The sequence below is a fragment of the Phaenicophaeus curvirostris genome, chromosome 1 (assembly GCF_032191515.1).
Source record: "Phaenicophaeus curvirostris isolate KB17595 chromosome 1, BPBGC_Pcur_1.0, whole genome shotgun sequence".
NCBI lineage: Eukaryota > Metazoa > Chordata > Aves > Cuculiformes > Cuculidae > Phaenicophaeus > Phaenicophaeus curvirostris.
In genome coordinates this window covers 172,265,783-172,337,871 of record NC_091392.1, presented here as the reverse complement: position 1 = coordinate 172,337,871, position 72,089 = coordinate 172,265,783, and the positions used below count along the sequence as shown (strand labels likewise).

Below are 72,089 nucleotides of genomic sequence, written 5' to 3'. Positions count from 1 at the left end.
CGGTATATAAATATATTAGTTTGGAACTTAATTGTAACTCAAATAGAATAAAGTCCAAAAGTGAATACCATACAGGATTTTTTTTCCAAGGTGTGATAATGTCAATCTAATTTCCACCACAACAAGACCCATTTTACCCTCTCTTGGCAACTGCAAAGGCCAAGTACTGAGTATTAAAACACCTATCATATATTAATATACATATGTTCGCTTACCATGCCTGTATTCTACCTCATCAATGGACTTAGGAAGGATCATGTGTGCCATTGACTCCCTATGGTATACTGTTCTGCTTGTCAAAAGTGGAATATGGGGATGTTTTCCTTTGGAAAAAACTTATAGGATCAGATAAATGTTTTCAATATATTATACATAGCAATAAAAGTTCTTCCACTAGATGCCCAGCTATATTTCAGTTTCTGAATTCTGCAGTGCTTCAGAAACCATTCAACCTTTGACTTCTAGTTTATGAAATCTGCTGAGTTCTTTAAGGGAATTACAGCCTTGTATTCATACAGTGGTCATGTCTTATTCCAAATACTGTCTTCCTGTGTTGCAGGTTGCTAAACAAAATACTGATATAATAAGCTTAAATAGAGGCCTTTAAAGTCTAAAATATCAGAAAGCTATGAGCATTTTTCTTCAGTCATTTAAATATAAATGTATAGACTAATATATGTAAATATATTTCTAATTCTGAAATGCACATAACAATTCTCTAAATATTGATTTCATAGCTGTGTGTTTTTAAGTACATGTAATTCCATCTTCTTTTAGTTTTGCTAAATGCTTGAATATACTAACTGAACTGTAAAATTCAGTGCTGTTGACTCTGTGCCTGAAGCACAAAATAAAGCCAGTAACAAAGGAACTACCCTGCATGAAAGAGTGCGTAGGTAAGAAAATGTTTAGAATATTTATGTTTTGCTTCCAAAGTCTTTCAAAGCAGATAGATTAGAAAAGGGCTAAGAAACCCTCTGAAGAACAGGAATTGTGAATGACCTAAATCAAATTATCTCATAAAAATCATCAATCTATCATGGTCATTACATAACAGAACCCATCCTAGCTCCACAAAGAGCACTCTCTACTTCACCTTTCCAATGCTAATTTCACACATTTTGCTAGTGAGATATTTATTTTTTTAGTCATCTGAAACATCTGGTATAAGAAGTTGTTGGAGAAAGTATCCTGGTTTTGATAGACCTTTCATCTGTTCTGTTATGACTCATTTTATGCTCCACCTGTTCTGTCATACTGAATCACATTTAGAATCTCTTTGAAATGTTGCTTAAAAAATGTTAAGCAAATGATAAGCAAAATGTGTACAATGAAGGTGTTTCCCTTGCATAAAAGCAAACCTTTAAAAATGTTGTTATGCAAGACCGAGACACCTTATTGTTAGAACTGAAAATGATATTTTTTTCCTCTTTCTGGCACTGATAGAGACTGTACATTTTTCAGAGAAGCTGTAGCCTTTCTAGTTGATATGTCACTATGCAAACTTTTTTTATTCTGCAAGATGTAGAAATCAGGTGTTAAAATCAGAAAAAGAATAAAAGAATCAGAATGAGGTTTCTGTGCAATTAACTGGCAGAATGATGCTTCCATTTATTTTGAAGAGTTACTAGCTCCACAAGTTATTGCAAGTCAATGGATTTATTTTCAAAGTAGACTTGTACTAAGTCACAATAAGCATATCAGAATTCATTTCTAAATGTTTTGATCATTTTTTAAATGGAAGAGCATTCATTATTGTAGGATTATTTTGAGTCATACACTGGGATAAAATGTCAGATCTGTACATGTGTATTTATAGACATTTTTATCCAAGTTGTCAGTATTTTTCATGTATCCTGTCTTCTTGTAAATTCTTTCTGGTGCTATTAATGTAAGTGCCTGATATTTACTTTTGCCTCTTGTCATATCCAGTGTCATATGTCTACATTGTTCATGTTTTGGACAAAGAAAGGAAGGAATGCAAAGAATCTAAATAAAAACCAAAACAATAGACACAGAGAAGCAAAGCCAAGAAAAAATGCTTTACTCTTTCCTATCATCAGGTAACAAATTATCACTTTGTTTTTTTCCCTCATTTGCTGGGCTAAACAGCAGTACTTTGTTGCCAAAGGGTAGGTAAGAATTTAGTCTCACTTTTTCATGAAAATGAATGAAAAACCACTATGCCATGACCCAGGAGCTGCATCAGACTGAATAAAGCATGAGATAAATAATGCAAGCCACCCAAACTAGGATTTTTTTATTAACCACATTTAAATATTCTTTGATCTTGCTCTCTGACTCCTGCTCTCAGGACAGTATGAGAGACTGGCTGAGAGCAAAGCTAAAGCCATCTCCCTGAACAAATAAGTTGTCATCTGTGATCATGGAATACATTAGCAAACACTCTACTAATGTGCAAGCTTGCACGTCTTTTAGTCTCCAAGCTGCTACTGGTTATGGGAAGAACAGAATGAACTGTAGTAGTTACAGTATAAATACCGGAAAAAAAAGAAAAAAAAAAGCAAGTTGTTTTGGTAAAGTTTTAGGTTTTCTTAAGCTGACTAGTCATGAAATTCTCTTTGCTGTGAGATGTTGAATATTTTCTTGGTTTGCTCATCATTATGTGTTGACAATTTCTCGACTGTTTCTTAGTGTTTGGTCTTTTGCTTCTTATTGTTAGAAGATCTGTGCCATGGATCTGCTCACAGGTCAGGCATTTTCTTACTTGCATCTGTAAGAACAGTAGTCGCACGTGATCCATCTCTTCCAAGACCTGGGTTGCCTCATGTCCTTCATGTGGAGTATGGGCATTGATTATGATTTATTTCTCTTTTTTTCTTGATGACCCAGGGAATCTAGATCTAACACCATCTTACAATAGCTGGAGAATGCTGTGGTAACTTCTTAACTAAAACAATATGAATAGTTCAGCAACAGTTTCTTATCCATCCTTTTTCCCTTTGAGGCTATCATCTTCTATTTTCTGCTTCTGCCTAGAATGGGTTGACCAAACTGACCTTTTCAGCAATTGTCATTACTTAGAAAGGATCTTAAAAGGCAGCTCCCATTACTCTGGTTTGAGTACCATCTGTAAATGTATGAGTCTAGGGAGTGAGAGAGAGTAGGAAAGTCCTCTCTGCTTCTGTGGAGTTCTCCTGTAACATATTGTTAAGTATATAGAGATGATTGTATCAAGGAATATTCTTTCACAGTGAAATTTCATGTTATTTTCTCATGTTACTTCCTGTTTTGTAGATAGCATTTATATCCACAGTGGTAGACTGTTTCCCAGTTTATTGTGTTTAAGCATGGTATAATGACAATGACTTGTATGAAAGTCTGAAAGAAACAAAGCTGTCATGTCCTAAGTTGCTATATCTTCTCATGGATAAATAACTATTTAAAAAATAAGAAAGTAGGATAAGGAAAACTAATAAGCAGCTCTCCAAATATTTTATTTTTCCTGATGCTGTTTAATCTATTCATAAATGATCTGGAAAAGGAGTAAATGTTAAAGTGAGAAAAATTAACAATTATACCAAATTCTTCAGGATATATTTAGTTTTAATTTAGCTGTAAATTGTCTCTGCAGCATTTACATCATTGAATGGCTGGAAGGTAAAATTACATATAAAATTCAGTGTGGATAACTCCAAAATGATGAATATCTGTGTAAAAAGAATTGACCATACATATGCAAAGCTGAGACCTGAATTAGCTATTACCATCCAGGAAAGAGATCTTGCTGTCATAGTGAATATTTCATTGTAAATGTTAGCTCTGTGCTCACTGGCACTTAGAAAGGCACACTAAGAATTACTATAAAAAGATTAAAGAACACAAGAGAAAATGTTATATCAGTGCATAATCCCATGATGAGTTCATATCAACCACAGTTTGTGAAGATATATTCAGGCTTCCTCTTCCTTAACTTCAAAATATATGAACATTGAAAAGGTACTTTTGCAAGGATGATAGGAGATATGGAAAGCTTCTTTGTGACAAGCAATTAAATGGACAAGGTGTATGTGGAAAAGAGAAAACAGAACAGTTTTTCCTGATGAAGACTTGTAAAATCATGAATGGCATGGAAGCAGAGAAAATCACAAGAATGGAGGGCAATTATTATTTCATCAAATGAAATTAAATGACAGTATTTGAACAAAGACAAGTAATTACTTTTCCATAGCATTGTGTAAGACATTGTCACAAGATGTAAATGCCAAAACCCTCAACAGGATTCAAAAGAAATACTGGACAAAGTAATAAAAGACAGTTATTACACACAAAAAGGCAAACAGGCATCCATCTCAGGAAATCTCTTCTTTTGCAAATCTGGCATTGTTAACAAATATACCAGAAAAAACAAACAAACAAACAAAAAACCACAAAAAACCACCCAAAACCCCAAAATCACAACAATCTATATTAGTCCCATTCTTACACTTTTTTTCCACAGGTATCAGCTATGTTGCCACTGTGAGACATAAAAGTAGATTACAAGGATGCTTGGTTGAATCAGTAAATACATTCCCACATTTCATGGTTTTATATGCCCTCTCAATTTTTTTCTGACACTGCCTGTGTGACAAATGTGTCTCTTGGTGACTCAGTATCTTTAAAGTGGAATCTGTATATAGTTATTCTCCTCAGAAATGAAATTTATAGCTTTATGGAAAGTAAAAAGCTTTATGAGGTGTACAGTGTTTCTAGGAAGAGGTTAATGCATCTCTTTTTGCCCCAGGAGCAAGCATTTATTTTCTTATATCCTCTCCTCACTCCCATTTCTCCTCAGGATTCTAACATGACTTTGCAATACTTTGGGATAAATCTTCTCTATCCCTCTGTTTATTTTGAAGCAGCACTAATTAAATTTTCCATTATAGTTTCTTGCCTTCTCTTAATTAAGGACAAACTCGTTATTATTACTATTTCAGAAGGACATCACATGTCCTCTAAGGATGGCACTAAGAGCCATTTCTTCTTCTCCTACAGGCTGAGTATGTTGAAGTTAGTATGAATTTATTTCAGAGGGACAGGGGAATGAGAAAGACCTCTAGGTCTTGGAGTCCAGCCCACTACAGTCTCAGCAAAGGGACATCACTTAGGCCAGAAAGAACCACAAATTAAAAGCTGGTGGCATTGCTTAGAGTATAACTCTCTTAAAGTCTTCAGATCAGCTTCATGTCACCTAAATTAGTACTGCAATCATCCCAGGTTTATAACAGAATCAGCAGAGAGTGATAAACAACTAGAGAGTTTGACTGAATCCACAAAAGATGTGGATGCTTGCTGGAAGTACCCACCTCTTTCCACTGATCACTCATGATGCCTTATCAGTGACACACCTAAAATAATTTTTTTAACCTTCAAGAGTTCTTAGCGCACTCCTAGACTTCAATGGCCCTGACCAGTCTCACATTGGGCTCACCAACCGCTGCTCTAGGCTTGAGTCTAGGGCTCTCGTCCTTGGCTGAAGTATGTGAGTGTGTCTACCTTCCATCCTGTGCCCTGGTGCCCTAATTTGCTAACAGATCTTCAGGAACTTACCTTATGGGTAACTTTGCATTCAGTCCTATGTCTGCCCCTGTCTCATGGATGGACCTCAGAACTATACTACATGTAGCCTTGTTTCTGCTCCCATCTCTGGCTCTATATCCAGCTGTTTTTTACTAGTCACCCTGGGGGAACATGACCGCACCGTTGATGGCCCTGGTCACAGTCAACAGTGCTGTCCTGCTCCAATCCTGCAGTTCTGCCCCTATCAGTGAGGGCACTGCACCGTATTTGAAGTTCAGTAGTTCTAACATTCAACAACATCTTCATACTCACAGCTCTGGATTTCAGGCAAACAGACTTCGGCTCATTCAGAGTTCTGCTTGGATGATTACACCTGCTCCATGATGCTTGTTTAACTTTTACCTGGAATATTTCAGTCTGATAATTGTGTTCATAATCTCATCCTCTAGAAATGCAAACTATACTGCTTTCTTTGTTGCCTTTTCTGCTTGGTTTAGGGGCATCCAGGCCTGAGAATGTTTATGGAGAAAAATAACGCCTGATCTTGATATGGCCTTTCAGAATTCACCACAACAGTGGTAAGACAGTATGAAGCCTCTAGCCTATAAAAGTTGTTTAGAAAGCGGAAAGTTAGTTAAAGTTAACTAATGTGGCTCTGAACATCAGAATAAAAGGGGAATTAAGAAGTATGTAAAGAAAGGAAGAGTTTAAGTTCAGTTAAAAGCAGAATAAAAATATAAGTGGGAATAAATTCTACCAAGACTTTGACAATGACAAGAAATATATTTATATACAAGAAAAAGAGACTAGAAAATACATTTCAAGTAGTACAAAATGCACAGGACTAAGGAATAACCTTTTTTTTTTTCTATTTTAAAGAATGTAATAAAACTTGCATAGAACAATATTGTTAACAACATACAAATCTAGAAAATGTCTTTACTGGAGACTTCTATAATGTTTTTATATAAAAGCTGCAATATGATTAAAAATCCCTTTGCGCTCAAAGAAGCTCCCCTCCTCACCTCACTTTCCTCTCCATCTTCCCTTTTCCCCCACTTCTCCTCTTCCTTCCCTCCTTCTGTATACTTTCCATTTTGATAGTTTCCTGCAGTTTTATATTTCTCATTTACATTTATTGGTTATCAACATGGGAAGTATTTTTGTAAATACTTGTGCATTACAGTATTTTCTTAACAGAAAAAAATAAGCGGTTCAATTAACTTAATTTTCCTTTTATATAACCAATTTTGTTATGAAAGCCTCAAGGGTGATCAGAAAAAAAAATGGAAGGAGAAAAAAAAGAAGATACTTTTTCAGTTTTACAATATATTTTCCCAGAGCATTTTGTTTTACCTTACAAGGTACATCCGAATTAGTGTTTTCAAGCTTTTCTTAATGGATCTATTTAATAATGTCAGAAAGACCATATTAACAATACTACTAAATCATGACTACAAAGACTGTAAGGTTAGAACATAAGGAAGCAAACTCAGAGAAAGGATATTTGAATTATTAAATAGAAGAAAAACAAGAGGGAAAGTTAATTTATACCATAACTAGGTCATTTTGCTAATCATGATTTCAGTCCCATGTAACACTAGCTTTTGCTTTATTGACCTGGTAATTGTTTCTGTTCACGCCATAGATAGAACAATAATGCCTATCTAGAAATGTGATCAGTCTAGAATTGATCCTAACTACTTGCTGTCCACACAATTAAATAATTTAATGTTATTTCAGATGCTCTAGTTTCCAGAATGGTTTGGTCAGAGGTAAGACAATATTAAGTGGTCTGCAAAATCAGAGGAAGGGAAGGAAATTTTCCACTTTGGAGCAATACAGCTAAAGATGCTTTAATTATCCTCTTCACTTCCTGTATCCCTACCAAAAAAACCCTCCACTGTTCAACTGTCGAATATATTATTTCTGCTCTAAAAGTAATGGTGGCATTTCTTAATAAAAGCTCTCTGGCATTTTATACATCCCACAAGTATGCAGCAAATTAGACATGCATGCCATTTGGTCCTGGCATAATTTGCAAGTGTTAACAGAAAGCTGAGGGCTGCAGAGTGCTAGAATTACACAGTAAAATACAAGAGGAAACATCAGTCTTGAGATGTATATTTTATTTGCTGTTAGTGATACGAATGCAATGTTTTTGTCATTGCCATTGTGAAAGTTTTTCATGTGACAAGTAATACCAGGACTAAATTCATTTTCATCACTGTCTATAAATATATAACATGATTACTGGAAGTGCATTGACGCAAGTGATAATAATTTTATATGAAAAGTACCTTTCTTATTATGTCCTTCAGCACTATATAACTAGTTCTGTTACGTATTAATTATGAATTTACTGTCTCTTTGTGATAAAAGACAAGTTGATACTCTGTGTGTGATGTAATATCTTCTATATTTACATTGTCCACTTTCTATATCTAAGGTCTAGTTTAACAAAAATGAAATTTTGCAGGTCATTGAGGCCTGCAATCACACTGCGTTCCTAAAATATCCTTTTAAAGACATATTAACACTATCAGGTAATTCTTACAATTAGTTTAGAATAACACCTTACATTTCTGCAGGTGAAATTTTTGTGATCTTGAACTCACCAGTGAATGAATAATTTCATTACCTTTCTGTATTTCATATTATTATCTTCCCTTACATTGGGAAGGTAATATATCACTAATTTATCCAGGATTGCACAAAAAATTCTGAGAACTAGGATTACAACCATCCACTGTTTTAAACATTATGCTATATTTTTTATTCTCCTTTATTCAGAAATCTAGATAGAAGCTTAAACTTAAAATGAATTTTAGTCATATCATGCCCAGAGTATAGCTCAATATCAAGTTAAGTGGGTTTAAAATGATAAAAAATAACCTAAACCAGGCATTGTAAACCAGAGACAATATTTATTTCAGCAAGCGCTGCTCATGAGAAAAGTATTGCTAGCACCGCTGACTTCGTACAGAATTTCCTTTCACTCTATTTGTCTTTTATTTTGTGTGTATGTTAAGCTAATAAGAAATCTTTGCATATAATAATCAAAGTAAGTCTCAGAGATGATGTTGAAGAGCCACCAGGAATGTTTCAATAAAATTATTTTGTCCTCAGAAAATGACATTTTCCTCAAACTAAGCATTTTTCCTCTGATTAACTGGTTTCAATGAAATGCTTTTGGAAAAGTTTCCCAGGTCTTGGGTAGAATATTTTGCAAGGAAGAGAGAACAAGTGAGATCCCAGAAAAACAAGTGACCATGTAGGAAGGGTATTTAACTACAAAGTAGAAGACGTGGACTAAATTTCTTCTATGAGTGATGTAATATTTCCATACTACACGTGCCCTATAAATATAGTTATTCAGAGGCTGGAGTTACAGTCCCATATATCATCATCACTGAGGAAATTTCCTAAAATTCCTAGTGTTGTAGTGAATTGGAAAATATATTTTGTACTTGATTCTTCCCGTAAGGAATGAAGGTAAATTTTCTTATAACATTAAAAGTGACAGTGGACCATGTTCTGACAGTTTTAACAAGTATTTTAAAATGTGCATTAAGTTTGAAATTAACTCTGATTAAATTAAACTTCTGCCAAGGAACTGATCACACAGTAGTTCTTTGAAAATCAAATAATTTGTGTCATGGCCTCAAAAAAGAACAAGAAAAAGAAGAAACTATCATGTTGTAAGTATTAGATAAACTTTATAATGAAAGCTGTATGTTTCTGAAATCATAGAATCATAGAATGACTTGAGTTGGAAAGGAATTTAAAGATCATCTAACTCCTCTAGACACCTTCTACTAAACCAAGTTGCTCAAAGCCTCATCCACCTTGGCCTTGAACACCTCCAAGGATAGGGCATCCTTGACTTCTCTGGGCAACCTGTTCCAGTGCCTCACCATCCTGACGGGAAAGAATTTCTTCTTAATATCTCATCTAAACCTCCCCTTTTTCAGCTTAAAATCATTACCCCTTGCCCTGTACCTGACATAGGTCCCATATAAGTACTGGAAGGCTGCTATAAGGTCTCCTATGACATTAGTGAGATATGTTTTTATAAACTGAAGTATATTTAATCAAAACAAATTTGTTTGCATTTCAGGTAGCTGCATTACCCTCCATCAGCATAATGAGGTCATGGCTTAACTTAATTAATTTTACATGGAAATACTGTTTCCTTTTTAACTACTGTTTGAACTAGTGGGTGCAAATAACATTGATGGATGATAGGTGCAAACTTTCCAAATGGGCCAAGAAGTAAAGTCGAGTTATACATTGATCTTTTAAAAAGCAATTTAATTTTTAATTCTCAGACTAATAACAAGCTTTACCAAAACAATAAATAATAAAAAAATGAGTCAAAGAAAATTTTAAAAATCCCACCTTCAGTAACAGCCTCAGGATAATACCTGTAAAGGAGAAGCATATATTTTCACAGAATCACAGAATCACCAGGTGGAAAAGACCCACAGGATCATCGAGTCCAACCATTCTTATCAATCATTAAATCATGCCCCTCAGCACCTCATCCATCCATCTTTTAAACACCTCCAGGGAAGGTGAATCAACCACCTCCCTAGGCAGCCTGTTCCAGTGCCCAATGACCCTTTCCATGAAAATTTCTTTTCTCATGTCAAGACTGAACCTCCCCTGGCAGAGCTTGAGGCCATTCCCTCTTGTCCTGTCCCCTGTCACTTGAAGAAGAGGCCATCTCCCTCCTCACCACAACCTCCTTTCAGGTAGTTATAGAGAGCAATAAGGTCTCCCCTCAGCCTCGTCTTCTAAAGGCTAAACAACCCCAGCTCTCTCAGCTGTTCCTCATAAGGCCTGTTCTCCAGCCCACTCACCATCTTCGTTGCTCTTCTCTGGACTCGCTCCAGAGCCTCAACATCCTTCTTGTGGTGAGGGGCCCAGAACTGAACACAGTATTCGAGGTGCAGTCCCAAAAGTGCCAAGTACAGGGGCAGAATAATCTCCCTGGACCTGCTGGTCACACTGTTTCTGATACAAGCCACTGGATGATGGGCAGAGTGCACCCTCAGCAAGTTTGCTAATGACCCCAAAGGAGTAGTTGAAATGCTAGAGGGTTGTGCTGTCTCCCAGAGGAACCTTGACAAGCTGGAGAAACAGGCTGATTGAAATCTCATGTAGTTCAACAGAAGGAAATGCAAAGTCCTGCACTTGGGAATGAAAAACCTAATGCACAAGTACATGCCAGGGACCACACAGTTAAAAAACAGCTTAGCATGTAAGTACCTGGGAGTCCAGCTGGACAAGATGACATGAGCCAGAAGTGTGTCCTTGAAGAAGAGGGCTAATCATATCCTGGACTGCATCAGGAAGACTGTTGCCAGCCGGGCAAGGGAGGGGATCATTCCTCTCTGTTCAGCACTGATGAGGCACCTTGATACAAAAGAGAAGTAGAATAAATAGAGAGATTTCAGGAAAGGTACATGAATATGACTAAGGGGCTGGGGCATGTGTCTTCTGAGGAAAGACTGAGAGAGCTCAGACCATTCAGCCTAGAGAAGAGAAAGATTGTGAGGATTTTTCTCAATGTACACAAATACTTGAAGGGAAAGTGCAAAAAGGATGGAGCCAGGTTCTTTTCAGTCGTGCCCAGTGAAAGGACTAAAGACAATGGGCACAAATGGAAACACAGGAGGTTCTCTTTGAACATAAGGAAACACTTTTTTTTTTTTTTTTTTACTATGAAAGTGACTGAGTACTGGCACAGGTTGCCCAGAGAAGTTGTGGAGTCTCTGTTCTTGGAGATATTCAAAAGCTACTTGGATGTAGTCTGGGGCAATCAGCTCAATATGGACTTGCTTGAGCAGTGATGTTGGGCCAGATGACCTCCAGAGGTCCCTTCCAGCTCCAGTGAGTCTGTGATTCTCACTCAGATGCTCAGATTTGGATCCTCAGTCATGCATACTGCATTGGCCAGTCTTTAGGGTTTGGTTTTTTTCCTGAACTGACTCAGTGGCCCTGCAAATTACCTGAAATCCAAAAGATCTGTTCTCGACACAACCTATTTATGTCAGAATCATCTAGATAGCATTCTACAATGCATTTTGGCATAGAACTTTCTAGCAAACTCCCATGAAGCTTCTAAATTTGTATGTGATATCACTGAGTCAAAGAAAGCAAATGTGAGAGAAGCTTGTCAGTGTCCACTAGTCAAATCACTAGCTCTGAGATCATTGAATATCTGCTTTCTAAATGTATGTTTTTCAAATCTAATGGAAGGACCCAAGGTGCTGCATAATTCTGGGCAGTGTTAGGGTTCGTGAGCATTTGGCACATATATTTTGGATTTTGGTAGTTAAACAGAGACTAAGGGAGTGAAAGTTTTTAATATGTCTATCTATTAGATGAAGAATAAGTACTGAATACCCATCATACAAACTGATCTAGTGGGAGGTGTCCCTGCCCATCACAGGGGGGTTGGAATTAGATCATTTTTAAGGTCCCTTCCAACTCAAACCATTCTGTGATTTTATGATCATCTGGTTAACCACTTCAAAGGAAAATACATTGCAGAACCAAGCTACAGTCTACCCAACACTGAAGAGGAGAATAAGGCCCAGAAACTATGGCCAATGCTTCTCTACTAATTTTTTTCTCTGTATACATATGATTACAGTCTCTTACAAACAGTGCATACAGACAGAACAATAGATGGAATGTTTCACAATACCTGCAGAGAGAGCTGTGGGAACACAAGATGTTTTTACTTGAAGTAAATGTTCATTATTACTATGTATGTTATTTAGGCTTTAATTACTCCTTTCCTTTTATTCCTCTCTCTTAATCCTATCCTTTTCACTAATGCTCTCATTATTTTTCCTATAAAAAAAATCACTTATATTCCAGTCTGTAATATAGCAACTATAAATGCTTTCCTTTTTTTTATCTATCCACAAAGGAAGAACACAATTTGATACAAAAACCATGAGTGAATTAGGAACTTTCACTGTCATCAGACAAAGGAACAGAAACAGACAAGTAGAGAAAGAACCTCGTGATTACTATTCTTTCCTGGCAGATAAGAAATCTGAACTCTATTTAATATTTAATAGTTTATTCAAAGTACAACATTAGTAAAAGAGATTAAGAACATGCAGCTACTATAAATAAAGTAACAGTAGTTCTTTAGGTGGGTTTAAATAGCTTTGCTAAATGAAGGAACATGAATAAAGGCCCTCCACAGAGAAGGACAAAAATAAGTAAATAGGATAAATAATAAAGAAGAATGTGGTAACATCTCCACTTCCATCAGTACTCCTTTGCTGCCTCCCTTTTTTTCAAAGAACATAAAACTTAAATCTTTCATGTGCTCTGAAATAATTCTCATGGTGGTGGGATATGTGCATGTGGAAAGCTGCCTTTTAATTACAGGTTAATTAAAACAATTTTTTTTTTCAACATTTTTCTTAGTTTGCCTTTCAAGGCTTCAGTTCAGGAAGATGCATAGCTGTAAGGATCACAGACATACGATTGACTCCTCTTCAGCTCCTTTCTCTAAATATACCCTTTCTGGTTTCTAGCATTTCGTCTCTAGTTTATACAGACTTCGAGCACACAATTTTTAACTTTGGAAGACCCATTTTCTTTTCTACAAGATACTGTAGATCCAGCGCACTTACTTTAACAATATGAATAGTTTCAGCAACCCCAAGTTTTGCCTTAGTGAGCATATAACTACCAATAAGCAGAAAGACTAGATATCCTCAAACCTAATTATCATTTAATTTTCAGAGAAAGCAAAACTTAAATTAACATAAAAATGTTATTAAAAATTTCTGAAACTCTGTTATTTAAAGGCTTTGTTATTGTAACAGGACCTAGTAAGTTTTTGTATTTTTCATGGACATGTACCCAACCAGTCCCATTTCTCCTTCCAAAATCTTTCTGACAACAGCCTGCTTTCAGACTATAAAAATACCTACTGAAATTTAAGCATACTTAAAGGATATACATAGTCATTTGGTGGAGGGGGTGCAGATGACACCCATGCAAAGGTTGGTTGGTTGATGTAGTTTAGGTTTGTTTGGGTCTTTTTTGCAACAGCTTATTTCTAGATAAGCCAAAGTAATAATACAGTAAGAAAACCCTGGCCATAATCAAACCTTTCATGGACCCACAACAAACAAAGATACACACTTCCATGTGAAAGTTCTTAATTCCTGACTTCCTTGGGTTCTTACCACATCTGCTAGGAAAATTGAAGTCCCACTGTTCACCTATAACACAGAGCGAAGCAAATTGTTATAAGACAAGAAGGTGGCACTGACTGAAATGAAAATAATTAAAAGCTGAACTTCTGCAATGAGCTTATTAAATTTTAAAAGTCGTTGTTGTAATAGCTCAATAAAAACCAGACTCAGTTATATTTGATGTCAGTTTAGAACAATGATTTCTCTGTGATGGAATATATGAGGTGAACAGGATTTTATTGTGTAACCAAAGTAATTTATTTAATCTGAAAGTATTGAGGTTTATAAACATATTTTAAAGCAGCTAAAGGAAAATGATGAGGCCAGTATATAACTGCTGACAGTACTGTTTGTGGGAGGAATGACAGTCTCACAAGAGCAATAGCTTGTTATTGGACCTGTCACTTCCAAGTTAGCTCAAATCAGGCCAGGTCACTGTTGTACAGTACTGTATAAGCTTCTTTTTATAATGTCTCCATGTATTGTAGTCATGTTCCTACTAATTACTAAGATCCTACAGGACTTTTAATTGTTATCAAACGTTCAGATAGATGCAGATGAGCAAAAGTTTATTTCCAACCCATCCTGTCCATGAAATACAGCAGAGCTGAGAATGGGTAGCCCTGTACAAGGTGCTGTCACCTAAATCATAGAATCATAGAATAACCAGGTTGGAAAAGACCCACTGGATCATCGAGTCCAACCATTCCTATCAAACACTAAACCAAATGATGGGCAAGAATCCTTGCTCTGATCCTTCCTTCTCTGTATGGGGTTCTTGATGGCCTCAGTTTTAAATTTCAGAGAATAGCTTCTCTCAGTGGCATGATATTGTAAATGAAACTATATGGCCAGGCTGTTCAGAAAAATAATGAAACTACTGGCCAGTAGTAGCAGAATCACTGGAGTAAGGCTGTAAAACCTAATGCTTAAACACAGAGCTCAAATGCATGTCTCCAGTTAAGGATATATACCATACAGTTGTCACATGTGCCATACATATACATATGTACGCACACCTAAGCATGCATAAACATGAATGCTCAATATACTCTTATGCTTATACTTTGCATTGGCTAATTCCTGCAGGATGAGAAAAGACAGAAAGAGATTGCTTTGCTTAAAAAAAAAAACAAAACAGAACTTCAATAATGTGCAAGATACTATCGATGCATTTGTATTCAGTTTACTTCTCTAGAAGTAGTCCTTTACATGAAAATTGATTACAGGCAAAAGATATTTCACATCTTTAGAACAACTACGTGCTTCATTATTTTTCTATCTAATCCCAAGGAGTATTCTCATGAAGATGCCTCAGCTTTAGTATCAATCTTTGTTTGGCCTGACGGAATCTTGTTATTTTAATCTATTTCTCAACAACAGGTGTACAAATACGTTCATGGAGAACAGTTTATTTTCAAGTGAGAACCTCTCTGTGGTGAATTGACCTTGGTTGTCGATCAGGTGCCCACCAAGGGTCAACCCACTGCACTGTCTAGTTTTATTAATCTAAGTATTAAATGACTACAGTGTCAGAGGAACGTTCAACTAGCAAACACACCAATAAGTGAATATATGAAAACCAAGTTTTTTTGTTTTAAATCTGGCCCTGTAGCTGAGACAACCGCAGGTTTTATTGCAACTGCTATAATTAGTTTAAAGTTCATACTAGATGCTTTATCAAAAGTGGTCTTGCTTTGCTGTTCTTCATTAATAACACTTGTATTTGATTTCAGATATGTTACCAGATAATTTTATTTTTTCCATCTATACACTTCAATAACATGGAGAGGGAAAGAGAGGAAAAGAGGTAAAGACAGGGTAATACAAAATGAAACTATGTCATACATCAAAAAGGTTTAGCACCAAATTGCTACATCTAATCTGCCTTTTGTTCATCATATATTGCAAACCCTCTATATTTAATCCAGTAGGTCTTTGGTTGATCTCAATTAATTGTGCTAGACTTTGTTTAAGTCTACCTTTAAGAATGACCTTCACGTTTGATTGGAGACACCAAAGGTCTACTCTAGTGGATCTTTTATTACTTTATTTTTGCTACAATAAAACATGTGTTGTATTTAGCACTTATGTGCAATCAAATCAGTTTGTTCCTTTCTTTAAGAAAAATATAAAAAAAACGTAGTCATCAATGTTCTAATTATTTTTTTCTCTAATTTTCAAAATAAATTTGTGACTTTTTGGCAATATCTTCAACTTTTCAATTACCTTTCAAAACATGACGCCAAAGTTGAATACAATGTTCCAGTACTATTCTGACCAATGTCTTATACTTCCTTTTACTGTCTTTAATGCATTTCAGATACTTCAAATTGTTTACTGTGTTGATCTTTTTATTTTTTAGTTTCTTAAAGTTGTTGGAAAGTTACCAAAGTGCCATAGCACGGTGTAGAAGTATTCAATTTTACAGTAGTTTATTGTCAATCATTATCTGAAAACAGTTTGTAAAAATTGTATGTCTTGTGAAGACAGATTTCATATATCAAATTCTATTTTTTGCCCAGGTCATCTTGTAGAACATTCAATTCAAAAGTACCCTGAATTCAAGTAAATGATTTCTAAACTGTCTTTACCTTCAAAGCAAAAGGGCCTACCTAATTTTGCCTATGACTTTCTGATATTTGCTGAAGAGGTAATGATGCTATAAGCTGTTGTGCTCTATTTGACCTTTGCAAGAGTTCAAAATCTTACCAGGAATCTGTGCATTTTTATTAGACTCCCCTTCTGCATATTTTCACGTACTACTTTTGTCATTCCTACAACGTTATTTCTTATCACAGGTACAACTTGAAGAACTGCATCCTTAGCACACTGCAACCTATCACCTACAGACTCAGGAAGACAGAGTAGGAAAGAGCCTTCTTTTATTGCTTCTATGCCTGCTATTTTTCATTCTTTTAAGAATTTGTGGGGTTTCATTTTTACAAACAGCAAGTGACATGGCAAAAAATGTGTCAGTTCTGGCAAACACAGCTTTAAACATTGCATCAAATAAATTTGATTTCACACTTACATAGATTAAAGCAATAAAGAAACTTCTGTACTTGGGAAAGAAAAGGAAGTTGTCTCAAAGTGCATAGACATTTTATAGGCTGCAACACTTTAGGAATGCTTCCTCTCCACCATAACTGGGAAAGAGGAATAAGATACTTGGCTGTTACTTGTTTTAGTATATGGTCTAGATTCACTGTATTTAATTTGAGATATTTAACTTAAGCATCTTTGCAAAAGCTCTGCTCTAATGCCTTTCTAGAGTGAACTGGGTGCAATGCAGGCACTGTCATAAGCCTTTTACATTCTCAACAGGAGGTTTCCAGAGTTGCCTTGACTAATAAAGCGATCTCACATGTGTGTGCTCCTAACTTGTTCATACTGATGCCTGATGTTTAGATTGCGTGACTCTGAGATGGGAAATGCTCATGACTTGGTATTTCTGGATGTTGCTAAAACTTAAATCTCTGCCTTCAGTAGTTTTTAATTTCATTAAATTCCAAGCCAAAATTTAAAATTATATTTGGAAAAACACTATACAGTAGCAAAGACTATGAAACATATATTAAGAGAAAAAAACCATTTGAATGCTCTGGATTTCTGTTACGATGCTGTATCATAACTGTTAATAACAAGCAAAGAAAAAAAAGTTATTGCTTTTTATTAATGTAACTTTTTTATTTCATAGGCAAAACTTGTTCAAAAAATCATCTTGAGTATTCTTTTTCAATATCAAAGGTAACAGAAAACATCATTTACAATCAATAAAAATACTCCAAGCCTTTAACATTTCACTTTTGACATCTTCAAAGTGGCTGTAAGAGGAATGGTACGATGTTGGCTAGTTTGCCTTCCTGCTGTTATGCCTCAGATCCACAAGCTATCAACTCGCGCCCGGGTCTTTTTTGACCTGTACAGTTGAAAGACAGGGAATAATTTATCTATGTGGCAATCTGGAGGCCAACAAGGTCCCCCTCAGGGTGAAAATCAGAAGCAAAATTTATTCTGGCCTTCAACCAAAATAAACAGAACAAAATACTGGAGTACACAACCGAGGTATGGGTGTGCAACTTCCCAAAGTTACAGGAAACAGATTTTCAGTCTGTTCATATCACAATCTGATCCATGAACACAGCGAAGGTCACTCAGATACAGTCCAACACACACCCCAATACCAGATCAGGAAATGTGTGAGAGAGAGAGAGAGGGAAAGAAAGAGAGGAAGAATGACGCCATGAAAAGCCAAACTCAATAATCAATGCCAATTTGATTATTAAGCAGGTATTCCATTAATAAATGGTACTGGGGTAAACATGTGGTAATCCACCTAATGTGTCCAACTATTGAGACTGGCTACATGACTTCTATACTGGTTAAACATACATACTCATATAGATTCCTGGAAATATGTTCCATGCCCATTGTTTTTCCAGGAACTTATTATCACAGTTATCACCCACTCTTGCATACACATCACAGTTTCTTTGTGTCTTCAGAAGCCTCTGATGGTCTTTATCTTCTTCTTCATTTTGTCCTCTTGCTGAGCTCAGGTCTGTCCTTTGTTACTGCTGCAGGACTCTCCTTTCAATACTTGATTTGTCCCTTTTTTCATAGAGTAAAGAAGCGAAACTCCTGTTAGAGTCACATTCTTTCTAACTGCAAGCTGGCTAAGATTTGATTCTTATTATTCTCGTTATTCTTATTATTCTTACTATTGCTTAAGCTAATTAATTCCCTTAACATAATGATTTATTCCTTCCTTCAAGAGAAAGAAATAAATCATGACATTGATGGACAGCAGCAGTTCCTTGGGAACATGTGTTTGCTGCAGCAGCTTCTTCCAGGCCACGTGGTCCAGGCTGGTCCCCTCCAAGTGATGGGCAAGAGAGCACCACGTGGCTCCTTGTGAGTTCCCATCCCCATCAGCACATGCGGGGCTCAGACTTGCCACGTGTGTTCAGAAATGCCTTTGGGAGGGTCCAGCCCAGGCGCTCTGGCGGGTGGAGGAGGGGAGTGGGGCAAGGGTGTGATGCTTGCTCCTGCACCTCCCCTCCACTGAATCCGGTGCCACAGATGAAGCCCTCAGGCGATATCCTAAGATCAGTCTTTGAGGAGCACCTGCTGCTGCACCCCCTCTGCTGTTCATTGCTGGCATCTCAAAACAAATGTGCAAACGGCCAGCCTTCAGACAAAATGTTTAAGGCAAAGAAAGAAGCAAAGTCAGGCTTTACACTGCATATTAAACGATAGCTTAATATGAACACTTTAACATTTTTAAACTGGATTTACATTAGTAAGAGATGAGGCTGCTCACCTCTTGAAAGGACTGCAGCAAAAACCACTGAGGATGTGTCCTAATTACACGCAACTAAAGGTATTGAATTGTTTTTTGTGTATCTGAGCATCCTGAAAAAAATCCTTGAGATGAATATGTTATTTACATTATGCTGAACTTCCAAGACTCAATTATATTCCAAACCATTTATTTTTCCTGCATGCTTTCTTCCTTTATTCCTTTTTCAGATGTTCATGTACTTAAAATTTCAGTGCATAACCTTACAGAAGATATTTCTGAAAAAATAAATTAAAATTAAAAGAAAAGCCAATTTTGAACATTCTTGTCTTTTCAGTTCAGCTAAACTTAGCTTGGTAAACAGAAATAAATAAAAGACAACACTAGCTCATCTGTGTGGCCTTTGCTTTTCTCTTATGACTTACAAAGAAGAAAAATAAAAGACGCCCTCAAAACACGTAGATGACTTCCAGATAGGTATTCAAAGCAGGTATTTGGATATCTTTCAATAGAAAACACTTACAGGATCTAAACTGTGTTAATGCAGTGGTATATCAGAACTCTCTCCTTCCTACTTTAATGAAATGTTTATTCTGTTTATAAAGATGAAGGAAAGCTATTTTATCATTTCACATTTTAGGCAAGTGAGCACAGAATCATGCCTGCTATTTGTGTATTGTCGCAAAAAAAAAAAAATCTCATTTCATTAGCAGCATTCACTGGAAACATTATGCCACAGTATCAGCCTTTATTTTGGCTGAAGAGATGTTCCTAATAAGATCTTTTTGTCCTGAGTTAGCAAAAATGAATGCACGCAATGTAATAACACTACAGAAAATCACCATGAAAAGAGAATGCTGTTATCATAATGAAACAGACACTTTAAAGATATTCTACTCAAAGCCTTTATTTCTCTGTATGATTTTGACCTGCTGACAATGAGAATCAGTTTTTAATGTATCCTACATTAGTACTTTGTGTCAGGAAATCCCAGTGCTCTGCTACAAGCTCTCATCCTTGCAGGTTAAGAAAAGAGATGAGATTCTGCTGAAAGTGGACAATTAACACTGCTGATAATACACAGTAAATCCAGTAGATCCAGAACAATTCTTTATATTGTTCCTGACCACTTCTTTTTTTTCACATGCAATCTTTGTGAAGGGCCCTTTCATTTTGATTGCATTTTTTTTATTTTCACTGTCATCTGCTTTCTTCTACTTCAGTCAGTCCTGAAGTATAACACATCCTGAGAAGCAGTTCTGCTTTGTACTCTTGACTCTCAGCCAGACACTTTATAAAGACATTCCTCCGAAAATAGAACCTGAGAAAGATCAACTTCTACCACTTAATTGTTTTAATGGGATTACAGCATGAATATAAGAGAATAGGACTGAAGTTGTTCTGAAATATAAGGAGACTAAAATCTCTGAAGAAGATCTATGTGGTAACTGTTGCAAAGTTTTAAATTATCTTTTTCTTTTAATTAAAAAAATAAATAAAATTTAATTTAAAAAATACCCGAAGCAGCTCATCATGAAGAGAAGAACACAGGACTGTGTTTCTGTATTTCCCACAGTTTTTATAAAACAATCAATGGGGGTTGAAAAGAGAAAAGTTTTGAAAGTGCTTAGAGCACCATTTCAAGAAGTATGTTCAGTTCCTTGGAATGCTCCTCTAGTAGGCATACATGGTTGTGCCTCCTCATCTTGGAAGGATTTTGACATTGGAGACATTGTATTAAAAAAAATAGCTCAGTTTCCAAAAGAACGTTGGAAAGTGTCCTTACCAAGAGAGGCTTTTAGCATCCCCTCCAAATACAAAATTGAGAACACACTGAAACACAACAAAATTTTCTCACATCCTCAGTGAGTGCTCTTCCATCATATAAATCGAAGGCACATCTTCTTTCATTGTATTCTATAGGAGTGACTTGCATGCAATGCTTTGGTTGAAAAAAAAAATGGAAAAGGAGGATAAAGCCATGAGAAACTTTGGACAGTGCAAACCAAATGGATGGATCTTTGCAGTCTATAACAAAGCATTTGAAAGGCCTGTTTAAAGTCATGCAAGCTGCAGACAACTGCATTGACTGCAAGTGGCTTCCTCCCCAACACACTAACTGCTCTGCTGCCATCTGAGACTGAGACACCCGTTTCACTCAATGCATTATGATTCTAGTGGAAGTGCCTAACACTGTGATCTGTAGTTCACCTTATGGCCTTAATTTCTTTTCTTTGACTGAAACACAATGTGAAATCTTAGTTGCCCTGAGTTATCTATAAACTTAATGGAGAGAGGTAAACAGTTCCAGTGCTTACCAAAGACCTGATTTGCCTGCAAAAAAAGATTCTTTATGTTTTGCTCACAGCAGAGGACACAGATGGCTTCACTAAATCACCAAAACTGGAATGAATTCAGGCTTGAGAACTTATCAATTAGGTATGATATCTTTTACGTTTTAGACTTGTAGGCCTTTTTTTGGTTCTGATAGTAAGGATCAGATGTCTCTGTATGATCTACTTCTAATGTTCTCAATACAGCCTGTTGAGCTCTACTCAGTAGAGCTGAGAGGTTGATAATACTTGATGGGTCACCACCAGCAGGATGCACAGGTCTATCCATAGTTTTCTCGTATCATTTAAGACATTGCTTTGTACACCTGGCATTTAGCTAATACTCTAGAATGGTACAAGTCTTCCTGACAGCCCTGTGCAGAAGTTTGAAATGCAGAAGGGCATTCTCGATAGCACTTGATATTAATTGTCAGAGTAGCTAATCTTTTCCTTAATGCCTGCTTTAAAGCAAGCTGAAAAACTCTTTAGTTCTATTGATCATGTTGATGAGAGTCTCAGACTATAGGGAAAGTTCCTAGCTCAGTGTTTGATAGCTGTCCATAGATATTTTAATATAGATGTGTAAATATGGGGCTGAATCGCATAAAAGATTCACTTCAGCACACACGTGTTTAATGAAGCCCTCCTAAAATATCCAAAGCATCCACACCTAGCTGGTAGATATGCTAGTTCATTGATGGAAAGCCAGCACTTTTCCAGACTGGCAGCTGGACGCCAAGTGGGACACCTTAAGGCATCTCGAGTAGCACTAGATGCTGACACATGGGCAGAAGAATCAAGCTATCTCTTCTGCTGTTCTGCATAAAGAGGTATGAGTTCTCACCTCAGTTACTTGCTATGAAGAAGAATATTTAACCAAACTTTGAAGATGGAAAGGAAGAGAAAACAGTTAGGACAGAATATTGAATTGACACTGTTAGGGATGCTGGGAATAGAGCAACATCCAACTGGATGCTTAAAATGCAAGTCCTCTCCATCTGAACACCATTTAAATGATCCTATATCATGTATTTCAGTTAAACACTTACTGCTTACCAGCAGCATTAGCTAGCAACGAGAAAACTTGCAGCTCTAACACCTAAGCATATATTTGTTTTCACAAGCAGTGGGATGAATGACTGAATGCATCATAAATGATTCAATATTTCTTTATTCAGAATGAAGTTTTCTTAGCACCTGTTCAAAGTACTCTGTCATCAGAAATATTTAGGAGTTGAAACTTGGCCTTTAAAATTCATTCCGTGATGAAACGGGAATGAAAACACAGAAGAAATCACTAAAACATTTGTATAGAGCATGGTAGAAAAAGTACGCAGCCTATCAATCTCTGCTTATAGGAATTGAAGTACTTTTCTTATTCATAATATGTAAAACAGAGCTGTTTATGTTTGTTTGTGAGCCAAAATCTCTGAATCCCTCCATGTCAAAATGTAGATGGCAGTTTTATCTACTTATCTGCTGGTTCAGTCTGGTATGGAGACTGAAAAGAAAATAGCAGTGCTGTCTGTAGAGGCATTTTTGCATAAACTTTAATTCATAAAACTGTAAATTATTACATGTTGCCAATCATTTGAAATTTCATAATTCAGAACAACTTGTTAGGGCAAATAACTTAGAAGCCTTCAGTTTTCTCAGAATATTTATCAGTATTAAAATAAAGCATAAATCCAATTCCTGCAACTTTTAACTGTATCAGCAACTATTATACAAAAGGTATATGACTTGACTATGGGAAGTAGAGGTCCTGAATACCTTTATTTCCACTTTAAATGTCATTAGACATTTTTAAAATCAAATTATTTTTGGTAAAGAAGATGAATGTGCTTATCTTCTCAAACTCAGGCTCTGAGGGAGAGTTGTCTAAATCAAGGTTTTGTATTTCAGCTGGCTAACATTTGACAATTAATTGCCTTGCTTTGTTTTTCCATATAAATTACATGAGTCAGAAGGAATGTACACAGAAACTAATGGCTGTGAGAAGCTGGTGACAAGCAGAGCACAGGGAAGGTGGCAGTCAGCTTCCTGCATGGCTCTGATAACACACCCACATCATAAAAAGAAACATGCTCAATATTCAGCTGATGATTTCTTTGTGGTAGAGATGCTGAGTATCTCTATTTATGCCAAACTACTAGACTGCTCCCTACTAGTTCATTGCTTTGAACCAGGAAGTGAAATGCCAGCCATGGATTCTCTCTTTTTCACATGCTTGAATATTTCAATAAAACCTTCCCAAAATAGCAGTTGGGGCAGAAAAAATACTATGAAATCCCAGTCAGCAGTTAGGGGTTTGTGATTACTTTCAAGGAGACCAAGATTTGTTCTTTCACTGTACCTTCCACTGGACATCCTACTAAGATTATGGGATCTTTTCACATTTTCCTCAGAGGACATAGGTGCATGTTTGAACCTTGGCACTGGAAAACAGACTTAAGATGCCACAAGATTAATTGTTTTCTGAGTCTTGACCTAAGGAAAAGCAATGTGCTCTAATACTTCTTCCACACTTGCATATCTCATCTTTTATTGATATTCAGCCAGGTGTTAGCTCAATTTTACATCAAAACAGTAACATCAAAGATTAACAGGTCTCCTAGATCTTTTAAAAAGAAAAGAACGAGTTGATTTTGCCTGTCTGCTGCCATTAGGCCTGCTGCCCATTTCTTGTCTTTTTTCTTTTAATTTGTTAATTATAATGGAAAAGTGTTTGCATGGAAAGTTTAGGAAAATTTAGTAATACAAAGCCTAGGACAATCTCATTTTTTACAAAAAATTAACAAAGAGCACCCACTCAAAGACTGTTCAATGAATACTGTAAATGAATGACACATTATTTTTGTGCCAGCTTAACTACCAGTGTCGACAAGATTTGCATATATTTTGGCAAGTATGCTGCACAAGGTGGTAATAAAACCGGCCTTTTATATTTGGATCAAATTTACTTTAGTTGTACTCATTAAAAATGTGTTTTCACGTGGAATGGATTTCTGTAAGGGATACTTTGGAAACAGCAGCATCACAGAAATGTGTGCTATACAGTCAGTATCAAGCATTTTTCCACTGAGAAAAAGGACTTTATTTTTGAGAAGAAATTCTCAGATTCTATGAATTTAAGGCTCTTGGTTGGTCTTTTAATCACTGTTAGGCTTAACATTGCAGATGTAAATATCATACTTACTACTTGCTGCTAGCAGCTTTATGTTTTTTAAGTAACACAAAAAGTGGAGTTTAGAAAAACCAACAATTCACTTTGCATATTTTTGCCATATTCAGTGACATGACCTACCTAAAGGCTACTCACAGGAAAGCAAAATTCGCTCTTACTTTATGAAGGATTATTCAGGGTGAAGTCTTTTTCACAAGTAGTGGTGCTGGTATAGCTGAAGGTGTGATTTCAAACCAATTTTCTTTAAATGCGTAGAAAATCGTGTGAGCAAAATGCTTCATGAACAGTACTTTGGTTTTAACAGGCTCATATATTATATTTTATTACGCTTTAGGAGTGTGCTTGAGCTAAACAAATCAAAAAAGGCAACAAGAACAGCACATTTAAACTCAGGAAGCTTTATCACACAGGTTCAAGGCTACGTATTTGTGAAACCTAACCAAAAATATCAGCCCAGTGTCACATGAAAATGCACTGAAGGATCAGGTTATGGTTTTACTGTGTTTTTTTAAGTCTTGGATTTTCTCCTGTTTAAAATGCCTTGAGAGGATATTGGACTGCCAATTCAAATAGGAGAAAAGCAATGAAAAGAATCCTGTATGTATTTCAGTTACCTCCCCTCCTTACTGAAAAAAAAAATGCAGAGGATCTAGCTTCCCCCCACAGCAATACAGAACATCTGTAATAGCGAAGCTGTTTCCAAAGAATTACTGTTATTTTTCTTCAGAGATAATAAACAATGTCTCTTTGTGACAAATATATACATATCACTTTCATATTTTAATATGATAATAAATGAAAAAAGGTGATTAAGCACAAACCTTTGGCAGGCTGAATTAATTTTTCATGAAACACAGCTATGAAACCATGCATAAGCAGAAAATATTTTAACCTGATAAAAGGTTAATTTTTAAGCAATTTCTTATAGGTGGAATGGCAAAATCAGGGCATTGTATTAATAATTTTACTTAGGCTAAGCAGAACCAATATATGCCAGTAGCAGAGGAAAGTAAAAAACTGCCCCAAATTACATTCTCTACTTTTAAAACAGGTATCCGCTGCTGCCTCACTTATATCAGCTGAAATACAAGTGTCTTAGCCTGTAATTTTAAGAAGAAGAATAAACACTCATTTATTCTTTTCAAGTGTACTGATTTTGGAAAGTATTATGACCTGTCCAAAAAGGTAGCCAGCACCCAAGCATTTGTGAAATATGCATTTTTTATAAATAAAATAATATTTAGCTTTGCAGTTGAAATTCTAGGAGAAAGAATAAGTTATTATGAAAATATATAGCTTTAATTTGCAGACATATAAACACTTTTGGTACATTACAGACATATGATGCCAGAAATTAAAATAATCAGTTTTAAGCATAACACTAATTTTTCTTGTTCACACAGAGAAATTTGATGTAATCATGATACAAAAAATAGTTTTCAGCTCTTAAACTGAAGTGAAAGTGATACATCACCGATAAACCTGCTGCTTTGTTGCAGAGGATATAGCAAATAATAAATTATCAAGAAAATATGCTACCAGTCTTACAAGTTAGATCTCAGATCTAATCCAAAATCAAAGCCAATGAAAAGGAGCCAAGAATGGTTGCCAAAAGTCAGAAACAAGACCTTTCAGATGAAATACTGAACCAGAAAGGAGCAACAGTCAGAATAAACTAAGCTCTATAATTACTTAGAACATGAAGTGATTTTTGTTTTCATCTGGCAGACCAGATTCAAAAGTATCACAGAAAAATCTATTACACAACCAAAGTGATGAAGTACTACTGACAGATTGCTCAAAGTACAAAAAAATACCACCACTGCTGTGACAACTAAAGATTTAGCCATTCCCTTGCTTTCTTGCATCTGGCATGTTCATGAGGATGAGCATAGGGTTTTGCCATTATTTGCTCAGGAATCATTAATTTTCCATAAAAATTACCAGCAGATTGCTGAAGCAAATGATAATGTGGGTGAAATCTGGAGGAAATGAAAGATGATATGTCACAGCAGTTCAGATTCTCATTACAATACCTTGCATTCGTGCTCAACGGGAATTGCACTTCTTGTTAATGCCTTTTCTATCCTACTGTATAAGCTTTACTTGTGAGGTAATAAACATTCTGGGTTGTTTGTTTTTTTTTCTTTATCATTATTATTACTAGTGCATTTTAATGTCTTTATTATTTTAATTATAAATACATCGGGACAGACATTTCTTTCTTTTTGTGGTTAAATGCCTGTTTGCCAATGTGTATTTTATATTAAAACCAATATATTTAAAATATACTCTGTGTTTATATCATGGACGGTACCTCAACAGTTCCCTGCTCAGGAGCAACTGATGCCCCCTTGTGGCTAAAAAATACTTTTAAAACTTCAGTTTAAAGAATCACCTTACCTTCCCTTTTTTATGATCACCGATCTTATTGATTTATGAAAGCTGCAAATGATGTCCATGCTTTGTGGACAGGGTACTAGCTGTTAGTACTAAGATCTCATATAAAAGCTGTACACTGAATTTCAATTTAAAAAACTGTAAACAGCTATTTACAATTATAGTATTGTTAAGTTATAAATTAGCAGTCCTTCATTGCAACTTCTGTCAAGACCACCCGCAGCTAGGTGTTTCAGAGTTGTCCATAGTTCCTCAGATGATGGATTTAACCACAAAGAAACGTCAGATGTTAGAAATCTCCACTGGTTTCTTCTCCAACATGTGCAGGTTAATTCTTCCATTTAATGGGATTTGTACTTCCAAGTTTTCATCTGCTCTGTGATGCTTTTTTCCTTTATTTAAACAGATGTAAATGCCCATCCCTGTTACTAAAGTGATTGAACTCAAGCTTATTATTGACAGAGCTACCAAGGTAGGCATGCAGGATGCTGACTCTACTTTTTTATGTGTAGGCTCTATGGATATTTGCGGCTGCTTTTCTTCTATGCTGATATCGGGCTCCTTTCTTAACAAACTTTCAATGTAGCTCTCATTGCTAACAGTGTCATTGACAAAAAGGTTCACCATGACAGTGGAATGGAGAGGTTCTGGATAGCCATGATCACTAACTTTCACAAGCAGACGGTAGAGACCATAGTCATTTTGCATCAATGACTCTTCCAAGGTGATATTACCAGTTTTAGGGTCAATCCTAAATGACTCTGGACGAGGGCCTCTTCTTCCTATGATGCTGTAAGCTATGACTGCATTCATGCCAGTGTCCTTATCAACAGCATAGACCTCTGTGATAGGAGACCCAGGAAGGGTAGAAGGAAGGACCAACAAATAAGACATATTAGATTGAGGAAATAAGACCAAAGGGGGATTATCATTTATGTCCAAAAGCAGAATAGTTATTTTTGCAGTAGAAGAGAGAGCAGGATCACCACCATCAACTGCTTCAATCCACAGAACGTAGGAGCTTTGCTGCTCCCTGTCTAGGGAGACTTTAGCTCTCAAAACTCCTTTTCCAGTATCTATGACAAAAATATCACTTCCATTCAGAACTGAAAGAGCAACCCATCCGTTCTGCCCTGCATCAGCATCTGTGACACTTATAACTCCAATTTCGCCGAAACCTGGAAAGTTTTCTGGCACAAAAAAGCTGAAATCCTTATTGATAAATCTTGGACTATTATCATTTTTATCCAATACAGTGATGGTGACAGTTGCTATTGATTCTCTCGGAGGGAACCCAGAATCTACTGCTTTAACAGTATATCTGTATTTCTCTTTTTCTTCTCTGTCCAGTTGGGTCGAAACTGTAAGAACTCCTGAGGTTTTATCTAAATTAAAATAGGAAGGGGCATCGGGCCCTAAAAAATATGACACTTGCCCTCTTTCTCCACTGTCAGCATCTGTAGCATGCAGTTTGGTCAAGAAAGCATGGGGAACATTGTTCTCCTCAATGGACAATTCTATCAGCTGTTGAGAGAAAACTGGCGAGTTGTCATTGTCATCCAGAATGTGTACTTTGATTATTTTGTTGACATGAAATCCTTCAGAGTTCCATGCAACTACAGATATTTCATACAGCTGCTGCGTCTCATAGTCCAAAGGCTTTGTGGTCTCCAATAGGTATTCATTATTGTATGGTTTGTATGGTGAAAGCCTGAAAGGCCCATCACCATCCAAATAGCAATTGACTTTGTATTTTTCATCAGGGTCCTTGATGGTAAAAAATGCTATTGGTGTATTGATAGGCTCCAGTTCCTTTAAGTACACCACCCCTTCCACTTCATTAGCTATGAAACGAGGGACAATTTCAGGTGGTCTCATCATGACTTTGATGATGGTCACCAGGACTGTGATCACAGCAGGGATACAACCAGGACCGTTGCCCAGTACGATCAGTCTATGGAGCCTTGGAGAATCCCCATCAACTTTACTGGAGAGTGTGATAGCTCCTGTGCTTTCCTCCAGGTGGAACAAGTCTCTGGATGGCTGGGGGACCTTCTGGCTGTAGGAGTAGGTTATCTCGGCATTAGATCCAAGGTCCATGTCTACTGCGTGGACAGTGGCCACGTGTGTCCCTAGAGTGGAATTCCCATAAAGAGTGACATTGAGCTGTGAGTCACTGAACTGGGGGCAGTTGTCATTGATGTCGCTGATCCCAATAGTGAGAGTGGCACTGCCCACAAGTGGAGGAATCCCCCCATCCTCAGCAACTATGACTGTGACATACTCCTCCCTCGCTTCCCTGTCCAGAGCTCCCATGACAATCAGGTAGGGAGTTCTCTCCCCACTCTCATTCTCCTCTACATCCAGGGTGAAGACACCATAGTTATCTTGAAGGCGGTAGGTCTGGACACCGTTGGTGCCCACGTCAGGGTCAAGGGCAGGGTGCTCGATAGCCAGGCGGGTGTTCACAGGTGCATTCTCGGGCACTGAGAGGCAGATGTGGGGGACAGGGAAGTGGGGCGCATTGTCGTTGACATCCCGGATAGCAATTTTTACCTTCACCAGGCGGAAGTACTCCTGCGGCAGCACCAGCACATCCAGCAGCAGCAGGCAGGACTCGGATGAGAGCGAGGAGTAGGAGACAGCAGCTGCTCCTCCAAAGGCAGTGGCCCCACTGCTTTCCACGCACAGAGCTTCACGGTCAATCTCCACGGCCGAGGTGTGCAGCTCTCCAGAGCGGTTGTCCAGCTGCACGTACTGTCCCCCCAAGCCGTGCGAGGCCAGCGTGAAGGACAGAGGGGGTTGGAGGGCTGCAGGGTGCTGCCCACCATTCGTTGGCAGCCGCAGGTCACGGGCCAAGCTGCCGATGAGCACCCCGGCGGGCAGCCCCTCGTTGAGGCTGTAGAAGAGCTCGGTGGCACGGCTGTAACTGGCAAAACAGTTGAAAGGTCCAACGAAGAGCAGAAAGAGGAGCAAGTGCTGGGAAGAGAGAGGCACAGGGGTGTGGGGAGGGGCTGATGTTAGAGAAGGAGGGGAGGCAGGAGGCAGCCCCCCCCGCCGCCCACTGCCACTTCGAGCAGGGAACGCGTTATCCTCGGCACGAAGCCATCCTCCCTCTCCCCTCATCTCCCCGCACCTTCTCCCCCCTCAGTACAGCAGGTACTTCCCACCGCATCGCCATCCGTGCCCTCCAAGGCGACACCAGCCGCGTTCCCCACAGCAAACACACACCCCCTGCCACCCCCCTCCCCGCCGGGACCTGCCACCTCCCTTCCTGCCCAACACCTCCTCAAGCGCATCCCGAGCCGGGACACCCCCAGCCATTCGCTCGCCCTCTCCCCTTCCCAGAGCGGCGCCGCCGAACACGCCTCCCCCCGCCATTGCCCCCCAAAAACCCCGTTTCTCCCGCACGCAGCCCCCTCGGCGTCAGCGTGGGAAAGGCACCGCGGAAACTAACTTCGGACACCGTCTCCCGGGTGGGATTTTCTCTTTCTCCCCGTTTTAACTACCCGTTTCCCTTATTATTATTATTATTTTTCCCCCGCGGCTTTCTGCTACAACAGCAGCAAAAAAAAAACTTTCAGCGGCTCCCCCTGATTTGGAGGAAAAAAAAAACAAAACCAAACAAGCAGCAAATATAGACATAGCTATATGCATATATGCGATTTCGTTTGGTTTAGCCGGTTTGGCCGCTGCGTGCGAAGGGGCCGGGACGCGCGCCCCCCCCCCACCCCCCGCCTCCCCGCCCCGGCCCTCACCTGCCGGCTGCCGCGGGCGGCGCTGCTGCCCGGGAGCCCCATGCCCGGCTCCGCCGCCGCTGCGCCCCGCAGCCCGCCCGCTCCGCAGCCCGCCCGGCCGCCCGAGCGCCGCGCTGGGCTGGGCTGAGCCCAGGACACTCCCCCTCCGCGCGGGAGCTCGGCCGCCGCCGCGGGGGTGGGAGGGGACGGGGTTTTGGGGGGGGGGGGAACGGGTAGGGACGCGGCGAGGACGGGCTGTGGTGGCGCCTCGGGCGGGCGGTGCGGAGCGGGGACTGTGTGTGTCTGTGTCCGTGTGTCTGTCTCTCTGTGTCTCTCTGTGTGTCTCTGCGTGTCAGATACTTTGGTCTGGAAACTGTCAGAGGAAAGGAGGGGAAAAAAACCCACTCGAAAACATTACAATTTAAACAAAACAAGAAATCCCCCGGTGTTTTCCTCTTTCCGTGGAAGGATGTGATGAGGGTGACGGCCGGCAAAAGGGGAGTTAAAAGATGCCTTAAGGAGCATTGCTGAGACCTGATGAGGAGTGAGTGGCTTGTGTCAGCACAAAACCGTGGAATCATAGAATAGTTAGGGTTGGAAAAGACCTTGAAGATCACTTAGTTCCAATTCCCCTGCCGTGGGTAGGGACATCCCACTAGATCAGGCTGCTTGAGTCCCCATCCAACCTGGCCTGAACACCTCCAGGGATGTGGCAGCCACAACTTCCCTTGGCAACCCATTCCAGTGTCTCACCACCCTCATGGTGAAGAAATTCTTCCTAATGTCTAGCCTTAATATGCCCCTCTCCAGTTTATACCCATTCCCCCTCATCCTATCACTACAAGCCTTTGTGGACAGCCCCTCTTCAGCTTTCTTGTCCCTTTCAAGTACTGGAACGTTTCCATAAGGTTTCCTTGGCGCCTTCTCTTCTCCAGGCTGAACAAGCCCAACTCTCTCAGCTTGTCCTCATATGGGAGGTGCTCCAGACCTCTGGTCATCTTTGTGGCCCTCCTCTGGACCCATTCCAACAGTTTCACATCCTTCTTATGTTGAGGATTCCAGAACTGGACACAATACTCCAGATGAGGTCTCACAAATCAAAGTAATGGTTTTGAGGAGTTTGCAAGTGTTTGGTTGCTGGAACGTGTGTATCCTGCAAAATGATAGCAGCGACTGCAATTTCCTGCTGGATAGGAACCCGAAGGTCCCCTGTGGCAGAAAATTATGTGCTTTAATTTTGCAGTCTCCCATTACTGTTGGCTGGGCTATAAGGCTGTCATAGAACAGGTACAAAAATATCAACTAGATATGAAATTGTCAAGTTCAGATAGCACAAGACCCAATTAAACATCTCCTTAACATCACAGACTATCAAAAGAATAGCTAACTTAACTTTCCTTATGCTGGCTGTCTGTAAGATCTCAAACACAATTTGAGGTGTCTTTAGTGTTCAACAATCTGAATTCAGGCTGCTGCAGCGTGTTCAAGTATTGGGACTTTGGTAGGCAGTTGCAGTTGTCAAGCACAGTGCACCTCTCTGTCTCAAAGGTGAAGTTTGTATAGGATATTAAACTGTCTAAATAACATGTTTTGAAGACACCTTGAATGTCTTTATGCTTCATGGCAAGCACAGTGTGCAGGTATTTGATCTCAGCTTAGGAACTAAAAACATAGAGGACAGCAAAAATTTTGCATTCAGTCAAAATGAAAAAATACTCTTCCCTCTGCAGTTCCTTGAGACAAAGTCCACATCCAATCTAAAACAGAGAAACAAACGAAAATTAGAATCCCTAGCCCAGAAACAGCTTTATGCCCAAGTCTTTTGTAATTCTGTATCTTTCAAAAGCAAAAAATAAGTGAAAAATGGAGCACACGCTCTTTAGTAACTCTTGAAACACAGTTGGGTGTTGTGAGAATGAGGGCAGAGGCACAAGTTGAATAGAATAGAACAGATCCTAATAGAAACAAAAACTTCCACAACTGACTTCCTTCAGGGTTGTAAATACAGCATATTAATTCCATTGTCTCATGTCCTCCACCCTTGAAATATAAATAGTGCAATAGTTTGTCTGAATTAGAGCTTTACCCTATTCTTGCTAAAGTCAGTGGCAGAGGAATCAAGCTCTCTTTTATTTGGTGGATCTCTTTGGAACAAACTATGATTTTAATATCCATTTCATCCCCAAAACGACATTAGCACAATACTCATATGTGACTTAAACAGCAAAGCATTACAGTACTAACAAAAGTCTTGGCTATATTTATTATTCACAAATCTCCAGGGTTTTGAAACCACTCAGTATGTACTGTCCTTATAAATTGTTTATATCTTTACCATTCAATTCTAGCACAAATAGAACAGGCAATACTGCATATACAGTTCAGAGCAAACATGTATAATTTAAGAGAGAAATCAAACCTCCAAAGTCCTTTACTAAATTCTCTGTTCTGCAGATTACTCAGTGTGAAAGGTGCCCATAAACTTGTTTCTGTTTAAGTTAGTTTAGTCGGACATAGAATCATAGAATCACCAGGTTGGAAAAGACCCACCGGATCATCGAGTCCAACCATTCCTATCAAACACTAAACCGTGTCCCTCAGCACCTCATCCACCCGTGCCTTAAACACCTCCAGGGAAGGTGAATCAACCACCTCCCTGGGCAGCCTCCACCAGCGCCCAACGACCCCCTCCGTGAAAATCTCTTTCCTAATGTCCAGCCTGGTGGAGCCTGAGGCCATTCCCTCTTGTCCTGTCCCCCATCACCTGGGAGAAGATGCCAGCTCCCTCCTCTCCACAACTTGCTTTTACTGACAATCTGCTCTTAATCTTCTTGTCTTTTCTTCCTGACTTCCTTTAACTCTTATTGTACTGGAAGTGGTTCGGATTACCTCTACGCCTTCCCTGCATGATATATTCAAACACAGTGTAACTGTTATAAGTAAATACAACTTCAGTGAACAAGGTAGAGTTACCGCCTCTTTATTTGGTCTGTCGGGTCAGTGCATTTGGAAATCAGAGACAAGAGGTAGGAAAATTACGAGATGAGTATTGGAGGAAAAAAAGAGTACCAAGGGGCAACCTTAGTGCTCTCCACAACTACCTAAAAGAAGGCTGCAGCGAGGTGGATGATGGTCTCCCTCCCCAAGTGACAGGCGACAGGACAAGAGGGAATGGCCTCAAGCTGTGCCAGGGGAAGTCTAGATTGGACATGAAGAAAAACTTCCTCACGGAAGGGGTTCTCAAACACCGGCAGAGGCTGCCCAGGGAGGCTGCCGGGTCCCTGTCCCTGGAGGTATTTAAAACATTGGGGACATGATTTAGTAGTAGACAGGTACAGTTAAGAGTTGATGATCTCTAAGGTCTCTTCCAACCCAATGATTCTACAATTCTGCCAAGACTGTAAGATAACTTGTTCTGAAATTCTACCGACAGCAGTTTTAAGGATTGGACCCTACAAATCCTGTTTTTTGTCATCATTTTTTTGGCAGCAAGCTTTGGTAGTTTCAGGGTCAGGAAAGTATTTCAGCATTGTTGAAAGGATTATCTTACTGGATATACATAATGATTTTATGCAGCCATGCTGGAAGTTAAACTCTCTCTAAATAAATGTACGCTTTCCCCACACAAGCTGGATTTGATAACATCTCAGTAACTTAACATCTGGTTTGAATTTTGAAGGTTTAGTAAATTTCTGGAATACAATAATTCAAAGGAATGAAAAATGTCTTTGGCCATCACAGGTGATTGTATTTGACTTACATCTACTCTAATTTTATTCATTCCAGCAGAGAAATACTGACTCATTTGGATTTCACTCTGATTTTGACACTGCTTTATGTGGATTTTGAGTTTCATAGACTAGTTATAATCTTAGTCCCAGTGAATTGGTAGTCTTGCGAATGAATCTGAAGTCCCTATAAAATTCTATCTTCAACTTTTTATTCCCCTGATGTCTCAGTTTATCTCCCTTTCCTCTGATCCTCTTGAAATTACTGATCTATTACTATACCTTTCCTCTTAACCATCTCTGCCACTGCATTTCCTTGAGGCATTTGGTAGGGTAGAAGATGCCCCTTACTATTACAGCATTCAGATTTTCACTACAACTGATAAAGTTCATTTTATTAAACCACAGGTGTAACAGCAGGATTAGAAGTTTAGTGGCACTTCTCTGAAGAGTTTAAACTAGAAGAAATGCAGGGCAAGTAAAAGAGATCCTTTTAGCTCTTAGTGATGAAAACTTCTTACTGCTTTGCTGCTCAGTAAAGAAAATGCCTGACATCCTGAACTTCCTGTGCAGGATAGTGGATTACAGTGTGAAAGACTCTATGAATATTAGATAGTGACCTTGCCTGCTGAAGTGCTGAGCATCTGGCGTTCATATTTGTACTGAAAGCTGTGATCATCCTGTGTCACTGTAGATCAGACCTAGCATGATCATCCTGTGCTCAGCACAGAAAGGGAGCAGGTCTTGGCACTGCTTTCCCTTGTGACATTGAAAGACAGCAAAAAACTCTGGGTTCTGCTTGAATAAAGCAGCAGTGGAGCTGGAAACTGGACAACTCTTTGGAGTATATATTGCTCAAATCTCCAGTCATGCTTTAAAAGGCTAGGTTCTCGCAAGCTTTTGCAAGGTAAACCTGCAAGATTCTGCTCAGTAGTCTTTCAGGAGAAAAACCTTGCTGCTGTCATGACAACCTTACAAGATAGTAGCTAAAATATCAAAGTGGTTTCTAAACTTAAGAATAAATACCTAACAAGACAAAATGGTGTTTGATAGGCTGGCAAAGGTGGATGAGATTTTCCTGTCTAGTTAGCTTAGTGTCTGTTGGGGACTACTGTGTTGAAGTATCACAAATCTGAGCTGTTAAGCACCGGCAGAGAAAAGAACTTTGGAAAAAAAGCTTCCTGCAATCTGTGAACCAACTGCATTTGATACAATTGACCAAGTTCTTTCTAACACTTGAGGTTTCATAAAAATATGAGTGCTTTGTTTAAAAAGTTTTGCATATGTCTCCATGCACTTTGTGTAGTCTCTTTTTACCTGGAAAAAAAAAGCCAGAATATTCCAGCAGTGAGAAAAGATTTTCCTCAATATATTTTTTAGTTCGATCACAACTATGTTTTAAAAAGACAATGAATCTAAAGTTTTTTAACTAAGCATAGTTTTCTAAAAGTAGGTAGGAAGGAAGGATTTAACTCAGATGGCATTCCAGCACATCTTTTTTTTTACCAGTGTTCGTTGCATTGTATTAGACAGTGTCTTAATTTTCACTGACTTCTTATGTAAGGCTTAAAATAATAATGATACAACTGTTGTTTCGTACAAGACAAAGCACAGACTGAGGTACAGTGCTAATATGATACCACTAAAAATTATTAATACCGTTAAGTCCTTTACTGTGGTCCTTATCACATTAGATCAGGAACAGCCTTTCAGCTTCTGCCAGCTTTCTGCATAATGCCTCTAAGTTATGAGAGTGTCATGAATATATAGATATTTTTTAACCCACTCCTCACTGACATTAAGCCATGGCTTCTGAGTAAAAGTTACAACCTCCTGATGCCAGAAATTAGGTCTGTGAGGAGCATGCTGCTTCCAGTAATGGAGCACAAGACATGTGCCTGTAGGGCTCCATGTGGGCTGCTGTGTGCCAAGTAGTTCCTCTAAGCCAGCTAGCCACAGCCTGCAATCCTATTTCATTTCTGGAGATGGAAATGGTTAGATGGTAGATATAGCACAGCAATATGGACTATTTTTCCTCTGTTACAGTTCCAAAAGTGTTCCAGCTTCACTTCTCTTGGTTCCTCTGAAACAGACAGTTGTGTGTATCTTACCTTGCCAGTTATACTAATTAGCTTTGCTCTGGAATACATACAGCATGTTGTAGCTTCACCTGAGGTCTTTGGCCACACAGGATGAACATTTGTTTCCTTGACAATAAATTATTTTTAATCCTCTAGGACGAGATTCTGTCATCTTCCCTCAGTCTATATGCAAGTAAAAAGTTCTTAATTGTGTTGTTAGCTCTAATTCTAATGTATTCCTTGCTCATCAAAATTCTTAAAGAGCCCAAAAAGCTTTTTACTGAACATGCGATAATTACTATGTGATCTGGGATTTGGGCCAAATTGCTTCTTTTATTTAGAGAAGAAAATTGACCAACTCTCAGTGGGATTTCGTACATCTTTATGTCTGTGATGAAATGAAGATAGTGAAACCAAACAACTTAATCCATAGTCAACTTTTTGCATAATGGGAAAATATATTGGCTATATGCATCAGAAATCTTGCAGCTGATAGTGCCTTTATTGTTCATATTGTTGCTCTGATCACTCAACTCCCTACTGAAATAAGAGACAATAGTGTTATTCTGCAGAGGCCCTGGGTTCACTTGGCAGAGTTGAAAAAATGATGTGAGCCAAACCTATTCTGAGTGTCATTCAAATACAGATTTTCTTGAGTTTTGAAAGCATTTGGTCACAACAGAGTCATACTTCTGTCTTGCTGAACCCTCATATATAGTAGGAAGAGGGGGTTACTCATTGTAGAGGGTGGAATTCACTTTTTATAACTTTGATATCTCGAAATCAGGCATCCAGTCTAGGCTTTTTTTTCTTTTCCTTCCGGAGATATAGACATTTCTAAAGTATGTAACTGAAAGTGACAGGTATCTAAAACAAGTGGGACAAATTGCTTGCTGTATGAGTCTGTTCCTCTCCCAAAGAAAAATGCGGGATATTGTGAGTTGCTCAGATGTAGATATTTAGATTTAATCTGGTTGAAGGTAAATTATAGAGAAAGATAGTGCTGAATGCATAGTCACAGTAGTTACATTGCAGATGTGACTTTAAACGATATCCTTAGAATAATTAGCAATATTCTTTGAGACTAGAGTTGAATCCAAGGACCTTAAATATTTGATGCTAGCAGTACACTTCTCACAAATTACCAATAAGGAAATATTTGCAGATAGTAGTTCACAATCACTTTAGACAATAATTAAATCCGAAAAAAAATGTGGATATTCGTCCCTAAATTAGTTACAGAAAATCAGAATTCATTATAAGCATAATTTTTATGAGCTCTTAGCTTTATTCACCAGACACCGCTTTTACTTCATACATATACAGTTTAACTCAGGTAAGTGAAAAAACTTGTAGGAAGGTGATGTTTGAAAGTTTTACACACAGTAAGATAGCTCTTTCATTTGACAAATGTGAGATGTTTTTTAAGCAGCACCAAAAAGTCAATTTTAGAGTTTGACTCCTTCCCTCTTCCCAGTGCTGCACATCTCTAGGGCTCCACATAATAACCATTTAATTCAAGAAATCAGAAACTCAGCAAGCAGTTTAATAAAAGTCAAAAGGCATTTCCTACAGCATAGAATAAAATTATCTAGTGTTTTACTTCTTCATATAGTGAATTTCTTCAGGGAAAAAACAATTTTCGTTTTTTTTTGTTAAAAAATGGAAATGCATAATTCATGGAAAAATGAGCAGCATCTACACAAGGGTAAAACCTTATTCTCCTTATTCAGGGTAATATGGGATTGTGAACGAAATAGCAATTAATGTAAATTTCTACTTCAAACTTTATTTTAGCAACGTACCATCTAATATGGCAGTGTTAACAGCACAACCAAGATGTTTGTTAGTGTTTTCCTATTCCTTAGGGATATAAAAAACTCAAAAAAATTCTATTTCAGTTGTCTGGCCAATGAACAAGAGCATAGTACTACTAACTGAAATAGCTTTTACATGGTAGATTGCCCTTCTTCATCTTTCAAAAACTGATATATGCACAAATAGTACCTCTATGTACAGAATATGTGTTGTAAGTAAATTGAGTGAGAAGGTCTTGCAGCAGAGCAAAAAGCAACAATCCAAGGAATCCTAAAATAAAAGAAACTGAATATATTCTGGTTTGAATTGTGTGCATCATACTACAAAGACAGAAAAAATAAAATATCCCTATTGTATTTTCTGCATATTATTAAAAGTATTTTTCCACATATGGTCACTGACATTAAAATACTTTTCTTGAATGAATCTTTCATTTGGTAATAAGTAATTATTTTAAGTTTTAAAAACATTCAGCAATGAGAAGATCTACACAGGGATACTAAGTGAACCATAGAAATTTTTTTTTTTTCATTTTTTGTCCAATATTAACTCAGACCTCATTTTGATGATCCTGAAACTTTAAGGATTACCTCTACTTTTTCACTGAGTAAAAGTAGAAAGATCAACCTCTGAAAGAAATAGGTCATGCTGTGTTAACTAGTGTGTGATGCCATATATATGTCCAGCATATATGTTACTAATTGTTAGTGAGGAATTTTCCTCCTTAGACTTGGATTTCCATGCTTGACCTTCTTAAACAGCAATATCCATCTCTCGCCTTTCAGCTTTACACAACCCCAAATTAGCTTATGTAAACATAATTGTAGTTGTTTCCACATATCATATATTTTTATCATTTTTTTCCAAAACCATAAAATTATCTTTGATTTTCTGCACAATAGTCTATTGATTTGTATTCAGTTGTTTGACATTGCATTCATTACCTTCTAGTTCTATGATTATAGTTTTATATAGTCACCAAAAGCATAACCAGAGCAAAAGCTGAACTCTCCGATGTAGACTGATATTTGTGTGTGTGTGTCTTGGAAAATGGAATATTAAAAGAAATTGGAAACTTGCTATTGAGTTTTCCTAGTTCCAGTCCAGATCGATTGTTACTACGGGTCAATGGGAGCAATAATAGTTATTTCAGATCACTGAACTTTCTAACATCATTGGCTTTGCACTCTCAGAGGCTTTTTTTAGAATTTATAAAAGGAGTTAATGTTTATGACTTTTTTTTCCTCAATAATTTGTGCCCATAGGTAGTTTCCAGATTGAGGTGATTTTTAAAAGAAAACTAAACATAATGTCATTTGTTTTTACAGAGAGGGAGAAGTCTACAGCATCAAGAGCTCCCACTAACCTATAGTAGGTGCTTGTTCTCCCTTTATAGTGCTTGAGAAGAAGCTTATACCACAGAGTAGAATTCAAAACAGCTTGTTCGTTGATCAGGGAGCCATTTAATGTTATAATGGTCTCTGTAAAGTTCCTAAAGCTTACTTGAGAAAAATATCATGTGGTTTTATGCAGCAAATGCTTTTTATATCTAGCCTTGTTTGCTTAAAGCTCTGGGTTGTCATGACTATCCATTGGACAAAATTGACTCAGCAAAGAGGCCTCGACTTTCCCTGAGGGATCAAGGAATAGGAAACATTTTTTCTTAGGATTCAGGTAATGGCAGATGAACTGCCACTCCATTTTTGTTAAAATGAGCTGATCTTAGAGGGTTTGCTAAAGACAGAACTTTCAGGAGTTCCTTCTGAGCCATATATTCAAACTAAAATAATGCGTTTCCTTGTAAGAAGCTAATGAGGATGCCTGAGGAGGAGCGCTTAGCAGTTAGTAAGGTCTTAAACTTTATTTTTTAAGTTAGATTTTGGTGTTTCCCCATTATGTGAAGCATTTAGGTGATTCTCTTCTTAGTGCACTTGTCAGGTTTGATTCCATACTGAGTTTTCTAACTTTCTACTGGTAACATGTATATTCTTCACTAGTGGTGTGGGCAGGCAACTGATCATTATATTTCTTGATCAAGACTCAAGTGCCTTACGTGGCTATGTATTTTGTCTCAGAGGGGTTCCCAGGAGGGCCAGCAAGTGACCTTAGCACTACACTCCCAAATCACACACACACATTAACTGTTGGCACAGTGTCTTAACTCTACTTTGAATCATTGGAACTAGAAAGATACATCTGATGTTACTGAGGCTAATTAGTAAAAAGTATGAATGCATGGTTGTTGGTGCTACGTGATTGAAGACAAGACATGGATTGCTCACTGGTCTTTCTGAATTTATCAGTACAGATAGAGGCACACAGTTCCTTTCCTCTTAAGAAGATGGGGTGGGTGTGGGATGTGGAAGGTGGAATGGTTCCAAGCTGACTCAAGACTGAGTATGTGCTGTTCCATAGATGACTGTGTATGGAGATGGACATTTCATATGTTGGGAAACAGCCAAAGAAACTTCCCTCATTAGAAGTGAGAAGAGCCTAATTAACCTCACTTGCTACACACAGCTAAAAAACCCTTCTCATTCTTGCAAGTGTGTTACGCTGTTTTACAAAGTGATCTGGCCTGAAAACATCTTCAGTAGCATTACTGAGAAAGAATGGAGTTTGGCTCCAGGTGAGCCCAAAAATTTTCTGTGATATTAAAATATGTGTTCTGAAAAGAGCCAACTGAGTACCTTGCTGTGGTATTGAGTTGGCTGAAACTGACCAGCTTGAACAGTATGTCATTTATAAAGAGAATTGTCAGTGTCAAATAAACATACTTTATAGCTGGCACAGAAGTCAGAGAGACACAGGCACTAAACAACATCTTTATATTACTAATCTGTGGTACTTCTACTTATTAAAAAAAAAATAAAATAATCTAAACCCTGTAAACCCCTTAGCTTTCCCAAGCTGTTATCTTGCTTTCTGAAGAGAGCATCTTCTCTTGGCCTCCTGCTGCTTTGGTTAATCTTTGGTGATTTAAATATAACTTCATTGTGTTTCCAGATAGTATTTGTTTGGAAGAAAGTTAAAGTAATTCCTTTCTAGGGGTAATAGGGAAAAAAACAAGAACAAAACAATTTCAGAAAAACAAGATTATTTTTGATCACAGCATGTGAAGGTAGAAGAAGGCAGAGTAGACACTAGAAATAGGCTGGCTGAGGGATGTGCTGTATTGTCACATGCATAATTCATTTTCTAGATAACATAAAGCCTCATATATAACGTTTCTTGAAAATAACTATGAAGATAAGCAACATACTTAGATAATCCACTCATGCTGTACACTAGGAGGAAGAAAGAAATCTATTCCTCTTTGCATGGAGGGAAGGGGCTCCAGTGGATAAACTTGTATTACCTGCGTACACTAATAACTTAAATCTTTTTCATAACCTTGAGTTATAGGTAGGAAAATATTGTGACTTCCAGAGGAAAAGCCTGACTACTCACAACACTGCTATGTTTATTTCTATGCATCCAGGAAAAAAATGGCTTTGGAGATTACTATTCAGAAATGGTCTGACTGCTCAAACTGCTCTGACAGCTTGGAGTGGTGGATCTGTCCATCTTGAAGTGACATCTCCAAGTTAAAGTGATAAGAAATGTGATCAGATAGTATTCAATTTCAGCCATGAATGCAATAAATGTCTCTCATATTTTTTTGTATGTCTCTAGGGCTTACCTTACTTTACTTAAAAAAGGTTACAGAAATTGAGTGCATGACTCCTGAACTTTCACTTGTAATAAAACTAACAAATATGACTTATACAACAGAGCTTTGTACCATTCCATAATTCAGTCAGCATATTAAGGTGACAGATGTTTAATATCCACAGTGTTTTATATCACTCCTTATCTGAGCGTACTTGTATTATTTTTTTTAATTTCATTTAGCATGTTCATCAAAACTAGTAAATTTACTGTCGTACCTGTGGTTGTAAATTATAGCAGAAATTCACACAGACAAGTTCATTTTAACTGATGTTACTGACATGCAAAGCAAGAGTTTAACAATGTTCTCCGTGTCCTTTACCTATAACATGATGAACTCATTGCTTAGTACTGATGTTTGGATACACCTAGCATGCCGTTCTTTTTGATTGCATTGTACTTCTGTCTTCTTATAGTGATTATGTAGTGGGCATAGTGCAGCTAAAATGCTAAGACCTTGATAGGTTAAAGATAAGTATTTATTTGTTAATCATGGAATCGTAGAATCATAGAATCACCAGGTTGGAAAAGACCCACAGGATCATCGAGTCCAACCATTCCTATCTGCCACTAAATCATGTAACTGAGCACCTTGTCTACCCATCTTTTAAATACCTCCAGAGATGGTGACTCAGCCACCTCCCTGGGCAGCCTGTTCCAGTGCCTGATGACCCTTTGTGTGAAAGTTTTTTCCTTATATCCAGTCTGAACCTCCCCCGGTGCAGCTTGAGGCCATTCCTCCTTGTCCTATCACCTGTCACTTGAGGGAAGAGGCCAGCACCCTCCTCCTCCACTCTACAACTACCTGAAAGGAACTTGTAGAGAGCAATAAGGTCTCCCTTCAGCCTCCTATTCTCTAGGCTAAACAACCCCAGTTCCCACAGCCGGTCCTCGTAAGACTTGTTCTCCAGCCCCCTCACCAGCTTCATTGCTCTTCTCTGGAAATGCACCAGAGCCTCACAATCCTTCTTGTAGTGAGGGGCCCAGAACTGAACACAGTATTCGAGGAGCGGTCTCAAAAGTGCCAAGCACAGGGGCAGAATAACCTCCCTGGACCTGCTGGTCACGCCGTTTCTGATACAAGCCAAGATGCCATTGGCCTTCTTGGCCACCTGGGCACACTGCTGGCTCATGTTCAGTCAGCTGTCAACCAACACCCCCGGGTCCTTCTCCTCCAGGCAGCTTTCTAGCCACTCTTCTCCTAGTCTGTAGCACTGCATGGGTTGGTTTTTCCACACTCCAGGACTCAGCATTTGGTATTGTTAAACCTCATGCCATTGGTCTCATCGCATTGATCCAGCCTCTTTAGATCCCTCTGGAGACCCTACCTACCCTCAAACAGATTGACACTTCCTCCCAGCTTAGTTTCATCTGGAAACTTGCTAAGAGTGCATTAAATGCCTTCATCCAGGTCATTGATAAAGATACTGAACAGGACTGGATCCAGCACTGAGCCCTGGGGGACACCACTTGTGACCTGTCTCCAGCTGGAGTTAACTCCATCTTAATAAAGACAACATCTTTATAAAGACAAAATTTCACTGCTTACAGCATCTTCATACTAGAAGAGTTTCAGTGCTTGTATTAGTCCAACAGTGACATAGTACTGTCTAGTTTTAAGGAATGGCACAGTGTTCTCCTGAGATTTTACCAAGATGTCTGATTTCCAGCAATTGGAGTCCACTCTTAGAACTTCTAATTTCTTAAGCATGACTCATTTGACCTGTTTTAGGAATCATCTAGTAACAGACACACACTGTTGGGTTTGTTTACACTACTTTGACCATACAGGTAACTTACTCAGTTCTAAACATTTGCCATGTTATTATCTGTACATAAATTTGGACAGATAAATTAGAAGTCACGCCTTCTAATTACCATAGAATAATAGAACCATAGAATGGCTTGGATTGGAAGGAACCTTAAAGATCATCTAGTTCCAACACCCTTGCCATGGGCAGGGACACCTCCCACTAGATCAGGCTGCCCAAGGCCTCATCCATCCTGGTCTTGAACACTTTCAGGAAGGGGACATCCACAACTTCCCTGGGCAACCTGTTCCAGTGTATAATCACCCTCATTGTGAAGAATTTCTTCATAATATCTAGTCTTAAAGCCTAAAATACCCTCAAAGGTGTGACAGATTTCATACAGTTGAAGTTCTCCTTTATTCCCCTCCTTCATTTTCTTTTTGGACTGACATGCAGTCTCGGCTTCACAATTTGCCCTTTAAAGTGTATTACCAGTGGCTTAGCTCTCAAACATTTTCAAAATCTGCAAAATGTTTAATCTGAAAAAACATGAACTTTTCAAGATGAAGAGCCCTTTTCAAATCTTAGATCCTTCTGAGTCTAGTCAAATGTATGATTACCTATTGGTGGAATAAATGATGAAGGAATTAATGCTAGTGCTGTCCATCTGAACATTTGAATAATTTTTTTGCATTAATATACTTCTAATACCTCAGTTGGATACCTAGATATTTCTATGTTTAGTTTTCTGAATGTAGTCCCTTTTGAGTTTCATCTTTTTTTTTTTTATTTTAGTACATTTGTAGCAAATGTAACACCTCTGGGTTTGTATTTTTATTCTCCAGTTTTTAAAGATTGTTTTCTCTAGTTGTTCCAGTTTTTATTCTTTATCTGCCCTGAATAATTTAATTAAAGCAGTGGTAAAGCATGTTAATATATATGTATGTTTATGGGATGAGCAAAACATCTATGGTTTTTGTCTATTTTGGTTACATTATTTTGTTAAAGTTTTTACCTATGAAGTATTTTTATCCCATTTGTCACACAAGCTACTCTTTTTTTTTGTAATCTTTTGGGAATTTTCTCTGTCCATTTGCAGCATCAAAATGTCAGACTGGAGAGGTCTACATGTAGATACTCTGAAAATCGTGTCTTCTATGGCAGATGCTATTTTCAAAGCCATATTCAATAGTGAATAGTGTAGTATATAGTTTAGTAGATCACAAAGGACTCAAGGTACTTATAACTGCATAGCAAATGTCAGTACACAGAATATTTTGGTGACCACGTAAGCTACAATGAGACAGTTTGACAAGGACAATGAATTAGAAAAAAATGTGAATGACACATGTATGTGTGGACAAAATTTTATTGCATTGATACTTTCAGTTTTGGAGAATGTTTTCTTTTAATTAATTCAGTGCACAACACCTGATGCTGTGTGGAGAGTTTTGTGTTGGCCTACACTTAACATTTTCCAATCTCTTTGTTTCTTGCAGAACTCAATCTTTATCTTGCTATTGGAAGGATTTAATAATAATTACCTTTGGACTTTTTGTCTTTCAGTGACAAGGGACTTGTCTTTATGCATCTTTTCCATTTGAATGTACTGCAATGTAGACTGTCTATCTCCTGCAGTTCACATTAAGTACCTCTTAAGCACAAGCAATCAAATACAGCTCCTCCTTTTGGCCTGGAAAACCCATGATTTGTAGACTGAGGACTCTTAGTCAGATGCTGAATTTCAATCAATCTACATGATTTTCCATTTACTTTAAACAGATAATGTATTCTCTTTATTCTGTGATTTTAGCATCCACTTTTCATGCTCAGAGGAAATGCAACTTTGGCAATATAGGACTGAATCTATAAACAGGACTTAGACTCAGTGCTGAATGTTATAGTATCTTTTACAAGAATGCATTTAGCAACCAGGTGGATTCTATAGCTTGAACTCTGAACTATCTAGGCATTACAAGGGGACAACAGACTTTTAGGGGTACCACTTGCATTATCCAGTGAGAGGTGTTAGGAAAGTATTTAAATTTATCTCTCCTAAAATCTCACATTTAAGTGTCCATTTAGAAGGCACCTAATCTTTTACACATTCACAACAAAATCTTTCAAAGTCCCATGGCCTCCTTTCTGCCCTTTTCTTTCAGAACATGACAAAGGAGTAATCTATGTATTTCAAAGTCAGTTTCTTCTCTCTCCACCTAATTAAAAAATCTAGTAATAAGATAGAAAATAAATTTGAGAAAGATGGGGCCTATTACACTTTTTTCACTGGTTTCTTACTTCACGCAATTGAAATGGTAGCTTAAAGTGTTATTTGGTATTAAGATATTTTTAGTTTCTCCTCTGAAAGCTGAACTGCCCTGGATAGTGTAACAAAGGAGAAAAAGAAGAGGGGGAAAAAAGGAGAAAAATTGTTCTGAAACTGAAAATTGTGAGATAGAAAAGGTAAAAAAATAAGCTTCCCATTCGCTTAACTCAATGCCCAGACCACAGATTATAGATAATTTTCTGTCTGATTCCATGACCATTTCATAAGAACATAAAAAGCTTAGACTTACTTTGAATATCAATTGTCTGCTGCTTATAGTAGTACCCAAATTACTAGCAGCTGGAGGTGAAATTTAATACATGTATTCGCCATTCCAGGCAAGTACTCAAACCAGTGTACTTGGATACAAGGAGGTTTTCCTTCCATCTGTTTTTCATCTGTAGGTACTGAACTTGTAGGGTACCAGACTAGGTGCACGAGCAATAGAGAGTGAGGGACACATAGCTTGCAAATCCCAACAGGCTTAGATGTGAGACTTCAGTCAGGGAATGCTTTGAAACAGACTTCCTGTTCCTTGGAGACCCTATTGCTGTCACAATTTGGACTTCATCTGCTTCTAAACTTAAGTAAATATTGCAGGCAATTGAGTAAAGGAGAAGGATGAGCATTCACATTTTGGATTCAGACAGCCAATGCAACAGCTAAATCTCTTTGCAGTCTTAGCCCTTTCTCTAATTTCTTTATTAGAAGCTCCTACTGTCTTCTGTAGCCATATTTCATTTCTCTTTTTCCTTGTGAGTATGGACCTCAGTCAAATGAACATATCTTCACTTAACATTTATCTACAGAGTGCCAAAGAGTTTTAATTTTATCTTGATTTATAAATCTGTCCTCCGGATTTTCAGATATTCGTATTATAGCTGAAATAATGTGTATAATTAGATAAATGAAAAATAAAGGTAAGATCTAAAGTACCTGTGAGCTATCAAGAAGCTTTGATTCTTTAAAGCACATCTACTTTTGCTATTCCTCTGTAGTATTTTTCAAACCTTACAGTGAAACCACAGATAATTCATGTGCAAAGCAGTGTAAAAATATGTAAAAACTAGTCCATCAGACTTTGATTCAAGAGTGTTTTACATTTTTCTTGATATGACTGCTTCATTCCTGTTCTGTTTTTTGACAGGCAATTCCTTCAACAAGCTCTCTATGCTCCTGAGTCTTCATTCTCAACAGAAATGTTTTTTACCTCACACCTTTTTGTCTGTATTTGTTCTATTCCATTTCTCACAGAATTCTTTTTTTGCTCTCCTTGATTTTCTGAGTGAATGTTCACTATATCCAACACTTCAAGCTGGAAGGAAAAAAAAATAAAGTGAAGACTTGAACTGTTTGCGTATTTAAAGCAAAATTGACCACAAAGAACAATACTAAGTTAAATGCTTTGAGACAATGAGGTTAACACACTGACAATAGTGATCATATGTTTTGAGAATGGAAAAAAAATGTAATACACCTTTCCAAATCCACAATGCACTGACTACAAGGAGGGGTACTATTATTTAATCAGTTTTCCACAAAGAATCATCTGGAACTATCTGTGGTTGCACGTACTGTGAGATTCTTTAGCTCTGGATAATATATGAACATAGAAACATCACACTGGGATTTTGAACTTATTTTCTACTCCTAGCACTTTCTTTTTGCTGTGCAATCATTAGGAAGTTATGTTGCTTCTCAGTGGTTGTGCTCCCTTTGCCATGCCTTGAAATGATAAACATTTCAGGAAAAGTGGTTGAAAATCTGTTGACTTAATTTTAGATCACTCACAATGTCCCCTGTCTTCTGCTTCATGTCTTCCTCGTGGATATCTTGGATTACCCCAAATACCTAGTTTAGGTAGTTCATTACTACCCCTGTTGCCTCATACTGACCACTTTCATATTATTTTGCCTGAGATTGATAGTAGTTGCCAAATATTCATGCAGGCAAAGAATTGAGATCTGAGACATACTTACAAGTGATACAAGCATTTCTCTTCTTGCTGAGGCATGAATATGGCTGATGAGACATGAATATGGTTTATCCCAGGCTAAGTATTATAAAAAGAAGGAATACAACCTGAGCTAAGCATTCACAATACCATTATAATATTAATAAAAGTAGCACAGCCTTATCTTTCCCCATACTTGCAGCTAGTTATATGCTGACCTAGTTGGCTCTGTCTCTCCTGCTTTGCTGTCCAGTTCAATGATCAAGGAAATGTTAGTACATATTCAAGCTGACTTTTGCTAGTAGAGTCACGATGAATACTTGCTTTCTCTGTAGCACATCTTTGATGCAGTGATTTCAATACAAATCTCAATCATTTACTGAGTAATGAACATTTAAATGATTCAATCATTTGTAGGAGTGAAAAAGCAGGTGCTGTCTTGTAGTGAAAATGGCATAAATTCTGTAGGCATCAAAACACCTGTTCTACTCCTTTATCAGCTGGGAATCTGCTATAGACTGCCTAGCCAGGAAGAAGAGACTGATGAAATATTCTAAAAGCAACTGGGAGAAGCAACTGGAAATAGCTGATCTAGTTTTGTCTCTGATTACCTCAAAGTGTGCATGCCTTTTACTGCAAACAGTAGTTGAGTTTGGAGTACTCTCACACATAGCTTCCATCCCAAAACTTGTCTGAACTCAACAGAGAAAATCTGTTTGAGGTCCACTGTATGGACCTTGAAAACATTGCCATTTATATGAAAAAAACAATTAGCTCCTAGAATCAATAATGGTCATCATCTTCAACATCATCATCATGTGCAGTTTTGCAGTCCCTTTAATGGGGATACGAAAGACTTTTAAAAGTAACTGTAATCAAACTTCACCAGCTCCCTGTACATTACTGTGAATTTACTAGCCGCATACATTTTCCTTTTAAAAAGGTGAGCAGCACATTTGGAAATATAAAGCATTTTGATGCCTCAAGAAAGATATTAATTGAGTATTTGAATATAAAGGATAAATAAACAGTATTTTAAAACCACAGAGAATGAGTATTTATTGCTCAACAACACAATTTATTACTAGCTAGTTAATAATGTTTTCTAATGTGTTCCATTAATGTAAGAATACAGGTGCATTTTCAGAAGTGAAAATTAAATTGGTCTTACAGTGAATTCTTGTTCTCTTATACCTCTTATTCTCTTAGAAATCTCACTAACCAAACAGGCACAATTAAAGATATTTGAGTAGTTTCAAAGATACGGCCCTTTGGAACCTCAAACTAATTACTAAATTCAGTTCAACCTGGACTTCTAATTACTTAAGTTACTTTTGCAAATTGAATCCCTAAGTCACTAATACCCAGATGCTTACCATTATAAAGACCCTTAACCCCCTCTGGAGTGTCAGTTAAAAGTCTCGATATCTTTCAGGCTCTTATGTTAAGTATTTTTGGCCAATGCCAGCTTGGTCATAGCAGTATGTAAGTTGGTGATTGGACAGTTTTACAATGCGTAAATCTGAAAGAGAAATTTTACTCCGTATTTCTGCATTGCGTGAATGTGTAATCCCCACTGAAATGTATCCCTACTTTCAAGCAGAAATATGATGGGTAGATTCTGCACCATCATTTTTTCCCCCCTCACTTCTGAAAATACCTAGGCCTCCGTCAGGCCTCTATATTTTGTGGGAAATTTCATTATTTCTTCCAGATTTAAAAAAAATGTTTGATGAGGAGCACTTGTTTATTTAAATACACATGCAAAGAGTTAACTGGAGCCATCTGTTTCTTCAGGACAGAGTTGAGTCTACTTGTGAATCAGCTAGTAAGAATCTGTCTTCCCCTGTTAGCTTTCCTTTTAATGTAGTATCAGACGCAGGAAGGGATTCCTGTTTTATATTTCTATCAGAAGTTTTGAAACATTCAAATGCTAATACAGTTGCAGCAATGTCAGGAAGATGAAAACATGGCAAGGAAAGGAACCGAGAACATTTGGGATTTGTCTTGGAAATTATTTATAAAAGATAGTTCTGCATGGCTTTCAGTTTTATTGTTTTATGCAAAAATGGTTAATTCTGCACAAATTTCAATATCATTGTTCTATGAACCTGTGCAAAGAAATGTTTGGTTTTTTTCTTTTTTTCTAAATAAGGAGATCTATTACTCTTGTATTTAAATGACTTCACAGAATCACAGAATCACAGAACAACCAGGTTGGAAGAGACCCACCGGATCACCGAGTCCAACCGTTCCCATCATACACTAAACCATATCCCTCAGCACCTCATCCACCTGTGCCTTAAACACCTCCAGGGAAGGCGACTCAACCACCTCCCTAGGCAGCCTGTTCCAGTGCCCAATGACCCTTTCTGTAAAGAATTTTTTCCTAACGTCTAGCCTAAACCTCCCCTGGCGGAGCTTGAGGCCATTCCCTCTTGTCCTGTCCCCTGTCACTTGGGAGAAGAGGCCAGCACCCTCCTCTCTACAACCTCCTTTCAGGTAGTTGTAGAGAGCAATGAGGTCACCCCTCAGCCTCCTCTTCTCCAGGCTAAACAACCCCAGCTCTCTCAGCCGCTCCTCATAAGGCCTGTTCTCCAGCCCTTTCACCAGCTTTGTTGCTCTTCTCTGGACTCTCTCCAGAGCCTCAACATCAACATTCAACTTTATGTAGAACAGTAGGGACAGGCACGTGCTTTTCATACACAGATACTCATATAAACAACACTCAGCTGTTATATACTATGATCAGTGATGAAGTGAAAACTGACTTCTATAACTAGTGAAGCTGGTAGGTGTAGTATCAATGAATATTTCCCTTGTCTTTTGCAGGGAATTCTGAGCCTAGTTCCCTGCATTGTTGCAGCTTTGGTATGCTTGATAATTTTTATGAGTAGGCATGTACATATGGCTATGTATATTTTTATGTTCATGTAATCAGTATTTTAATGACTACCTAATCCTGACTTGTACGTACGGTTTCTTCTTAATCATACATTTTGTACTAATAGGAGTTTAATTACTATTAAAATAGAAGGGGTGCATGCTGGGGAATTATTGTTTTTTTTTTTAATTTTCCTGGAATGCACAGGCTTTATTCCTCCTCAGATGAAAGCCTGTCATAGTGGAACGAGAAATCTACTTATTTCATTTGCATATAGCAGGGAACCACTCGCAGTATTGAAGAAATGTATTTGCTAAATTGCATATTCTAAGGTAAGTGGTATACAGCAATGTTAAGTGAAGGTACTGACCAAAGACAAGAGGTCTGCAGCTGTCTGCGAAGCTTGTGTTGCTCGTGTGGATCTTAATCCAAAGCTTTGACATACTGCATATGACAGAACTGAAGTGATTCTCAGCAGCACCACGAGATGTTAATGACAACTTCTATGTGTGACGTCTCAACATGTTTAAAGAGAATGAGAATAATTGAATCTTGGAATCTCATGTATCTGTGACAGTACTGAGATAAGTAGTCTTTATAACTTTTGATTTCATTCTTCAAGGCAGGAGAATTCAAATAGTTTTTGTAAAACTTAAAAAGAAAATCACATTGTTTATCAAAGGAAATTTTTCTGTTGATTTTACGGGTTTGATTAATGCAATCCTGAAAAGCCTACAGTACTTCCTGATGTTGCTTACACCTAAGAAAATAAGTCAGTAGCAGAGACATATTTTTCTGTGGTGACAGTAAACATCCCATCTGTTTTTCAGTCATCCAGCAAACCAAATTTGGAGCTTATTGGTGAGAAGAAAGAAAAAAAAGAAGAAAAGTGTGTGTTTCCAAATTTCTTATGTGTTAAAGTAGTTCCTTTTTTGAGCGTAATATTGGTTGTATTAGCCTTAGTTTTTCTCTTGAGCATAGACAATATACATCATAGTGTTATAGGAGTGTAAGGATGCTTCTGTGATTTTCTGGTAGTTGAGTCATCATTTCCACAGATGTAAAGAACAAGCAAGATAAAATGTATTTACTAAAAAAGGTATAGGATAAAAAATTCTACTCTGAACAGCTGGCATGATTTTGGCTTATCTTTTTTTTTGTTGTTAGGGTAGTGGAAGAATGAATGTGACTAGAGAAACTAGGGTATGGTTAGGGAATGGGAAAATACGAGGTCCTACTTAAGTTTCTCATAAGGAGATGTGCCAAAAATGTTTTCCCAAAAATGCTTTTGTGATCAATAAATCTTGCAATTTTCAGTTTACATGTATAAGTGACCGGCAGAAGTGCATTTAGTCTTCTGACGTTAGTCTTTCACTTTATGGTTCTTTGTGATTCTCTTGAGTTGTTTGTATAAGGCAGAGATATTTCCTCTCAACATATATATATATATATATATTTATTTATTTTTGCATAGGCTAAATACATATTCTTTTTGTCTGTTTCTTTGGGTTTTTTTAAATGAACATGCAGTGGTATGGAAGAGGTTTAACTGAGGGGTAAATACATTCCCTGTTATAAAATTCATTTAAATGGACAGATAAAATCTGAATGATAACACTTTCTCCATTGTGAGACCAGTTAGTTGATAAAACAACCAAAATCACCATTTTTTCATTTAGTGACAAGAAGGTGGCTAAATATATAGTTGTTATTGTTCTAAAACAGCATTGAAGCTTACAAAAGAAAATTGGGACTAGTTTGTTTTACGTAAGGGACCAAAAGCCTTGCTGAATGCCTATAAATGCCTGCAGATAATTTTCAAACCTGGACTTCTCTTTCCTACTTACCCAAGGAGCATTTAAATAGTTCTCCAAAATAAAAGCTTCCTCTTTGGCTACAGTTCAGTTTCCATAGCCCAAACAGAAAATTATTCTTTACACTTGAGGAACTGCATTTGGATGAGTTGATGGTCTGCCTAAATGTTGCCTTTTAATTTGATGAGGCTGAGTGGATAGCTGTATGCTGATAAAATGTTCTCATTTCATACCTGCTATTGAGTCCTCTTATTTACAACTCCTTTAGGTTTTCTGAGCATGATATTTTGTTTATTCTTGCTCGTACTTGAGTAATCTCCCCTTTCCAACACTTAATGTAAGGCAAAAAAGCAGTAGGTTCAAACATCAGACACTGCAAAGAGAGCATTAGGCAACAGATAAATTTTGTCCTGGAAAACCAGACCAAGAACATAGTTTCAGAGACGTTGCCTTTTCTTAATATCTTTTCCAAATGACTATTTCTAGGATTGAGGGAATCAATTGCTCCTTGCTTCATAGACTCCTACAGACTCAGTAATCAGGTTAAATTGTGATCATTGCACTTTGACACTGTCACAGGTACGCAGGCACACCCATCCAGTGAAAATACTTTCTGGCATGTGGTAGAGGAAAGACTAAAGAAGCCAGTTCCTATAAGTATAGTACATGTTCATGTAGTATATGTACATGTTCATGTACAGATCCTTACACTGTCCACTCTTCACTCTACACAGAAACAGCTCAGAGAGAGTGTGCGAGGCCTGAGAAACTCACCAGAAATCTCATCACAGTATCCTAAACAGTATTCTTAATTTATGAAAATATACCCTTTTAAAATTAAACTGCTTTCTTCCACATCAGCTGTTAGCAAGTTAAAATAGAGACAATCATGCTGACACAGTCCAGTTAGAAAGCCCACTACCACTGACATTGTCAGGCTTGAAACTGTCTCCATGCAGCAGGTATCTGTTCTTGGCCAGTGCTGCTACCACTGCCCTGTCTCTCTAGAAAAGCTACTAGTAGTCTGTATTTCTTGCTCTGACAGGTTCTTCAGATTTCTTCTGACTGATGATTTCCTTGGCACTAGCTTCTTATTCCCCTGTAAGTTTTGTGGTGTTGTTTTGGTGGTATTTCTTTGTTTGGTATTTTTGTGGTGTTTTGGTTTTTTTTATCATTTGTTTTGTTTATTGTTTGTTTGTTTGGGGGTTTTTGTGATCTAATTTGATTTTTCTTTACTCTGAAATAGCCAGAGGACTGTTTGATCTGCTTTTCTAGCTTCTTTCTTTCTTGTTACTATGATATTGGTATGACTATAGAAAATAAATTAAGTGCAATCTAAAGACATTTAAGAGTATTATTTTCATAGAAGCACTTTCTTAGGGGAAGGCAGCAAGACTTTGGATTTGATTCAAGGTTCTGTGCAAATACAGAGAACTGAGTAGAATACTCTTGTAATTATTTTTGCTGTAGATGGCCTTGATGATGAAGAAAGCCATTTCACTCTATTACTCTGAGATGAGTGAATCTGGATTTGGCAGGAAATATTTTTTTGTAATCAATAGAACTCAGTAAATAAATCCATCTCTTATCCAAGCTGTGCTTTTGTCAAATTCTTTCATCTATTGCTTTGGGCAAGGCAACCATGATATGGCCTACTTTAACATTTCCTTGTACTTTTCTCTCTTTTTGCTTCATTATTTCACTGTCTTATTTTTTTTCTGAAGAAAATAATTTGCAAAAAAAAAATATGAATGTAAGGCATATGTACAAATATGCCTTAGGACAATAAACAATTAATTACATTAAAGTATGAAAGAACAAAGGAGATTCTGCTTTTGTTGCAGAAAGAATATGGCTTTCAGTGCTGCTACAGCAAGTTATTTTTACTAAAATACTGTGTTTTTGGTGTCAGCCAGGTATTCACTTAAGAGCTTGTTACAGTTTACAGAAAATTGTACTCACACCTCTCTGTGGGCTTTTAAAACAAAACTGAAAAACTCATTATCAGTTTACATGTTTCTGGTGTTCTGGCATATCTGACTATAAAGATGTATCTAAACATCCACCTTTTCAAAATAATAATCTTTTATATTGAATTATGTATACCAGTTTCAACATTAGAATTATTCATGAATAAAACCAAATTATTGTACATGTGCATAGCCATCCTCTACTGTCTGATTTTTATTTAACTAAATACAAACGAGGGTGTGATACTGGCTACATGGGCACTTCATGTGGAAACAGGGAATTTATTTGGTGTGTAAAATATACCCATCTGCAATCTCATCCTGTGATTGGAATAAGCTAATAATTGTTTATTTAACTGATTTTCGTCCATGTTGTATCTTTGCAGAACACTAGAAAGAAGGGAGAATGTAGGATTCAAATCCAGTGAAGCAGAAGATAATCTTTGAATAACTAACTGGTTACTTGATGTAACTGACAGACAACCTTGAAATTTAAAATACCTTATAGTCATCACTCTGTTCACATAAATACAGAAAGATGAGGAGGATTGTAACAGAGTTTTTGTTAAGGCTGAACATTTCAGAAACTTTCTGACATCTCCCACTGACAGTGAAGATAGAGACACCAGAAAATGACATTTCCTGCTTAAGCTTTAGTGTTATAAATGAAGTAGAGATACGGAAAAAGAATTATAGATGTCTATAAAGAAAATAGAATATTATATACAAGCTGTCTCAGAAAATAATATCTTAAAAGCCAAAATAATAGAAATCCAAAGTGCATGTCTAACATTTCTTTAAAGTGTAATGATTTCTTTAAATAAAATATAGAAGTTATTTAATGAAAGCTTTTTCATTTTCTCAAAGCATAATGATGTCATTTATAAGATGAAGAAGCACTTTTTAAAAAAAAACCTGTAAAAATGTTAACATTCACATGACTGATTACTAGGGAGACATCTTAGCTAAAAGATAGTCAGAGTTCATGGATTAACAGAGCTACACTGCATTACTAGGCCCTTTGAAGTATGACCTACATGGATCCCTTACTATTGCAATAAGATAATTGTCTATATCCTTAATAGTAAATTTATATCATCACAGTAGCTGTGACTCAATTGGTTTACACTTCTTTGAAATTTAAGACAAAGCTAGCATTGAATTAGCTGTCACAATCAAATGGTTGTGAAATGATAAAAGCACATGTTTTTAATTGCAAATAATGAATGCTGATTAGCATATAGCAAATAGCTTCACTGTAAAGCATTACAGACTCATTGAATAGTCACAGTGAGCTCATCACAGTCTCAATAAAGTGGTCATCTTGCAGCAAGACTGAAAAATAAACTTGAATATTCTTTGAGATATTTTTATTTGAAATGGTTTTTCTTGTACCCTCCATTAATATCAAAAGAACAAGTCAAACCCAAATATTTTTTGGACTGTGTTGTAACGTTAGAAAATAGAAACTTGATGGGGGACAAATTTAACATGGGCAATTTTTTAGAACCACTTTGCAGTATGAATATTTAACATCCATACAATTGCTTTTTCTATAAAAAGGCCTGTTGGAACATTTTAAATTATAATATTTAATGTTGTCCGTCTTCTCCATTTGGTTAAAAATGAATTAACTAAGCTTTTCCATTACTGTGACACTTATATTTGGTTTCTTCTGATATAAATTATTTTATGGACAAGACATAGTGGGAACAGATGCGTAATTTCCACAGAAAGGAAAAAAACCCAGAACTTTAAACTGTGTCTATACCATCTGTTCCAGCTGCTTATAAGATTTTGTATTTTATGAGTAAAGACAGAGAAATATGAATGATTTTTTTCCTGGTTGCTTCATTCTCATGTCTAATTATTTTGATTTGATATTTGTGTAGGCTTTCTTTAGTTACCTCTACTGAAATTATGAGAATTAATAATCTAAGTTTTTATTTGTAATTCAATGGTTAAGAAAAATATCTTACATAGTTTGGCAGCTGCGTGTAATAAGTGAATTATGAACACTGAGGATGGCATAGTTCCTGCTCTGAGGAGTTAATTTGCAGTGAGTGGAAAGAGTAAGAGTAACCATGACAAAGAATAGAAGAAAAGAAATAACAAGGTATCATTAATTAGATCATGCTGTCAGCTAGTTATTGCACAGTACATTGATTCCATGGACTATGCCTTAAGATAAACTACAATTAAAAAATTGGAGGAAAGTGAAATCCTTTCATGGATGAATGGATGACAAAATCAACTCAAAGTTGTAGAAAAAGTGCTTTTGTATTTATGGGGTGGGTGTTTTGTGGTGTTATTTGTTTGCTTGGTTGGTTGGGGTTTTTTTAATTTAGAAAATAATATATGCCTGAACTACTTCCATGGCTTTTTGCGAAGAAATCTGTTACTGACATTTACAAAATCAATATTAAAAAAAAAAAAAATACTAGTACTCTTTTGGTACACTGTGCAGCTACAAGAAACTATACTGAAACAATTTTGTGAGAGAAACTTTGCCTGTTCTCACATACATGATTTCTCCAGCAAATCATTATGATTTACTCATATGTATATATATATTGTTCAGGATGGTGTTAAAAATTAACATGGATAACAGCTGGCCTGGCTCTTGTTCATAAGCAATCATTTGTAGCTATCTCATGTAAAGAAATATGTCTGCTTTGCCTGGAAATGTCATGTGGTATTTTCCTTTTGCCAGAACAGTGCAACATTGTTCATAGAAAGAACTTTCCAGACTGGTAAGAGTCACATGCACCTGGACACCTGCATGCTTCATTTCAGATGGACTCCTCCTGATATAGCTTTCAGAAAATTCTTTACTGCTCCTAGTGGCTAAAGTCAAACTGGAAAAATGGGGGGGGGGAGAGAGATCGAGGTCGATTGATATCAAGAGAAATTTGTGTAAAATGTTTTCTTTTGTCACCAGTCCTAATCTATGCTGTATTACTGGCTGTTAGGACCAGTTTACCTTACAGAACAGAACTACTCATTATCATTCTCCTGACATGATCAACATTTGTCAGGGTAACAAATTCACAAGATTATCATTCTTATGTCCCTTCCAACTGAGTTTCATCCATGCTGTAAAACCCTAGCACCCTTAAAAACTTGGCACAACATGTTTCTGAAAGCACAAAGATTTGAAAGATACATGGAGATAGTGTCTAATGGGATTTAAAAATAAAACTTTCAGTCTTTGTTTAGCAGCAAAAAACCTGAAGCATCAGTAGAAAAGACCAACAATCTACAAACCACTGTGGGAGAAAGAGAAACTGTTGCAGTTGTAGATTTTTCTGTGAATGCTTATTTTCCTGTGCTGTTGGCTTTAAGCACTTCCAGCATTTCCTCTTTGATTTACTGATCATGGTATTGAAACTTTTCAAAGATCTTTTACACACTGCCTGTTATTTTCAGAATTCAGATTTTCAGATCAGTTTCTTTGTGCTAGTGGTATTTATAAACCACAGAGGGATTTGATATGTGCACAGTATATTCATAATGTGTCTGCACTTACTTATTCAGTTCTGAGTGAAAAAATGTGTTCTCTTTTCTTGTGTAGGAAATGGGTGGGATCCATTTTTTCAGATTTCCTATGTAACAAAAATTGTTGTTCAGCTCAGAAGAAAAATGCAAATAATATGCATATGTATGTGTAGACATAAAGAAATAATTCAATACATCCATATACGCATGCATGGATATGCATGACTCTGGAGAAGGTGAGTTTTGAAGAAATACAGAAGAAGAAGGTTTAGAGAAGTTGTATTTCATAGCAAAATTTATTTTAAACTAATGTGATCAGAAGTGCTACTCTCTATTAATGGAACCATTACTTATTTATTCATATTTATACAATAATTCTTAAGTGAACTCTAAAAGTCTAGAATTTGTTTTAAGCAGATGGAGAATTTTTTTTGAATAGCCGACAATTATATCATCTATACCAACTCCCATATCTTTAGAGGTGCAATGATCTGCTCTTTTACATGCTGCAGTTCATGTTATCGAGTCCTTCTACAGTGACTTTGAGATGATCTGACTCCTGAAAGAATGAAAAAGTCACTTTGAGTGAAGGTTTCTACTAATCCATTTTTATATTCATAGTCTGAGAAGTTGAGGTCTTCCTTAATTGCCCAGTCTAGTGTGTAGTTGGAAGTCTGAGCTTGGGTTGAGTGCATCTACTTTAGATTTCTACAATGTAACTATGTACAATTAAGCTAATTTTCTGTACTTTTTGTATAGCTGTTGGAAAGAAACAAATTTTCATGGTACCCATAGTCTAAAGTTCATGTCTGCATTAGGTCAGGTGAAGCTTATTCTAGCCATGATTGAAGGCTACAGGCTCCTCAGGATGGATAGGCAGGTCAGATGAGGCGAGGGGATGGCATTCTGTGTAGCAGAGGGGCTGAAATGCATGGAGCTTGCAGTTGGCGATGCCTTAGTCAAGAGCCTCTGGGTAAGGATTAAGGGACTGACAACTAAAATTTATATTGTTATGAGGTCTGCTATAGGCCACCCAGCCAGGATGATGGCACTGAGGAGTTATCCTTTAAGGAAGGAAGGGATACCTCCAAGTCATCTGCCCTTGTCCTCATGGGGGACTTCAGTTTGCCGGAAATCAACTGGGAGTACCACGCAGCTGGTACAAACAGGTCCAGAATATTCTTAAACTCTTTGGATAATGATTTCATGGCACAGATGCTAAAGGAACTGACCAGGAAAGGTGCCTTCCTTGATTTGTTTCTAGTTAACAGTGAGTGAAGTGGCAATTAAAGGCTGCCTTAGTCACAGTGACCACGAAGCAGTCAAGTTTAACATCTATGGTAAAAGAAGGTAAACTGACCGCAAAATCTCAACTCTGGATGTGAGGGAAGCAGACTTGTGTGCAATTTTGGGTGCCACAGTTTAAAAAGGATATCAAGCTACTGGAGAGTATCCAGAGGAGGGCCACAAAATTGGTGAGGGATCTAGATCAGAAGTCATATGAGGAGTGACTAAAGTCACTTGTTCTTTCAGTTAGAGAAGACTTTGGGGGGGACCACATAGCAGTTTACTGCTTCATCACAAGGGAAGGAGAAGGAGCTGATCTCCTGTCTCTGGTGACCAATGACAGGACCTGAGGCAATGGAAAGAAGATGTACCAGGGAAGGTTTAGGTTGGATATTAGGTAAAGATTCTTCATGCAGAGGGTGGTGGAGCACTGGAACAGGCTCCCCAGGGAAGTAGTCATGGTGCCACATCTACAGGATTCAGGAAGCATTTGAACTCAGACACATAGTGTAAATTTTGGAGTTGTCCTGTGCAGGGATAGGAGTTGGACTCGATGATCCTTGTGTCTCCCTTCCAACTCAGGTCATTCTGTGATAAATTTCTGGGCACGCTTGCTTTCTTTTTCCCCTAAACTTCCTACTCAGACCTGGGGTAGATGGTCTCAATTCTCCAGGCTTAGTCAGAGGATCAAGGGCTTCGTATGCAAGTAAATGGAATTTAATATCTTGCCTGTCCATCAGTGCTTTATCGTTTTCATCCCTAGTATTTCTGTGGTGAATTATAGCAATGCATGTTTCTTTAGGAATTATTCTGTCCATCACTGTGCTGTCTACAAAAACAATTATAACACAAGCAATTGTACTATCTCTTTCTTACTGTAAAATGATCAGAAATCTGGAGAAATTGTGAAGAATATCTGATATAAACTTCACATTTCGATGTTGTCTGTAAAAATTGGAGGGTAAAATGGATTTTGAAGGTGTCTTTTCAGCTTTATTGTATTACTAATGTGTGGCTGTACAATCAATATATACAGTAATGGATCAACGCTACTAAGAATTGCTAAGAAAATAGAACTTATTCTGCATATCGTTATATGTTGATGTATATAAATGACAAATAAAAACACAATTTCAAAGGCGAGGAAAAGCAATCAAATATTCAAGAAAAATTTACTCTGACTGCTATTACAATTCAAATGGGAAAAAGTCTTCTCTCTGAGGGAAAGCTGAGCTGTTTCTGGCTTTATTATTTCACAAAATGCTGCTATAAGTTAGGAAAAAGTGTATAACTTAAATATATGAACAAGATTGCCATTTATGTTCTGCATCACAAACATTGCCTAGCTGTCAGTTAGAAAACACTTCTTTTTTTTCAACTGAAAATAAGAATACTAATGTTATACAGGTTCTTGAGTCATTGGCATTTGCAGCTTGCTGTCAAATCTTTCCTGCAGTGTAGATAATGTAAACAAATTCTCTTCAGATGTGAATATTCAAGCAATAAGTAGGTGAACTTCACTTGTTTTTCATTTTGGTGAATGTTCCCAGAACAACTGGGTCAAGTACACCACTTTGATTCTTCATGTGTATTAGATAATGACTGAAAGATCAAAGAAATCTCAGAAAGAACCTGGATACATTGGATACATGTAATTTTCTGTAAAAAAAATTAAATAAATTTCTAAGTCTATTTTCAATGGAATGCGGTTTTCATTTGGTAATCACTGAGAAGAAGATATGAGAAGTGGGGGTAGTATGTGGTTAGATAAGTTTGAACAGTTCTTAGTTACTAATAAAATATTTTTCTTGCTTGAAAAATTTCCCTTTTTGAGGAAAAATAAACAAGCCCAACCTTAGTTTTCATCTGCAGGGCAAAACAACAAATTGCAATATAATGAGTGTGATACATGTGACACATTCCTGTCATATATTACTGGTTTTGTTCAGGTGTTGCAGAATACTATTTTTTTGTCACTACTAGCTAATGTTTATCAATGATAATCTGAGCTGAGAGCATCAACACAAGAAACATGTAAAAGTACATTGAAGTTTAACCCTCACACGAGGCTCCATTTCATAGTCAGGATTATAAAATTCAGACATAAGGGTGAAATCCTATTAGTCTTTTTTTTTTTTTTTTTTTAATTTTAAATCTATCTAAAAGCAGTTACACAGTTTTCCATTTGAAATAATTGTCTGGAGATACGAACACAATTAGTGGAGTTCCCCAGCAACTTAGAAAGGCATCATGAACCAGGAGGAACAGATATTTATGAAGTACTTATTTCTATTTCTACACTACTGCCTCCTCTATTTACTAAGGAGGCAGCATATGGTGATTATAAAAATTAAACCAATAATGTCTAGATGGGCGAATTTAGACAAGACAAGTACTATTGTAAGTGACTTCACATAATTTTAAGATTTCTGAGGGATATTTGTAGCTTATTACTCAAACATTCAATTTTAATACAGTCATTTTTGTTCTTGATGTTTGAATCAAAGCACTTGCATTTTCTTACTAGAATTCTATCTCTCTCTGCACTGCAATATCCTAAGTTTTTTTGACAGTTCCATTTAATAATTTACAGTCTTTTATTTTAGAAAGCAGTTTTAAGCAATCAGAAATGGAGGACTTCATTGTACTTTTGGATAAATTTGACAAGTGTGATTGATTGTTATTCATTGCTGTTTATGAGAAAATGGGAGGACTTAACATAAGCTAGATGCTTTCCATCTACCAAGTAAAGATAAGCCTTGGTTCTGGCCCTCATATTAGACTATATAGGGGAAGACTGCATGATCAAAAAGGATAACATGAAGATTTTATCACTTTTTCATATGAACAATCATTGATTATTACTTTGATAGATTTTATGGATGGCTTTCTGATAGAGAATCATAGAATGCTTTGGATTGGAAGGAAACTTTACAGATTATCTAATCCATCCCCTGAAGGAGCAGGGACACATTTAGATCAGGTTGGTCAGAACTCCAGTCAACCGGACCTTGAATGTTTCCAGGGATGGGGCCTCCCCTGCCTCCCTGGGCAACCTGTTCCAGTGTTTCACCACCCTCATTGTGAAAAGTGTCTTCCTTATATCCAGTCTAAATCTGTCCTCCCTTAGTTTAAAACCATTACCCTTTGTCCTGTCACAACAGACATTGCTAAAAAAATCTGGCCCATCTTTCCTCGAGGCCCCTTTTAAGTACTGGAAGGCTGCTAGAATGTCTGCAGCCTTCTCTTCTTCTGGGTAAACAATCTGACTCTCTCAGCCTGTCCTTATAGCCACAAGCCTCAGTCCTTGGATCATTTCTGTGGCCTTTCTCTGGACCTGCTCCAACAGCTCCATATCCTTCTTGTACTGACAACTCCAGAGGTGGCAGAGTCACCTCCTTCGACCTGCTGACCACACTTCTTTTGATGCATCTCAGGATAGAGTTGACTCCCTGGGCTGCGAACACACACAGAATCATAGAATCATAGAATCACCAGGTGGAAGAGATCCACCGGATTATCGAGTCCAACCATTGCTATCAAACACTAAACCATGCCCCTTAGCACCTCATCCACCCGTGCCTTAAACACCTCCAGGGAAGGTGACTCAACCACCTCCCTGGGCAGCCTGTTCCAGCGCCCAATGACCCTTTCTGTGAAGAATTTTTTCCTAATGTCCAGCCTAAACCTCCCCTGGCAGAGCTTGAGGCCATTCCCTCTTGTCCTGTCCCCTGTCACTTGGGAGAAGAGGCCAGCACCCTCCTCTCTACAAACTCCTTTCAGGTAGTTGTAGAGAGCAATGAGGTCTCCCCTCAGCCTTCTCTTCTCCAGGCTAAACAACCCCAGCTCCCTCAGCCGTTCCTCATAAGACCTGCTCTCCAGCCCCCTCACCAGCTTGGTTGCTCTTCTCTGAACTCGCTCCAGAGCCTCAACATCCTTCTTATGGTGAGGGGCCCAGAACTGAACACAGGATTCTAGGAGCGGTCTCAAAAGTGCCAAGTACAGAGGGAGAATAACCTCCCTGGACCTGCTGGTCACACCGTTTCTGATACAAGCCAAGATGCCATTGGCCTTCTTGGCCACCTGGGCACACTGCTGGCTCATGTTCAGTCGGCTGTCAACCAACACACCCAGGTCCCTCTCCTCCAGGCAGCTTTCTAGACAGACTTCTCCTAGTCTGTAGCACTACATAGGGTTGTTGTGCCCCAAGTGCAGGACCCGGCATTTGGCCTTGTTAAACCTCATGCCATTGGACTCTCCCCAGTGGTCCAGCCTGTTCAGATCCCTTTGCAGAGCCTCCCTGCCCTCCAGCAGATCAACACTTCCACCCAGCTAAGTGTCGTCTGCAAACTTGCTAAGGGTGCACTCGATGCCTTCATCCAGTTAATTGATAAAGACATTGAACAGGGCTGGACCCAGCCCTGAGCCTGGGGAACTCCACTTGTCACTGGCCTCCAGCTGGATTTCACACCATTTACCACCACTCTCTGGGCCCGGCCATCCAACCAGTTTTCCACCCAGGAGAGTGTGCGCCTGTCCAGGCCAGAGGCTGACAGTTTCTCAAGCAGAATGCTGTGAGAAACTGTGTCAAAGGCTTTGCTGAAGTCCAGGAAGACCACATCCACAACCTTTCCCTCATCCAGCAGCCGAGTCACTTTGTCATAGAAGGCGATCAGGTTAGTTTGGTAAGACCTGCCTTTTGTGAACCCATGTTGACTGGGCCTGATCACCCGGTTCTCTTGCATGTGCTTCATGATAGCACTCAAGATCACCTGCTCCATGACTTTCCCTGGCACTGAGGTCAGACTGACAGGCCTGTAGTTCCCGGGATCCTCCCTGCGACCCTTCTTGTAGATGGGCACAACATCAGCCAGCCTCCAGTCCAGTGGGACTTCCCCAGTCTTCCAGGACTGTTGGAAGATGATGGAAAGGGGTTTGGCCAGCACATCCGCCAGCTCCCTCAGTACTCTTGGATGGATCCCATTTGACCCCATAGACTTGTGGGTGTCTAGCTGGGAAAACAAATATCTAACCACCTCGTCTTGGATCATGGGGATGTCATTATGCTCCTCTAGCTCCTGGGTTAGTACACAGACGGAACAACTTTCTTTACAATTAAAGACTGAGGCAAAGAAGTCATTAAGTACCTCAGCCTTTTCCTCATTCCCTGTCACTGTTGTTTCTTCTGCGTTCAATAGGGACCGCATGGTCTCCCTAGTCCTCCTTTTATTATTTATATATTTATAGAAGGATTTTTTGTTATCTTTCAGAGACTTTACCAAGCTGATTTCTAATTGAGCCTTAGCCCTTCTGATTTTTTCTCTACACAATCTCACTTCCCTCCTGTAGTTCACCCAAGAGGCCTGTCCCCTCTTCCGGAGCCCATAAACATTTCTCTTCTTCTTGATATCACTCAAGATCTCTCTGTTCAACCAAGCTGGCTTTCTCCCCTGATGGCTTTTTTTCCGCAACATGGGGATAGCTTTCTCCTGAGCTGCTAGGACTTCCTTTTTCAAGAGCTCCCAGCCCTCATGGGCTCCCTTGCCCTTAAGTACTGTCTCCCATGAGACTTTGCCAACCAGCCTTCTGAAGAGTTCAACGTCTGCCCTCTGGAAATTTAATGCTACTGTCCTGCTAACCACCCTCTTCACTTCACCTAGAACAGAAAACCCTATCATCTCATGATTGCTTAGTCCTAGGCATCCACCTACTGCCATATCCCCCACAAGGCCTTCTCTGTTCACAAACAGCCGGTCCAGGAGGGCACCTTCCCTTGTTGGTTCATTCACCAGCTGTGCAAGGACGTTGTCTTCCACGCACTCCAGGAACCTCCTAGACTGCTTCCTTTCTGCTCTATTGTACTTCCAGCAGATATCAGGAAGATTGAAGTCTCCCACAAGAACAAGAGGCATCGATCTAGAGATTAACCCCAGCTGGCTCATGTCCAGCTTTCTTTTCATCTTGTTCATTGTGTTCATGTGTTCATCCCCCAATCCCTGACCCAGGTGTAGGGCCTTGCACTTGACCTTTTTGAACCTCATGGAGTTCATGTGCGTCCGCTTCTCCAGCTTGTCCATGTCCCTCTGGATAATTTCCTGTCCTCTGGTGTGTCAACTTCAACCTCAGCTTCGTGTCATCTTCAAACTTGCTGAGAGTGCACTTGATGTCATTGTCTATATTGTTGATGGAAATATGAAGCAGCACTGGTTCTAGTATGGACCCCTGAGAGACTCCAGTCACTGCTGATCTCCCTTTGGACATTGAGCCACTGACCGCTACACTCTGGATGTGGCCATCCAACTGATTCCTTTTCCACCTAACAGTCCACCCATCAAATTCATATTTCTCCAATTTAGAGAGAAAGATGTTGTGGTGGACTGTGTCTGTAGCCTTATAGAAATCCAGATAAAAGACATCCAATTGTACCTTGGCCTTCCTGATTCCATCCCTACACAACTGGGCAGCATCCCTAAACTCTTCCCAGGATGCATATCCCTTCTTCCACTGCCATGTTCTTTTCCCTCTTACTCTTTGCTTTGACCAGCATATCTTGACTCAGTCATGCTGGTCTTTTCACTTCCTTGCCTGATTTCCTGTATCTGAGAACTGAGAGCTCTTCCACCCTATGGAAAGCATCCTTAAAAATCTGCCAGCTGTGTTCTGTTCCCCTGGTCCTAAGGACAATTTCCTGGGTGGTCCTACTGACTAACTCCTAAAAGCTGGAATATAAACTGTAGAAAAAGGTTTTATAGGGGAATTCGAATTAGGGGTGGAGATATTGTAACAGAAAATTGCTGTAGGTGCCATCTGTCTAGGAACTTCTGGAAGAATCACAGCAGTAGTTATGGGAAGAGGCCAACAGGAAGCCAAGCTTTTGGGCTAGCATAAGCAGAAAATCAATAGTGCAGCACACACCCCACACTCTCCAGGTTCACAAGCACATTCCTCATGTTCACAGATCCCCTGGGCCTTGGCATAGCCCCTCTGCCCATTAAGCACTGCTGTTTGTATACTGAATTTGTTCCAAATTCTGTAACTTCCTTCAGTTTCTTAGAATTGTTAAATAATGAATAAATATTACTTGTAAGATTCACTGTCGTATCCCTATACATTTTTTTTTCTTTTTAGGAAAAGTAACCCACGTCTTTTCTCTGTCTTATTCCTGATCTTTCCAAGCTAGTGGTATTATTTTTCTAGTATATTGCTCTGCCCTATAAAAGAACATGCTGTTCTTTCTCTACTTTTTGTCTGCAGAAAAATGAGCTTCTAAACCAAGCTATTTGTTCATAGCTGTTCTAAAATTGTTTCCACTGAAATTGATGGTAAAATTCCTATGTAAGTTCCATGGAGCCAGGGTGTCATCTGTCATTTCATATCATTCATCTTGAAAAATTACACCATTTTATTTTCTGTAATGTTTCTTTTCTGTTCAAAATTATTAAGGACTTCTTTAAATATTTTGAATAGATGAAAGTCTCAGAATACTGATTTTCAGTTTTCAGAAATGCTAGGAGAAAAACTAAGAGAGTATTAAAACTCAGAATGAGCTGAACATAAAGGCATTTCCCCATGCAAACAGTATAAAATTCAGTGCAAAGGGCACGTATTAATTGCTGTTTCCCAAACAGGATAGGCATGATTAGACTACTCCACTATGGGGAAAATATCAGACAAAAAATCAGATCACATAGCAAGCTTTTACTAGCACTTACCCTACGTAATGGTCAGATGCCATAGAAAGGTAACAATTTTGTCACAAATTTTCAGTAGGCTATAGCCCATGTGTGTAAGCGCAAAATAGGGTGGAATAGCCAGCTCTGTGTTGCAAGTCTCCCTTGTGCTGAAGGAAACAAAAGCTGGACAGTTGTACTGTGTGGAGCTTATCTGCCTGCTGAGGCTAAACCATGGCAGCTTTTTGGTGCCCAACATAGGACTTGAAGGGCTCAAGATAAGGACAGATTTGACTGGAGTGTTCTGGACAAAATTTATAGCTATCACAGCTATTTATCTATTAATTAGCAGGCTCCTGAACTTGCTGCAGCGTTTGCTCGCCTTGCTGTATATGAGAGTCTAGTGCTTGTTCAGGCTTTTTGAATTTACTGGTTGCAGTACTTTTTTTCATTTTACTCTACTGTGCCTGCAAGTATTTTGGTAACCGCAGTGGATATATACCTGGGCTGGAAGATGTCTAGGGCATTGCTTCTGTTCCTGTGCTGCTTTACTGTACAGGCTAGAACTCCAGCGTGAATTTGAGTTGAAAGCCCTTTGACCTTCAGTTGTGTCAGTGGCTGTGGAAAAGACACAATAGGTGTCTTATCCCTGAAATGACTGTGGCCCTTGGATAAGGCCACACTGATGCAGGTACACCCTTAAGAGGTTGTGGCTTACGGATAAGTCCATGCTGGAACAGGAGCAAGGGAAGGAGTCCACTGCAATGTTAAACCATATAACCTGGCCAAAAGGGATGGACACGGAGATTGTAATGGGAAAATGTTTAAATCATCACGTGCAGCAGTGACTCGACCTAAGCTCAAAGGATGGTGGTTGGTTAATGAGTATGTATTGGATACTGCTTTGAACTATTAAACTGTCTGTATCTCAGCTCACTAGTTTTCACACTTCAATACTCTCCTCCCACTGACAGGAAGTGAGGAGCTGCATGGGGCTGAAGTGCTAACTGGGATTAAACCACAAGAGTAGGGGAGAGCTGAAATCTGCTATACCTGTCTGTGCTGATGAAGAGTCCACAGCGATGCAGTCAAGAACTGTCCAAGAGAAGTCAGTTAGATCGTTTATGCAGCTGGCCAACACCCAATTCCTGTGATCCATGGTACTCTAATGTGGGAGATAATCTTGCCAACAAATTCCCAAGCAACTATGTTGGCGGCTAAACAACAAACATTTACAATTTCCATGAATTCCTAGCTTGTAACTCTAACTAGTAAAAGAGAAACATACAGACAGAGATTCAGTTTTTCTTTCTATGCAACTGTGTTACACTACTGTTTTTAACATGGTGCTTTGCAGATATTTTATCAGTTGGCGCTCCACAGTACTAATCAATGCAATATTAAATGAGTAAGCAAAGAAAGATGAATTTGTTACAAATTATTTATACCCAACCCTTTAAATGTACTATCAATGCATACTTTATTCACATTCATCCCTTCTAAAAGAACATTGAGACAATTTCTGCTCATTTGTGAAGACACTTAGTCAACTGTTGTCACTTCTTTTGAAGTAATGGTAGCATTTCATTAGCAGCTAATTTTTTTAGACCTAGAATTGCTCACAAGATGATTATATAGATGTCAGATTCTTAAAAAAGTTGTTGAAAGTGGGTTGCCAATTAACCTTCTAATCTCAGGCATCCTCTTTTATCTTGAAATGAAACCAATAATGCTATCCTCTACTTCACTGAATACTACACTTCGTGGAACGATATTCCTGGCAGCTTCACAAGCTAACAACACAAGTGGCAACAATGTAAAACAGAAATTCATCTCACTTAAATAAATGTATGCAATATAATGCCCTTTTCTGCATACCTGTATCCTCCAGTACTTTTATAGTAGTCAGTGGAGATGAACACACACTCACAGAACTTTTTTATACAGTTGAATTGAAGAAGTACAAAGAGAAGGACTGATTACTAATCAGCCACCAAATTTTAACTTGTTTTCTGCCTTTGCTTTGAGTCTCTTCCTCTATCTCTCTCCTGCAAAACTCTGATATATAAGGAGTGATCCTGAAGAAGTATTGATACAGATTGCTTGATGTCACTTAGCATCGGTATCCAGCTTTTTATTCAACAGTAAAAAAGTAGTCATAGACTGGAATTAATCTCATCCTACAGCAGGTACTTAAATAGTAGGTAAGAGGGTTCAGTATAAATATGTTTCTTTCTCCACTTTTTTCTCCTATCTGCTCATACATGACCATTGGGTTACATGACACATTCCTAGATGTGAAAAAGTCTCTTGAGGACAGCATGCACAGTATTTGTTCCGTGATTTTGTTCCCCTACCCCCAAATATTAAGAAGGCAACCTTGATTGTCTGTTACAGCTATGTATAGTTTGTTATGAGAACAGAATGAGAAGAATAGTGTTGACTAATGAGACTTTGAAATCCTTTCATGCTTTTCTGAACTTGTAAATACCCCAGTCAGCTATGACCTATCATGAGTTAAATTAACCTGATGTTTATCAGATAAATCCTGTCTGGTTTGTTTGTCCCTAGAAGAGCACTCTGTCCTAGACACTGGAAGCTATGATATCGGAGCTTACGAATAAGGAAAATTTTCTCTAATTTTCAGCTGCATTGTGTTAGCAGAGTAGAAGAAGCAGAGGCCCAGATGAGACCTATTTAGAGCCTCACAATGCAGACATTTACATCAGATAATCTGTTCCAGCGCAAAAAAAATAGTGTCATTGTCAAGAAAATTTTAAACAGATTTCAGGAAATTAACTTCACTTTATGTTCTGCAGTACTGGTTTCCTTAAATGAGTAGTAACGAGTTAGGCTTGTAGTGCTGCTGATATACTTATTTCATGAATTCATGAAGGCTTTAAGGGTTATTAATCTGTCTGTGCTCACAAGCAGCAAGTTCACTATAAAATCAAAATAAAACAGCTTGTCAAGTTATGCCCCAAATACACTTCTGAGCTGCCCATTTCCAGAATCACTCTCACTATTGAAGTTGGAAAAAAACCTACTTTAACTTGTCTCTGTAGCTTGAGAGTTAATGAACCTGACTGGCTATAAGTAATTGTTTCCTAGAAAAGTGTCACAAACTGTCCATGGCTACCACAGTAAGTCCTGGCCTAATTGCAAAACTACAGTTCTGTGGGGGAAAAAAAGCCCAGCAAGCTAGGGTTTATTCCATATTATAGCACAAATGGTATGTGTTTGAAAAATACCCATGAAAAAAGTAATCCACCAATATCCATTAACTGAATGGGACCAGCTGGGCAAGGGGGTTTGGCACTTGCTACGGACACAAAAAAATCCAATTTAGCTCCTCAGCATTACTTATATAATTAAACAATCTCTTACCTTGAAAGAAATTAAGGGGGGTGGGGAAGTGGGTGGGATATATTTAAAACTTGGTGGTTGGTATGTGCAATCAGAATGTGAGGGAAGTTGAGCAGACCTCCTCTGAGCTCAAACCTGCTTCCAGAGAATGAAGCTGATCTTCTGGATTCCAGTTCATGTCTGTACTATCAGAAATGACCATTGCTTTTCATCATGTTTCATCAACTGAAACTTTCTGACAAAGTATTTTTTAAATAAATCCCTTACTTGTTTGACTCTCAAGCAACCTTAGGCACTCAAATGTATTAAGTTATGCTTTAATCCTGTACTTGAGATTCTGCCAAGTGGACTGGTGTTCCAAAGATGTGTACTGTTTTTATTTATTGCTACATAATGTGCAATTTATGTTTTTGTTCCAAATACATGGTATCTTGAACAGTTCTCCAGACATTGAGAAAGATTCTAGGGTGTATTTACAAATTAATATTCACTGCCAAATGAAAATATGATAGAAATGGAGCTTGAGTACTAGACCCCTGATCACCTCACTGCCTTATTGCTATCTTAGCCCTTGATTCTTCTGACAAGCTGTTTCCAACAGGGATCATATGTAGATGGAGCAAGCACTCAGTACTGGGCCTGTGAGCCTGTCTATCTCATTCAATAGCACTTGCTTCAATTTCTGGGTCTCATTTTATTAATAGAATCAAAAGTAACCCTCATGCAATGACTCTTATAAAACTCTATATCTTCTTTGAAGATGTGTATTAATTAAACTGATGGTGATTTATGTAAATTGCTTAATACTAAGAGCAAGAATAACCATGAAAGACTTGATGTAAGGGGTCTAAACCCTAGAGAAAAAGCCAGAAGACTCATCTTTTAATATTTAATCATCTCTATTAGCATATGTTTTCACTGCTTCTCTATGAAGGCTTTGTTTAGAGACTTACTAAGTTCTTTTTAAAGATCTTTATATCTTTTGGTTCAGTAGTTCATTTTTCAGTCAATCTTTCTACTTTTCATTTGAGGGGATCGTCTAATTATAGAATCAGTCTTTGACTTTTTATGATCTTTGTGAGTATGGTGAAGATATTGCTTGAATCAATTTTAGCATTTTCTTCATAATATTAAAGGAGTTCATTCAAAACACTGATCAATGCAAGATTGATTTAGCTTGAAGTTTTCAATTATGCCTACTCAGAAGCACTTGCAAACCATAGCATGTCATCTGTCAGCAAGGTCCCAATCTATCTGAACAAAAATAAACTAATTTTTAAATTAAAGCAAACTACATATGTAGATATCAAGCCATATTTTCTTACAACTGTAAACAGATGCTCCTGAGATCAAGATTTTTTTTCTGAAGTATCTTCACTAGAAGAGAAGTAAACACTTTCACTCTGGAAAGGTCTTAGAGCTGGGTAGTTTACTATGCACATACTACTTAACTATCACTGGGAGGTTAGAGAATTTGAATATTAGTACTTGGTGTGAGTGAAAGATTTA

General features: G+C 38.1%; 1 protein-coding gene across 1 annotated transcript; it reads right to left on the bottom strand.

The window, feature by feature from the left end:
* Nucleotides 1–26,719: 26,719 nt before the first annotated feature.
* On the bottom strand, nucleotides 26,720–65,805 carry PCDH20 (protocadherin 20). The gene is made up of 3 exons (XM_069857059.1): nucleotides 65,546–65,805; nucleotides 30,744–31,095; nucleotides 26,720–29,964 (listed from the first exon to the last, which is right to left on the bottom strand). The coding sequence occupies exons 1-3, from the start codon at nucleotides 65,803–65,805 to the stop codon at nucleotides 27,268–27,270; spliced, it is 3,309 nt and encodes a 1,102-aa protein (XP_069713160.1). The 3' UTR covers nucleotides 26,720–27,267.
* Between the last annotated feature and the right edge of the window lie 6,284 nt (nucleotides 65,806–72,089).

Excerpts from the sequence above, each read along its gene's own strand:
- PCDH20 (XM_069857059.1), bottom strand. The coding sequence starts at position 65,805 with ATGTCCAAAGGGAGATCAGCAGTGACTGGAGTCTCTCAGGGGTCCATA. Across the intron at positions 31,096-65,545 it reads GTGCAAGGCCCTACACCTGG|TTTCCAGACCAAAGTATCTG; the intron begins GTCAGGGATTGG and ends TTCCTCTGACAG. Across the intron at positions 29,965-30,743 it reads CCGCCCGCGGCAGCCGGCAG|CACTTGCTCCTCTTTCTGCT; the intron begins GTGAGGGCCGGG and ends CTCTCTTCCCAG.